The following is a 72089-nucleotide window of genomic DNA, read 5'->3' as shown; positions in this document are numbered from 1 at the left end:
TCTCCTCAAGGTGGCATCTAGAATTTATTAGATCTTCTATAGCTCACTCGTTCATGGCCACGTACTTGTCCACCATATCCTCCAGTGAATGGAACATCAATTGAGAACAACTTACCTCCTCTTCTTAAAGCTCGAATGGTTGGTCTGAAAATTCTGGGTAATGAGCATCTTGTGTGTCTTGGTGGCTCCAAATATGTGGTGTAAGATCTCAATACATGTGGTAGTCAAATTCTGCCATATCCTCTAGTATGTATATCGCACTATCATCATCTCGGAAAAATAGTGGACAACCAATTTGCAAAGCTCCATTAATTATCCATCTCCTTGTCACTGCATCCAAACCATTAAGAAAAAATTTAAGAAGAGAATAATTCGAGAAATCATGATACCGGAATGTGCTCGCCAAATTATTGTATCTCTCCCATGGTGCGTAGAATGGCTCTCCATGTTGCTGCGTAAAACTCGTGAATACTTGTCTATGTAACATCTCAAAGTATTACACCAGATGAATTCCTGCAAAAATAAAATAGAAAATGGTAGATCACGCAGGAATAAAATAGAACAAAGAAATAAAAAAAAATTAACTAAAGATAACAAGAAGTAAAAATTGTCTATTCAATCCCCGGCAACGGCGCCAAAAACTTGATCGAGCAAATACTACCACTGAAAATCAACTCAAATTTGTCTATCAATTAAGCTCGAATAAATCGCAAGTGCACGAGTCAAGTAATAATATAGTGTACATGAGTACGAGTATCGTCCCACAGAGATTGATTTATAACAAAATTACCTCAAGTATGATTCTTTAATTAATTATAACGATAGATGGAGAATAAATTAATAAACTAAAATAAAAATAAGAATTAAAAGCAAAACAATAAATTAAGCTCAGAAAATAAATAAACGATTGCTGGGGTCTCGGTTCACCTACCCCTTTCTTCTCTAATGATTTAATTTTAATTCTAAAGTCATGTTTTTGACGAAATTCCCTAATCTATCAATATACTCTCTCGAACTATATTAATCTAATTAACGAATTGTAATAACCAAGTCTCCTTGCGTTATTTAACAATTGCAATTGCATTAACAATTTATGGAATCCTCTAGCTTTCGACCTGGTGGACTATGACTATCAAAATATATCCAACCTCATATCTCTATGCAAGTTGTAGATCCATGGATTATATTACTCTTTTATGTCATAAAATCTCCTCTTGGTATCAATTATAACACATAAAATCAATAAAAAGTTGATCAAACTCCAAAATTGCAATAAACACAATAATATAATCAAGAACGCTTAAAAACCAAATTCAATCTTCAAGAATAAATCAAAACATAGTTTTGGGGGTAGGATCCCCTAAATCCCAACAAATAAAATAAAAGAAAAATAGAAAACTAGTGTTTGCGGTTCTTGAGTTCTTCAAGTTTTCTCCCTCTTTCCGGTCTTCTCCTTGATGGCCGCCTCCTCTCTTGCGTTTCTGATATTTGGAACCCTTAAAACGTCAGAATTTTTCCTATTTATAGTGCCCAAGAGTTCTTTCCATGTAAAACAACCGCAAAATATAAATTTCCAACTTCGCGAGGGCACTCGGTCTGCCATTTTTTACCGACCGAGCACCTAGAATTCTACAACTTTCTGCCCGTATTTTTTCAACAGGCGCTCGGTCCGCTCTTTTTGACCGACCGAGCGCCTCTGTTTCTTCCCAGCGCGCGATATTTTTGAAAAATTCAAATCTTAAGTTCTAACCATCAGATTGAGCTGAAATTTTGACAGAATCTTCAAGACATCTTGAACTTTAATTTGGACGGTAGAGATTTGATTTAGAGCTCACTAAAATTAAATTTGAATTTTTGACCAAGGTTAATTTGTAATTCATTCTTCAAAAACCCTTTTTTCTACAAAATTAACCCGGAGAGTGAAATGCACATGCATGAGATTAATTACAAATAAAATATATAAAAACACACATGAAACCATATGAATGCATGCCAAATAGATATACAATAAGCACACAAAATGCACTTATCAAACATTAAGCAATATAATATTGATCACTATCAGATCCCTCTTGGCTATCTTGGTATTCATCTTCCTCATCATCTTCCTCCTCTTACTTGGTCCCAGATAGACCATCTTCTTGTGCACTCTCTCCCTCTTTTTAGACAAAAATTCCGATTTGTGTTCGACAGTCAGCCAACAGTGCACCATAAAGTTCCAAGTCCTCCTAGGCTTGGACAATATTATTTTCAACATGATCCATTAGCTGAATAGTCGTGAGAGAGAAATCCAGAGTGAAGAGTTGAGGATTATTTTCCTCAGTGTTGTCACCCATGTTGGAAACATCAGGCACAACATTAGGAGCAGCAATAGATTCAGACCAGGGACAGTCAAGTTCTCTCTTCTCTTTGAGTAGTGCAGCTGCAGCCTTCTTTTCTTCAGGCAGATAAGATAGTTCTTCACTAATGTACCAAATGAACCCCTAAGCTCCAAAATCCCATAAATCAGAGGTGAGATTGGTAGCTTTGTTGAATCAATAATGCATTTGGCAATTGGAGTATTGTCCGGAATATATGCTTACCAAAATTAAACGGGCTCCCAGTTCCTATTGCAAATAGAATAAACGCTCGTGGCCTGGTTACCAAATTTATAGAAGGCGTCCAGTTCTTCATAGCTATTTTGTGAAGCACATAGAAGAAAGAGGTGAGCTATGATGCAGAGAAACGATCAAGGAATTTTTAGAGCAAACCACCAGTGAGCACATCATTTACATCATGAATGTCAGGGTGGTTACCCTCTTCAACATCTGGTGTGATGACATCAGTATGGTACCACAACAGTAACAGTGGAATACAAATTCCGAAGCTTCAGAAAATCAATAAGATTGAATCTGTCATAGGTGTCCGCATCTATATTCTTCTCATCAATCATCCCTATGTGCACATACAGGGGCCACACAACAGCACCATCTCCATAATAGAATTTGTTGGAAAAGGCAATGGCCAAATCATACTCAACATTATCTGTGTTGCCTATAATGTTGGCAACATCAACAACAACATCAGATCAAGAACCTGAATCTCTTGTTCATCTGTCGGTTCAGCATCATCATCAGTACTGTAATCTTCATCAGATTCTTCCTCAGTGAGTTTTGAACTTTCATTAGTGGAGTCCTCATCAATAAAATTGGAGGTGGAAGAGCTATCAGACGGTTGATATCTTCTTGTACCATATTCCTCCATCATTCCGAAATTAGGCTCATCATCAGAGAGATGAGCAGATGGATTTTTAGAGGCAACAAATTTTCTTTGCTTCAAACTTTCCAAGACTTGGGCCAGAGAGGCTCCATCGTCATCGGAAAAAACAAGTTCCTCGGTGACTGTTTTTTGGGTGGCAGCTAGAGGAGTACGCTCATCATCACTGGATGCACTGCTCTCACATGCAGGACCAGATGAAGAGTCTGATGCAGCAACAGAGTTGGTGGTCTTCTTACAGGCCACAAAGTCATAATTTGCATCTTCAGAGTCATCTTGAGGTGTTCTTAGGATCAGCCAACGATGAGCATTCTCCTCACCTTTATCGGTTTAATGGGGTAAAATCAGGGTTATACCCTGCTTGTCTCTTAGAGCGACGAGCCATCATTGGAGCAGGATATACTTGATTCAGGACAAAGAAATCAAGAAGATTCTCTATGTCAATCTCGTTTCCTGGCTCACCCGAAGCAACGACAAAAAGTGTAATTGGTTGCTCGGGCATTGGAATTATTGGTATAAATGGTATTGGAGATGCGACTTCCGGAGTTACAAAATTTGAGGCAATATTTGAAGCCCATTTCATTGAGGATATCATGTGGATCAAAATCAGCCATTAGAATTGATTGATAAAGTAAGAGAGGTTAGGACTTGGGCAGAAAATCGGTGCTCAAGTATTCCGAAGGATAAAAGAATGATGGATTAAAACACGGGAATAAGTAAGTTATTTATACTCAAGGTAAGTCCAACAAATGGTAAATTTCTCCTGCAACATACCCCTCATATCCTAACTGATTCACGGTACTCAATCACCAACGGTAACAATAAAAAACGGGAAATTTTTTGAAAGTTTTGGAAAATAGAATCATCCTAATTAAGACAATAATCCGAGATTAATATCATCCCAAATATTTCCAAAAATAACTCCACATCGACTCAAATCCATTAAATTATTGTCAATCACAAAAATTCAATTTTTAGTAAATAAGATATTTCATCAAATTTTGTCTATTTTGAACATCAAACCCTGAACATAAAATATTCATTCTTATAAATGCATATGCAAGTTCATATTCTATGGCCAAAATAATAATGTAACATTAAAAATAAAACATAGTCACATGCACATGATATATTCACAAGTGTAATTTTGTATCTCGTATTGACAACATCAACCGCAACACACAAGTTTTTCAAAAAATATGAAATTTTCACAATAATTTGCCTTAAACAGTTCTAAAAATTTCTAGAAGTGGTAGCCCTTACACTAAAAGAACAGTCTTCATTGGACTCAATTAGGTAGTTTTTTTCTATTTTCTTCTGGTTCTTTATCAAGTTTTTCAATTATGACATTTGTCATCAAACTTTTCAAAATAATGAACACTAAATTTGTGAAACCACTTTTCACATGGGACAATAACATGGAATACACGTACATCCCTCAACTATTAGTGGTTTAGTCAGAGTTCAAAATCAAGACCAAGTGTGTTAGAAGAATTATCTGCAGAAAACTTAGTGTCAACTGGTTGATTGCAACATAGAGTAAAACATTGCATAGAGAACAAAGAATGATTTGAATGCATGCAGTATGCCTAATGTCCTAAAAATGTACATGCAAAAGATGTGTTGTCCCTAGTGTTGTAACACCAGAGACTCAGTGAATATTCATAATGCACACATACTGCGAGACTTCCTAATATTGGAAAATCTCTTGAAATCTAAAGCTTTGGTGAAAATATCTATTAGTTGGTTATTAGTTCCAACAAACTCCATTCAAATCATACATTTTTCTACCAAATTTCGAATAAAGTGATGTCGAATGTCAATATGTTTTGTGCAAGATTGTTGAACGGGGTTCTTTGATATATTAATCGCAGTCAAATTGTCACAATAAACAATGGGGGACTCACTTTTAAATTCATAATCTTCTATCATGTGGTTCATCCAAAGAAGTTGTGGACAACAATTTTCGGCGGCCACATATTTAGATTCAGCAGTCAAAAGTGACACATCATTTTGTTTACAACTATAACATGACACCAAATTATTTCCAAGATTAAAACATCCTCTGGTAGTACATTTTCTATCAATCAATTCCACAGCCCAATCAACATCACTGAAACCAACAAGATTAGTGTTTGTTTCCCTCGTGTACCATCATCCCAAATCCAAATTTCCAGAAATGTATTTTAGAATACGTTTAACAGCTTTCAAATGTGTGAATTTTGGATCAGATTCGTACTTAGCACATAAAAACACACTAAAAATGATATCAGGACGACTTGTAATTAAGTACATAAGACTACCAATCATGTTACGGTACATGGTGTTGTCAACACCATCCACAACATCATCCTTACCCAATTTTTAACTAGATCCCATCGAAGTTTTCATGTGATTAGCATTGTCATTGCAAAAAAATTTCACTAAATTATTTACATACTTAATTTGACACAAAAAATATCACCTTGTATTTGCTTAATTTGCAGTCCAAGAAAATAACATAATTCACCTACCATGCTCATTTCAAAAGTGGAAGACATACATTCAACAAAATTATCAACATGCTTTTGATAAGAAGCACCAAAGATAATATATCATCCACATAAACTTGGCAAATAAGTATCTCACCTTTGGACTTTGAATGAAAAGAGTTTTATCAACTTCACCTCGTTTGAAGCCAAGTTCAAGAGGATATTCAGTCAACCTATCATACCATGCTCGTAGAACTTGCTTCAAACCATAAAAGTCTTTCTACAACTTATACACATGATCCAAGTGATGTGGATCTTCAAATCCATTGGGTTGCTTCATATACACTTCTTTAGTTAAAATTCCATTAAGAAATGTAATTTTCACATCCAGTTCGTAAAGGTTAAAATCCATATGACATGCTATCTAGAAAAAGTCGAACTGACTCAATACAGGAAACAAGAGCGAATGTCTCATCAAAATCAACCCCCTCAACCTGTGTGTACCCTTGAGCAATCAACCTTGCCTTATCCCTAATGGTGTTTCCTGATTCATTGATTTTGTTTTGAAAATCTATTTTGTACCAATGAAATTCTCATGATCAAGAGGTGGAACTAGATACCACACATCATTTTGGATGAATTGCTCAAGTTCATAGTGCATGGAATTTATCCAAGATTCATATTTCAATGCATAATTGATGTTCTTAGGCTCAGTATTGGAGACAAGAGTGCCTAACCCGTGAGTAAACAAAACTCATGCATACTAACCAAATCATTTTGTTGTAGTCCACTTTGTCTTTAACTCAATTTTGCCTTGTTTCGTGAGTGTCTCTAATAATCTGTGATTCTTGATGATTCTTCTGCATCTTGCTTGGAATGTCATTTTCATTGGTTATCACCTTAGCTTCCTCATCGCTTTGGTGATCACCTTTATGTTCAGTCAATGTTGGGCTTGGTGTTGTTCTAGATATGATAACATCAAGGACAACATCAGGTTCTTCAAGTGGACTGGTGATTTCCAGCAAGTCATCCACATTAACTTTAGTAGTTTTTTCTTTGAGATCTGCAAAATCATCAAATACTACATTAATAGAATCCATAATTATTCTGGTTCTCAGATTGTACATCCTATATGTACGGCTATTCGTAGCATAAGCAAGAAACAAACATTTATCACTTTTGGAATCAAATTTGGCTAGGTGATTTCTGTCATTTAAAACATAACAAATACAACCAAAAACATGGAATTTTTTAAGATTTGGCTTCTTTCCCATGAGAATTTCATAGTAGGTCATAACTGTTTCTCAAGTACACACGATTTGAGATATGATACGTTGTATTTAAGGTTTCTGCCCAAAATCTCTTTGAGATATTCTTTGAGCTCATCATCACCCTAGCCATCTCCTGAAACGTCCTATTCTTTATTTCAGCTATGACATTTTTTGAGGAGTCTATGAAGCAGAGAACTCATGTGATATATCTTTCTTATCACACAAAACTGAAAATGATGAGTTCTCAAATTCTTTACCATGTTCGGTCCTAATTCTTCCAACCTTCAGGTCATGCAGGTTAGTAATTTTTTGAAAACATAAAAAAAAATGCCAAATTTTTCTTTAATAAATCTTACCTATGTAAAATGTGAGAAGTCATCAACACATACCAAATAATACTTCATATCTCCACAATTATCCACTTCCATGGGACCCATTAAGTCCATGTGCAAAATTTCAAGACATCATGTTGTCCCACAGTGTTGTAACATGGGGTGTGACACACAGGTTTGCTTACCCTTTTGGGCATGTGCCACATACATATGGAACTCCAAAATTTAAGTTTGGCATTCCTCTCACATCTTCATACTACTCAAATTTTTCAAAGTCTTGAAATTTGCATGTCCTAGATTTTGGTGCCATAAGTCAAGATCATCTAATTTCGTGTGTCTGCAGGCTAGATCTTCTCCAAGTTGATAGCAATTATCTATTGATCTTGTACATATCATAATACACATGTTACCATTATCTAAAACTTCACATGTATTCTTATCAAACTTCACATGTAAATTATCATCACACAATTGACTAATTGATATTAAATTCACATTTAGTCCCTCTACATGTAGCACGTTGTGAAGCTTCAGGAATCCGTCTACATTCAGTGTTCATTTGCCAACAATTATTCCTTTTGCATCACCTCCATAAGTCACTTTACCACTCCTTTGTTCAATGTAGTCCATAAGATGCTCTTTCGAACCTCTCATGCGACGGAAGCTTCCACTATCGAAATAAAAATTCCATGTAGTGTTATTTTTCAATGAATTATAAACAACAAAACACTGAAAGTAATACTTTGGTACCCAAATTTTCTTTACTATGAGTCTCAGGTTAGTGGTGTTGCATCTGGTATTGTGCAACATGGGAGGCAACATCCGCTTTGAATCTCAATTCATGTAGTCTTTTCTGAGTTTGTAACAGAAATGAGAGAATAAAAAGAGAAATGACCATTTTAGCCAGGTTTTCAGCCTCAGTATTCTCTGTTCTTGGTATCTGGACAATGCTCCATTTTACTAAGTGCTCGGAAAGTTCATGTATAGCTTTGATACTCCATTAGCTTCTCATTCCTAGTTTCATAGGATCCCTTGGCTTGCTGCATGGCTAACTGGGAATTGGAGTGAATAATGACCCGAGTACCTTCCACCTCCTTGGCGCCCCTGAAACCCACCAGCAAGGCCTCATATTCTGCCTCAATATTTGAGGCTCAGAATCCAGATTGAATGCCAATTTCATTTTTCCCCCAAGGGTGAGATAAGGACCACCCCAACTTGGATCCTGTCCTTGTTGGATGTCCCATAAACATACACCTTCCACACATCCTCCGTACAGCCCGGGATCGTTTTGGCAATGAAGTCCGACAAGGCATGTGCCTTGATCGCAGTCCGGGGTTGATATTCGATATCATACTCTCTAAATTTCATTGTCCACTTCACCAGCCTTCCCGATATATCTGTTTGAGTCATAGTTCGTCCCACCGAGCTGTTAGTGAGCAAGGTTATCGGGAGGGATAGAAAGTAAGGCCTTAACATCCGTGTTATGGTTACTAGAGCTAGTGCTATCATTTCTACCTCATTATACCTGACCTTGGGACTAGCAAGGAAATGACTGAAGTAATAAATGGCTTTCGGCCAGCCCCATCTTGTCTGACCGGGACTGAGCTCACAAAAAATTGGGTGGCTGACAGATACACCCACTATTGCTCTCTAAGGATTGGTTTGACCAAGATGAGGAGATTGTCCAAGTGATATTTTATATCATCAAAAGCCTTCCCGCACTGCTCGTTCTATGTGAACTTCCTTGTATTTCTCAATACTTGGAAGATATGATAACTGCGATGAGATGAGTGGGAGATGAACCAAGATAGAGTTGTTATCCGGCTAGTCAGTTGTTGCACTTCTATCACAGATTTTGGCGATTCAATCTTCTGGATTGCTCTAAATTTCTCGAGATGGGCCTCTATCCCTCGGTCCGTGACTATGTATCCCCGGAACTTACCCACCTTCACTCCAAAGTTGCACTTAGCTAGATTCAGGTTCATTCCATATTTTCGGAGAGTGGAGAACATCTCCTTTAGGCCAGGCACAAGATAGTTTACCTTCCTACATTTCACCAGTATTTCATTCACATACACTTTTATGTTCTGGACGGCCTTCCCCTTGAATATTCCACCACACCAACGTGTCATCTATGTTCACCAGGAGGGTTTCAACGCAGAAACTTTCAACGAGCGAACAAAGGCTGCCAAGTAGAACAAGCACGACAATCTTGTTGAGGCCACTTGAAATTTGTTTATATTCAACAACAACGCGGGCTCTATGTACTCGCTCATTTATATCCTATAAAACAAGAAAAATAAAAAATATATTCAAATAGTCAAATCCCTAACCACAATATCATAAAATTACATTAAAGTCCCAACTTTTCAATAGGTGTACGATCAACATGTGGAAGAAAAATAAATAGTCAATTCAACAAGCACATTAATCATAGAGCCAAAGCTAGTTTAAAAATTCAAATAGACAATTCAACAAGCACGTTAAGTTAGGGATGAGAACTTTTCCCATGAGTTTGGGGACCCGCGAGGAAAATCCGTAACGTAGTGGTTATGGGGCAGCTTTTTCGGGTATGAGTTTGGGTTAGAAAATTTTTAAAAATTTTCGAAGCAATTTGGGACGGGTATTGAATGTTATCTCCATCTCCGAACTCGCCTATCTGAAGCAAATTGGGACGGGTATTGAATGTTATCTCCATCTCCGAACTCGCCTAGATAATAATAATAATAATAATAATAATAATAATAATAATAATAATAATAATAATAATAATAATAATAATAATAATAATAATAATAATAATAATAATAATAATAATAATAATAATAATAATAATAATAATAATAATAATAAATTATAAATATTTTTTATTTATCAAATTTTATTAAATCTTTGAATAAAATATAAATTATAGTAAATGTTAAAATAAAATAATAATAATAATGATTAGTTTTTATTATTTTTATGCATTATATATAATGCACACGTTTATGATAACATAATTTTATAATATAAAAATATTATTTGATTAAGAAAAAATATATTCTTATTAAAATTTGGATATATAATATTCTATTTTAAAAGAATAATTCACATTCACTTAAAAAATAATCTTGATTGATGAGCATATTTCTTATTCAAAATATTGTGATTATTGTAAGTTTTAATTTTTCAATCAAAATTTTTTACACCAAATTTTTTTTTATGTATTTTATTATAAAATTGACTAACAATATGTCTAAAAATAAAACTAAATATATATATATGTATATATATATATATATATTTATATATATTCGGGTATGGAGAAGGGGATGAGTATGTTGAATCCTCAATTAAAAATAACGGAGAGTGGGTTGGGGATGGGGACGTTTTATTATGTATGTGCATCAACATTTTCATAAAGGAATGTTAAAGCTCTTTAAAACTCCTTATTCTCACCTAAAGCAACGAGTGACTTCGACTCGTCTACGAGTAGGCGTAGATACCTCATGCCAGTAGTAGCGCTACTCAAACCTGTGAAACGCTCTTCCACTCCAACCAGTTGTTGGTTCTTCCTCCGTCGTCATCGCCGTTTCCGAGTGGAAATCCAAGAACAACCAAGAAGCTTGGTCGATTTGGGGCAAAATTGGAAGGTGGACACCTTCAAACATGTCCACAAAACCAAAATATTTCTCATAAGGGAAGGTTAGCTGGATCAAGAAAACAGACAGTGCCAACACAACCCTAATGTAGGTCTTATCTTTTCCTATGAAATATTTAGTGAAGTAGGCCCCTTCAACAGGTAAGAGAGTCAATGCCGATGCCCTAAGCCCCAACAAAAGTAGTTTCCCCCGACTCGTATCTGCTTGTTCACGAAGGGGTAACTCACAGCTAATTAACCACTTTGATAGGAAAATCCACACTCTCCACGTAATCGATCCAATCAAAAAACCAGAAAATACTTTCCACCAAACCAACGTGCCATCTATGCTCACCAGGAGGAATCTCAGCGCAGGAACTTTCAACGAGCGTAAAAAGGCTGCCAAGTAGCACAAGCACGATAATGTTTCTGGGGCCACTTGAAATTTGTTAATATTCAATAACAAATCGACTTAATATTCAATAACAAATCGGTCGCTATGTACTTGGCTTTTGTATCCTGTAATACAAGAAAAAGAAAAAATATATATTCAAATAGTCAAATCCCTAACCACGGTATAAAAAAATCAAATTGAAGTCCCAATTTTTCAATAGGTCTACGATCAAAATGTGAAAGAAATAAATAGTCAATTCAACAAGACATTAATCCTAGAGCCAAAGCTGGTTTAAAAATTCAAATAGAAAATTGAACAAGCATATTAAGTTAGGGATGAGAATATTTCCCATGGTTAAAAGCACCCGCGAGAAAAAGCCAAAATATAACGGGTACGAGGCAGCTTTTTTGGGTATGAGTTTGAGTTCAGAGATTTTTAAAAATCCCCGAGCATATTGAGACATGTATGGGATGCTATATTTATATCCGAACTCGCCCGATAATAATAATAATAATAATAATAATAATAATAATAATAATAATAATAATAATAATAATAATAATAATAATAATAATAATAATAATAATAATAATAATAATAATAATAATAATAATAATAATAATAAAAATTAAGTATTAATATTTTTTATTTATCAAATTTTATTAAATATTTGAATAATATATAAATTATACTAAATATTAAAATTAAAAATAATAATATTGATTAGTTTTTATTATTTTTATGAATTATATATAAGGTATACATTTATGATAACATAATTTTTATAATATTAAAATATTATTTGATTAAGGAAAAATATATTATTACTAAAATTTTGATATATAATATTCTATTTTAAAAGAACAATTTTTATTTACTTAACAAATAATCTTGATTGATAGGGATATTTCTTATTTAAGTTATTGTCATTAATGTTAAAATTTAATTTTACAATCAAAATGTTTACACCAAAAATTTTTTTTATGTATTTTACAATAAAATTGACTAAAAATACATATAAAATAAAAAATATTATATATATATATATACATATTCGGGTATGGAACATGAGATGGGGATGTAGAATCCTCGATTGAAAATAACGGAGAATGGGCGGGGATGTAGACGCTTTTATTTTTTGTATTTGCATCAACATTTTCATCAAGGAATGCTAAAGCTCTTTGAAACTCCTCATTGTCACCCACAACAATGAGTAGACGTAGATACCTCATGCAAGTAGTAACTCTAATCGACCCTGTGAAACCCTCCTACACTCCAACCAGTTGTTGGTTCTATCTCCGTCGCCATCGCTGTTGCCGAGTGAAAATCCAAGAACAATCATGAAAATTTGGTCGATTTGGGAGAAATCGGAAGGTGGACACCTTTAAACGTGTCCACATAACCGAAATCATTCTCATAAAGGAAGGTTACTGGATCAAGAAAGTATACAGTGTCAACGCAACCATAATATAGATCCCGTCTTCGCATGTGAAATATTTAAAGATGTAGTGTGACGCCCGGGGCTGAAGAGGCAGGGAGTGATCGCCGGTGCCAAGAGGTTGCACGGACAATGAGCGGCTCCTGGTAGGCTTCTAGGCGGAGGGAGACATGAATGAACCGATCCCGTGCCGAAATGAGAGGGGATTCTGAGACTGTGTAGGTATGGGACTACATAGTTGAGGAGAGCTTAAAAGATTTCATATGTACTGCTCATATCAAGAAGGTGCATCTTCTTTTCGGAAGCTCATCACATAAGAACTCCAAAGTTAAGCGTGCTTGACTTGGGGCAATTATAGGATGGGTGACCCCCTGGGAAGTTTTCAGGGTGCGTGTGAGTGAGGACATAAGCACGCTGAAAAGACTCGTCTTGATACAGTGGGGCGTTACAAATGGTATCAGAGCCGACCTCTCTTAGTACGGTATGGTTCGGGGACGAACCAAGCGGAAGCTGGTGGGCATGTGACGCCCGGGGCTGAAGAGGCAGGGAGTGATCGCCGGTGCCAAGAGGTTGCACGGACAATGAGCGGCTCCTGGTAGGCTTCTAGGCGGAGGGAGACATGAATGAACCGATCCCGTGCCGAAATGAGAGGGGATTCTGAGACTGTGTAGGTATGGGACTACATAGTTGAGGAGAGCTTAAAAGATTTCATATGTACTGCTCATATCAAGAAGGTGCATCTTCTTTTCGGAAGCTCATCACATAAGAACTCCAAAGTTAAGCGTGCTTGACTTGGGGCAATTATAGGATGGGTGACCCCCTGGGAAGTTTTCAGGGTGCGTGTGAGTGAGGACATAAGCACGCTGAAAAGACTCGTCTTGATACAGTGGGGCGTTACATGTAGACCCCTACAACAGGGAAGAGAGTCAATTTCGGCGCCTTAAGCCCCAACAAAAGAGTTTCCCCCGACCCGTATCTGCTTGTTCACGAAGAGCTAACTCGTAGCCAATTAACAACTGTGACAGGAAAATCCACACTCTCCACATCATCGATCGAATCATAAAACCAAAAAATACTTTTCACCACACCAACGTGTCATCTATGGTCACCGAGAGGGATTTCAGCCCAAGAATTTCAACGAGCGTACAAAGGCTGCCAAGTTGCACAAGAACGAAAATATTTCTGGGGCCACTTGAAATTTGTTGATGTTCAACAACGCAGACGTTACATACTCAGTCATTTTGTATCCTGTAATACAAGAAAAAGAAAAACATATATATACAAATAGTCAAATCCATAACCACGGTATCATAAAATCACATTTATGTCCCAAATTTTCAATAGGTCTACGATCAAGATGTGGCAGAAATAAATATTCAATTCAACAAGGACATTAGGCCAAGAGCCAAAGCTGGTTTAAAAATTCAAATAAGCAAATCAACAGACACGTTAAGTTAAGGATGAGAATTTTTTCCACGGGTTTGGAGACCCGCGAGGAAAAGCTGAAACGGAGCGGGTATAGGTGAGATTTTTCGGGAATGAGTTTGGGTTCGGGGATTTTTAAAAATCCCCGATGCATATTGAGACGAAAATGTGATGTTATCTCCATCTCCGAACTCGCCCCAATAATAATAGAAATATTGAAGTTTAAACATTTTTATTTATCAAATTTTATTAAATATTTCAATAATATATAAATTATACTAAATATTAAAATTTAAAAAATAATATTTATTAGTTTGTATTATATTTATGCATTATATATAATGCATACATTTATGATAAAATAAATTTTATAATATAAAAATATTATTTGATTAAGAAAAAATATAATCTTACTGAAATTTTGATATATAATATTCTATTTTAAAAGAAAATTTTAAATCACTTAACAAATAATCTTGATTGATGGGGATATTTCTTATTGAAGTTATTGTGATTAATGTTAATTTTTAATTTAAAAATAAAATTTTTTTACACCAAAATTTTTTTATATATTTTACAATAAAATTGACTCACAATATATATAAAAATAATATATATATATATATATATATATATATTCGGATATAGAGATGAGGATAAGGATCTAGAATCCTTGATTAAAAATAACAGAGAATGGGACAGGGATCATGACGTTTTTTTATGTATCTTCATCAACATTTTCATCAAGGATTGATAAATCTTTTTGAAACTCCTCATTCTCACCCACAACAACGAGTGACTTGAACTCGTCTACAAGTAGGCGTAGATACCTTATGCCAGTAGTAGCTCTAATCGACCATGTGAAACCCTCCTCCACTCCAACCAGTTGTTGGTTTTGCCTCCATCGCCATCGCCATCGCCATCGCCATCGCCATCGCCGTTGCTGAGTGAAAATCCAAACACAATAAAGAAAGGTTGGTCAACTTGGGGTAAAATAGGAAGGTGGACACCTTCAAACGTATCCACAGAACCAAAATCATTCTCATAAGGGAAGGTGAGCAAGATCAAGTAAACATACAGTGCCAACGCAACAATAATGTGGATCATTTCTTCGTCTGTGAAATATTTAGAGATGTAGGCCCCTATAACAGGGAAGAGAGTCAATTCTGGTGCCCTAAAACCCAACAAAAGTAGTTTCCCCCGACCCGCTGCTTGTTCACGAAGGGCTAACTCGCAACAAATTAACCACTTTGAGAGGCAAATCCACACTCTCCATGTCATCAATCAAACCATAAAACCAAAAAATAATTTCCACCACACCAATGTGTCATCTTTGTTCACCAAGAGGAATTTCAGCCCAAGAACTTTTAACGAGCGTACAAAGGCTGCCAAGTAGCAGCATGAAAAAATTTATGGGGCCACTTGAAATTTGTTGATGTTTAACAACAACGCAGACGTTACGTACTCGGCCATTTGTATCGTTTAATACAAGAATATATATATATATATATATATATACATATATATATATATATATACATATACAAAAATTCAAATCCCTAACCACAGTATCATAAAATCACATTTATTTCCCAACTTTTCAATAAATCAATGCTCAAGATGTGTAAGAAATAATTACTCAATTCAACAAGAACATTATGCCTAGAGCCAAAGCTTGTTTAAAAATTCAAATAATTAATTCAACAAGCACATTAAGTTAGAGATGAGAATTTTTTCCATGCGTTTAGGGACCCACGAGAAAAAGCCGAAACGGAGCGGGTATAGGTGAGCTTTTCTGGGTATGAGTTTGGGTTTGGGTTTTGGGATTTTTAAAATTCCCAATGCATATTGGGATGGAAATGAGATGCTATCTCCATCTCTGAACTCGTCTCAATAATAATAATAATAATAATAATAATAATAATAATAATAATAATAATAATAATAATAATAATAATAATAATAATAATAAATATTTTTATTTATCAAATTTTATTAAATCTTTGAATAATATATAAATTATACTAAACATTAAAATTAAAATATAATATTTATTAATTTTTATTATATTTATGCACATTATATATAATGCATACGTTTATGATAACATAATTTTTATAATATAAAAATATTATTTAATTAAGAAAAAATATATTCTTACTAAAATTTTGATATATAATATTCTATTTTAAAAGAAAAATTTTAATTTAGTTAACAAATAATATTGATTGATGGGTATATTTCTTTTTCAAGTTATTGTGATTAATGTTAAATTTTAATTTTAAAATCAAAATTTTTTATATGATTTTTTTATGTATTTTACACTAAAATTGTCTCACAATATATATAAAAATAAAAATAACGGAGAATGGGGCAGGGATGGTGACGTTTTTTTATGTATCTGCATCAACATTTTCATCAAAGATTGATAAATCTTTTTGAAACTCCTCATTCTCACCCACAATAACGAGTAACTTCGACTCGTCTACGAGCAGACGTAGATACCTTATGCCAGTAGTAGCTCTAATCGACCCTGTGAAACCCTCCTCCACTCCAACCAGTTGTTGGTTTTGCCTCCGTCACTGTCGTTTTTGATGAGTGAAAATCCAAGCACAATCAAGAAAGGTTGGTTGATTTGAGGCAAAATCGGAAGGTGGACAACTTCAAACGTGTCCATAGAACCGAAATCGTTCTTATAAGGGAAGGTTAGCTAGATCATGAAAACATACAATACCAACGTAGCCATAATGTTGGTCCCGTCTTCTCCATTGAAATATTTAGAGACGTAGGTTCCTACAACATAGAAGAGAGTCAATGTTAGTGACCTAAGCCCCAACAAAAGTAGTTTCCCCCGATCCGTATCTGCTTGTTCACGAAGGGCTAAATCACAGCCAATTAACCACGTTGACAGACAAATCCACACTTTCCACGTCATCAATCCAATCATAAAACCAGAAAATACTTTCCACCACACCAGCGTGCCATTATTGTTCACCAGGAGGGATTTCAGCGCAAGAACTGTCAACGAGCGTACAAAGGCTGTCAAGTAGCAGAAGCATGATAATATTGCTGGAGGCATTTGAAATTTGTTTATATTCAACAACAACGTGGACGCTACGTACTAGGCCATTTGTATCTTGTAATACAAGAAAAATAAAAAAATATATATTCAAATAGTCAAATCTCTAACCACGGTATCATAAAATCATATTGTAGTCCCAACTTTTCAATAGGACTAGGATCAAGATGTGAAACAAATAAATAGCAAATTCAAAAAATACATTGAGCCTAGAGCCAAAGTTTGTTTCAAAATTCAAATAGGCAATTCAACAAAACGTTGAGTTATAGATGAGAATTTTTCCCACGGGTTTGAGGACCCGCGAGGAAAAACCGAAACAGAGCGCGTATGGGGTAGCTTTTTCAGGTATGGGTTTGGGTTCGAGAATTTTAAAAATTCCCGATGCATTTTGGGACAAGAATGGGATGCTATCTCCATCTTCGAACGCTCCCCAATAATAATAATATTATTAAAGTATAAATATTTTTTATTTATCAAATTTTATTAAATCATTGATTAATATATAAATTATACTAAATATTAAAATTAAAAAATAATATTTATTAGTTTATATTATTTTTATGCATTATATATAATGAATACTTTTATGATAACATAATTTTTATAATATAAAAATTATTATTTGATTAAAAAAATATATTTTTAATAAAATTTTGATATTTAATATTCTATTTTAAAAGAACAATTTTCATTTAGTAAACCAATAATCTTGATTGATGGAGATTTTTTTTTAGGTTATTGTGATTAATGTTGAATTTTAATTTTACAATCAAAATGTTTGCACCAAAAATTTTTTTAAGTATTTTACAATAAAATTGATTAACAATATATATAAAATAAAAAATATTATATATATATATATACATATTCGGGTATGGAACCTGAGATGGGGATGTAGAATCCTCGATTGAAAATAACGGAGAATGGGCGGGGATGGAGAAGTTTTTATTTTATATATTCTCATCAACATTTTCATCAAGAAATGCTAAAGCTTTTTGAAACTCCTCATTGTCACCCACATCAACGAGTGATTTCGACTCATCTTCGAGTGGACGTAGATATCTCATGCAAGTAGTAACTCTAATCGATCATGTGAAACCCTCCTCCACTCCAACCAGTTGTTGGTTCTACCTTCGTTTCCATCGTCGTTGCCGAGTGAAAATCCAAGCACAATAATGAAAAGTTTTTCGATTTGGGAGAAATCGAAAGGTGGACACTTTCAAACGTGTTGATGCGATCATGGATAGCTTGCATGTGGATCAAGTGGCAGGAAGAGTTCGAGATCCATTGGAGTTGCCATGTGGACCAATAACGAGGAGCCGAGCTAACAAATTCAAGAAGGCACTTCAAATATTGATGTTAAATTATCAATATGAAGTTGGAGCACTTTAAGATCAAAGATTCATATCACTATGCGTTCTTGAAGTGTTGGAAGTCGAAAAGAATTAATAAAATAAGTGTGGGATAGAAGATGTCTCGCCCGAGCGCAATATATTGCCGCTCGAGCGAGCCCCTTAAAAAATTTCAGACGGAAAGTATTTCGCCTGAGCGGCAAGTTTTTATCGCTCGGGCGCAGCCTATTTATTTTGCGGGCAAACTTTTTTCCGTTCGAGCGGACATATCCTACCGCTCGAGCACAGGGTGTTTTCCGAGAAATACACACACTCGGTGTGTGAGTGGGTTTTTGATAAGTTTGGCTTATTTTAAGTATTTTAGACCTATTGGAAAACTTTCTAGATGATATGTTTGATATCTTTGGGCCATATTTTACATTATCTTTTATTTTTAATTGTAAACTATAAATACTTTGTTTATTTTCATTAATAATAATTTAGATTCAGTTTATACAAAAATTATTTAAATTTTATCTAGAATTTTATTCAAAGCTTCGCTTTGGTTTTCAAATCAAACTTTTCATAGTTTAATCACTTGGAAACGTTTGTCAATTGATTTCTCACTGAAGATTGTCAGATACAAGTTATCTGAAGGTTTTCTTTGGTTTCGATTTTCGTGATTTCTGTTGTAAATCGTCTCATCGATTAAAGGTGGGAATCCAAAATTCTATCAATTTTACTTGTTTCAAAGATTGGGCAAAACTTTGTATCTTTTGTTTATTGGTTAGAGGGTTCAATTTAATTTATAATTGTGTTTGCTAATCATACTCATCAAAGATTCATATCATTTGATATCCAAGCCAATGTTTTGAATCAAGTAAGTATCTTATCTTCATTTGTTCTTCGTGTTCTTCGTTCTTCATCTTCCGTTCTTCATCGGAGTCAAATCTTTTCCAAAATTTCAAAGTCGTTTCAGCGTCAACCTTTTCGCCCAAGTTTTCGTGTCTTGTGCTACAAGTTATAAAAAAACTCGGTCAAAAAGAAATAGTGGGATCGAAAATTTTTTAAAAAAAAGGGTGAAGCAAAGTAGCTTGTGGTCAATTCCTTTGTCTTTGTTCATCCTTGGGTGTGAGTCAGAGTCAATTTTTCCATGAAATTCCTTGTGTTTGTGCAATCTTTGTGAGTCAATTTTCATGCGTCTAAAAGTTTTTGAACTTGAAGGTTTGATCCTTTACTCTACAAAGCAAAGCCTTACCACAATTTGAGTGAAAAAAAGAGTGCTGAGTGATTCGTTTGGAGTGAAGTGTGAGAACTTGTGTGAGGAAATTTATTACTAACGATTTTCTTGTAGGTATCTTGAATCCTAATAAAGATGTTAGTGAAAGCGTGAACCAAGGAATTTCCAAGGTTCAAATGGAGGCGTTGATGGGGCAGTTGACTAGGGTGATGAGATCGGAGTTAGAGCCTCTTCATGAGCAGATGAGTAAATTGGAGGAGAGTAGTGGTAGTGAAAAAAAAAATAGGAAGGGGGTGACATGGAAGATGACGAGGAGAGTTTTGATGAGAATTGGGATGTTGAGAGAAGAGTATATGGGGTAGACATAGACAAGAAGCGGTGCGTGGAAAATATACAGAGGGCAGTAAGAAGGATGAGAATATTAGTAGCATTAAGATAAAATTCCAGCATTCCATGGAAAATTTGATTCGGAGGCATATCTGGAATGGGAGAAGCGTGTGGAGTTCGTGTTTGATTTCCATCACTATTTTGATCTTAAGAAAGTAAGGTTGGCAGTGGTTGAGTTTGTAGACTATGCATTAATCTGGTGGGATCAATTAGTGACCACTAGAAGGAGATATGGAGAACCGCCTATTGAGACGTGGGAAGAGATGAAGCGTGTCATGAGAAGTGGTTTGTTCCTAACCATTATTATTGTGATATGTACAGGCGTTTACAAACTTTGAAGCAGGGTCCAAGGAGCGTGGAGGATTAATACAAGGAGTTGGAGACCACGATGATTCGGACCAACATTGAGGAGGATAATGAAGCTACAATGACTCGATTTCTGTGTGGTTTGAATAGAGAAATCCAAGACCAAGTGGAGCTTTGTCACTATTTTGATTTGGATGAGATGGTGCAGACGGCCATGAAGGTGGAGCAGCAGCTCAAGATAAGAGGAGCTGGCCGATTTCCTTCCGGTGGAGGATCGTCAACTTCTTGGCATCCGAATGTTGCAAAACGAAAGGAAAACAAGCCGGTGTCCAAACCAAAATCTTATACCAAATTGGAGGCACCAAAACAAGTGGTTAAAGGTACATCTGAAAATTCTAATACTCGATCTAGAGATATTAAATGTTTTAGGTGTCAAGGTATTGGCCATATTTCTAGCCAATGCCCAAATAAGAAATTGATGATTATTAATGCTTGTGGTGATGTGGAGTCTGAGAGTGATGAGGAAAATTATGACGATATGCGTGCGTTGGTAGATCCTAATGATGAGGATGGGTTTGGGGCTGTAGTTGGTGAGTTATTGGTGAGTATGAGAGTATTACATGCACAACCTAGAGAAGAGGAAGAGAGTCGGAGGGAAAACCTTTTTCATACTCGTTGTTTTGTGAATGGGAAGATGTGCAGTCTTATTATTGATGGGGGTAGTTGCACCAATGTAGCAAGTTGCGAACTTGTGAAAAAATTAGGGTTGCCTCTCTTGAAGCATCATCAACCATATAGGTTGCAATGGTTTAATGACTGTGCGGAGGTGAGAGTTAATAGGCGAGTTATGGTGCCATTTTCAATTGGAAAATATGTTGATGAGGTTTTGTGTGATGTGATCCCTATGCAAGCGTGTCATATTTTATTGGGCAGACCATGCCAGTTTGATAGGAGAGTGGTTCATGATGTCTTTAAAAATAAATATTCATTTGTAATGAAAAAAAAGTCCATTGTATTGTTGCCTATGACTCCAAAGCAAGTGTTGGATGATCAAATTAAAAATAAAAAAAGAGATGAGGCCGAAAAAAAGAGTGAACAAAAAAGTGAGATGGCCTTAGAAAAAAAAAGAATGAAAAAAAAAATTGAGCGAAAAGAGGCTGAAAAAATATATAGCCCAAAAGAGTGAGTTGAGAGAAATCATGAGTTCACGTGTTCCACTTGTGTTGATATTTTATAAGGAGGTACTTCTTAACACAAGTGATATAGCCAGAGATCTTCCGAGCATTGTTGTTTCTCTATTGCAGGAGTTCGATGATTTTTTTCCGGAGGAGCTACCTCAAGGATTACCACCTTTGAGAGGGATTGAGCACCAAATCGTTTTTTCGTACCCGGGAGTGCATTGTCGAATCGTCAAGCTTATAGGAGCAATCCGGAGGAAACTAAGCAATTGCAAAGACAGGTAAGTGAGCTTCTAGATAAAGGTTTTGTGCGTGAGTCGATGTCACCATGTGTTGTACCTGTGTTGTTAGTACCTAAAAAGGATGGATCTTGGTGTATGTGTGTTGATTGTAGAGCTATAAATAACATTACCATCAAGTATGGGCATTCTATTCCTAGACTAGATGATATGTTAGATGAATTGCATGGTGCTTGTGTGTTTATCAAAATTGATATTAAAAGTGGTTATCATCAAATTAGGATGAGAGATGGAGATGAGTGGAAAATTTCATTTAAAACAAAGCATGAGTTGTATGAATGGATGGTTATATCTTTTGGTTTGGCTAATGCACCTAGTAATTTCATGCATTTAATTAATCATGTTTTGCGTGCATATATTGGAAAGTTTGTTGTTGTCTATTTTGATGATATATTGGTATATAGCAAAAACTTAGATGATCATGTGGAACATTTAAGAGTTGTTTTAATCACATTGCATGCTGAACACTTATATGCAAACCTAAAGAAATGTGTGTTTTGTACAAAAGAACTCGTGTTTCTTGGTTTTGTTGTGAGTTCACAAGGTGTGAGAGTTGATGAAGAAAAGGTAAGTGCTATTCGAGATTGGCCAACACCTACTTTTATTGGTCAAGTTCGAAGTTTCCATGGCCTTGCGAGTTTTTACAGGAGGTTCGTGAAGGATTTTAGCACATAGGCGGCTCCCGTGACTGCGGTTATCAAGAAAAACGTTACATTCCATTGGGGCGAGGAGCAAGATAAGTCTTTTAATATTATTGAGCAAAAGTTAGTTAATGCTCTTTTACTTGTTTTACCTGATTTTACTAATGCGTTTGAAATTGAATATGATGCATCAGATGTCGGAATTGGAGGCGTTTTGACGCAAGGGGGAAGGCCAGTGGCGTACTTTAGCGAAAAGTTGAGTGGAGCGTCTTTGAATTATCCTACCTACGACAAGGAGTTCTATGCGTTGGTGAGGGTACTCGAGACATGGCAGCACTACTTGAGTCCAAAAGAGTTCGTGATTCATACGGATCATGAGTCCTTGAAGCATCTCAAGGGACAGCAGAAGTTGAAAAAAAGACATGCTAAATGGGTAGCATTCGTGAAAACTTTTCCTTATGTAATCAAGTATAAACAAGGTAAGGAGAATGTAGTATCGGATGCGTTGTCACGAAGGTACGTGCTCCTAACTACTTTAGATGCTAAGTTTTTGGGATTTGGGCATGTGAACGAGTTGTATATGAGTGATGTTGATTTTGGTGAGATTTATGTGTCATGTATGCGTGGTCCAAAAGATAAGTTTTACATGCATGATGGTTATTTGTTTAAGGAAGATAAATTGTGCATTCCTAAGTCTTCAATTAGGGAGTTACTTGTTAGAGAGTCGCATAGTGGTGGTTTAATGGAGCATTTTCGTGTGGCTAAAACATATCAAATTTTTCATGAACATTTTTATTGGCCGCATATGAAGCATGAAGTTGAGAAGATGTGTGAGGGGTGTGAAACTTGTAGGAAGGAAAAGTCTAGATCACAACCACATGGGTTATATGATCCACTTTCAGTACCTAATGAACCATGGGTAGATATTTATATGGATTATGTTCTTGGATTACCGAGGTCTAAGAAGGGGAGGGATTCTATTTATATTGTGGTTGATAGGTTTTCAAAAATGACACATTTTATTGCATGTAAAATATCAGATGATGTTTTGCATGTTGCAGATTTGTTCTTTAATGAGATTGTGAGATTGCATGGCATGCCTAGAAGTATTGTTTCTGATAGGGATACTCGATTTTTAAGTTCTTTTGGAAAACATTGTGGTGTAAACTTGGAACTAAGTTGTTATTTTCTACTAGTTGTCATCCACAGAATGATGGTCAGACTGAGGTAGTTAATAGAACTTTAGGGACTTTTCGATATTCGTGCATTTTTATTTAATGAAAGATTAAAACAAACACTTTTCGCGTTGTACTTTTCTGATCGCTGTTTCATTTTAATCTTATCTCGACTGCAACGTACTCATGAACATCCGTCTTTTTAGTCACATCATTATTAATGTTCAGATATCTGATATGTGAAAAGGCGTGAATAGTAATCTTTTCTTGTACGATACTTGTATCTTGTACATAAGATTATCACACTAAGTCAGCAGATAATACGCAAAATATTTTTATATTCATACTAATTACATGAGATTTACATGAGAACTTGGTTACATAAGAGCCTCAAAGGCTCTCACTGCCTTAGCTATCTCTCTCTCCACTGCAAACTTTCATGAATGCATAAAGGTAGTAAGTTCTCTGTTGGGAGAACGAACATAGCCAATGTCCTCTTATAGAGCAATATCAGATACATGCCCTCAGAACTAAAGATCTTTGTCGGATCAGTGGACCTCGGCCTGTAGTGACCCGCACCGTGATCACCTACTAATCAGAAGTTTAATCATGATATTTAACTTAATTAAACGTAATCAGAGAAATAACATCGGAAAATCTTAAATACAATTCCAAAATAAATAAATCTTAATACAACCAAATCGAATATATACTGAATAAAATCTTAATCTAGAACCCCTCTGATGACCTTTGCTACCAAGCCCTGCTCACCTATCATCCACTGATCTCGCTCCTGGTCCACCTGCAAAACCTGCCTCGTCGAATGGGGTGTCCGAGATAAAAGCAAGTACGTGAGCGCTAACACCCAGTACGTAAAGTATTTAATATACAGGTCTATATGATTCATGCAACATGAACTATGAATGCTCTGGGTAAACTGGGGTCATACCTGGAAAAACATGCTCAGTACACAGGCACCTCTAGTATGTGCACGCTACTCCTAAGATCCAGTGGGTGCCACGCATACTGCGTAAACCGCACACGCTGCCCCGTCGGTCCAGTGGGTGTCACACCGTACCCGATCGTAATATAAAAACAAACCTAGGGATGAGCGACCCTAGAACAACTGACTATCTCAAAAAGATAACAGGTTTAACATGGTATGCAAATGCCGCATACAAATCATGAACATTAAATCATGCATATCATGACATATAATAATGCAACACATAATTATGCAGCATATAAACATTTATATTCAGCTGGTTATCTCAGTCTGTACTTACGTACTTTAGTTCTACTAGGCAAGCTATACCAGCTCTAATGTCTAAGCCTATAGTCCACACTACAATGCAAAGTATTCATGAATTATAACCTTATTCTAAAATCCTTAGCATACTCCCTATTTACTATAAGGATCCAGAGCTATACCTGCGTCCGTCGTCAGCCCGTTGATGACGACTGCCCCAGAACTTGGGCACCTCTCCGCCGCAACCCTGGAGCCCTTGGCCAACCTCCGGACCAAGCCTAGTAAGCCTTGAATCACCCCTAAACCCCTAAAACCAAGATGGAACTGAGAGAGAGAGAGAGAGAGAGAGAGAGAGAGAGAGAGAGAGAGAGAGAGAGGGTGAAATTGTGTGAGAAATGAGGCCCTCGTATGGCCTATTTATAAGCGGAGTTCGGACGGTTCGAACTGGGTTCGGATGGTCCGAACTGCCACTTTTCCGAGCCACTTCGACACCTGGTCTCTGCTGTGTTCGGACGGTCCGAACTGGGTTCGGACGGTTCGAACTAGTTCGGATGCTCCGAACTGCTTCAGGCCTTCCGAACTCGTTTGGCTGTTTTTGGGCTATCTGAGATCCTCGGTGCCTTTCCTACCATCTTAGGACGTTTCGGATCTGATTTTCCACTTATTTTCACCAAATAACGACTCTTTAAACATGTTTTGACACTTTTTAAATTATATGTCATTTTCTAACATGTTTAAAATCACTTAATCTTGTAAAATGGAACCGGGCTACTATATTCTCCCCCACTTAAGATAATTTTGTCCGCAAAATACATCTTAAGTACCGATATGGACTTGAATAATAACAACAAGTTCTTTATTCTCTCATATCATTTTACAAGACCTCACTGAATCCAAATAATCACTAGTAACATCATGGTATCCAGACTGGGGTAACTTTCCAATAACCTTTCTGAAGTATAAAAGACTTCTAGAGCAATACTGGGAACATACACAACCACTTGCAATACTGATTACAGTCCACGTCTCTCATTACCAATCAACACTGTGCCCTGATGAAAATTGTCATCACTTGACAACTCAAAACCATATCTCTAATCTCATAGGAAATACTCCCAAATAAGTCTTACAATCACTTAATAAGAAACCCAAATCTTCATGCTGATCATGTCCCCGGTCACTATCTGTAACTCTGATAAGGACAGATGATACTGATCGAATCTCCTGGTTCTCCCTCAGTACCACCTGCGAAAACGATCCATCTAGAATGTACACTTGTCAAAGAATCCTTTCCAAAACTATTATGTGAACGAAAGCTAAAATATGTATCTCTGATAAAGTCAGACGATAACGTTAAAATCTCTTGGCACTAATCCAGTACCAATATAAAACTCATAAGAACATTCATTTTGTTAATTAAACCCCTTGCTATAACTGGAAAAATATCAAGACTCAGGTAGCCTCCCCCAATAGCCTATCTGGAATAAACCTCCTAGAAAACACTGGCATAGGTCGCGCTTCCTATCCTGTCTTGAATAGCCCAGCACAGTCCTCAGCACTTGGTATAATCTATCACTGAATCTATGGTGAAAATCCATTATCAATAACCAATGACTCTAACACTGAGTCATCTCAGACACTATGTCAAACCACTGACTTTCTGACTCATTTCATGAGAAAGCCTAGAACTGATCATCTGGAAACCAGCACAACTCTAACCCCTGGTTATGAAAATATCTATCAATTCATCACCGCTTAATATTAATCATAAAATACTTGGAATTAACTCCAGAAAATCCCAAATCCTAATTCCACATAATTTTCAAAATACAACTTATTACCATTCTGTTATCACAAAACAGAACTATCAACAGAAAACTTAAATACTTCATCTGTCAAAATCATTATGAGTGTCATCATTCTTCTCTGACTACGTCTGATCTCCCTGCAAGGCATAAATATAACCCTGCATCTGAGACTACTGATCATCTCCATGATGCCTACTCTGGGTCCTCTGTTGTACTGATGCCTCAGACTGTCTACTCACCTGAGATCCCATCCTAGATGCTTGCCCACTCTGTCCACCACGCTTGGGAAAATCTCTCTTAAAGTGATCAACACTTCCACAGATGAAACAAGCTCCAGCAGCGGCTCTACAATTCTCGGTGGGTTGATCTCTTCCACAGTAATCACACTGTAACTTCTTCTTTCCCGACTGACAGTCTCACCAGATCTCGTAGATGAAGAAGATCCGGACTTCTTAAATGACTGAGTACGGGGACCCAAAGAACTCGTGGGTCTAGATGAGAGAAATGACATGTTGCGTCGAATGTTGTCCTCTGCCTAATGAAATCGACTAACTAGTCCCTCGTAAGTCATGTCATTACTCACAGCTACTTGGTCATGGATTTCTGGATTAAGGCCATGAAGAAATAGACTGTACTTGGCCTCGGTGTTGTTGGAAATCTGGGGGCAATAGGGCAACAACTCAAAGAATTTTTTCTGGTACTAGTCAATAGACATTGAGCCCTGCCTCAAACTCAAAAGCTCACTAGCCTTCGCCTGTCGGAGTGCGGGAGGAAAATACAGCTTTTGAAAAGCTATGCAAAAATCCGCCCAGGTAACCACTCCTTGCGCTGTGATGATAGGTGCGGACGCAGAACTCCACCACCTCTGTGCTCGTCCCTCTACGAGGAAATCGAGAGTTTCCATCTTCTGCTCCTCAATGCATCGGAACTCCCGAAAACAAACTTCCATACGCCGCAGCAGCCAATTATCCGCATCCTCCGGCGACTCTCCTCCGACCAAAGGTTTCGGACCCATCTGCATAAATCTATGCATACTGAAATGCCTATGATCATCATGACGATGGTAATGACGGCCTTGACGATGCTCCCGACCGTCCTGATTGCCCCAGCGTCCACCCACGCTACTATGGCTACTTTCGTCACCTTGTCCCGCCATCTATACGATGATCAAAAGGTTAAACCCAATTTCAAAAATCTAGATTCCAAGATTACTATGCATGCTCTGATACCATAAATGTAGTGACCCGCACCGTGATCACCTACTAATCAGAAGCTTAAACATGAATTTAAATTAATTAAATGTAATTAGAGAAATAAGAGCGGAAAATCTTAAAGTTATACAATTCCAAAATAAATAAATCTTAATACAACCAAATCGAATATATACCGAATAAAATCTTAATCTAGAACCCCTCTGATGACCTTTGCTACCAAGCCCTGGTCACCTATCAGCCATTGATCTCGCTCCTGGTCCACCTGCAAAACCTGCCCCGTCAAATGGGGTGTCCGAGATAAAAGCAGGGACATGAGCGCTAACGCCCAGTACGTAAAGTATTGAATATACAGGTCTATATGATGCATGCAACATGAATTATGAATGCTCTGGGTAAACTGGGATCATATCTGGAAAAACATGCTCAGTACACAGGCGCCTCCAGTATACGCACGCTGCTCCTAAGATCCAGTGGGTGCCACACATACTGAACCCGATGTTGGACTATAACTGTCCTGGGTAAACCGCACACGCTGCCCCGTCGGTCCAGTGGGTGTCACACGGTACCCGATTGTAATATAACAACAAACCTAGGGATGAGCGACCCTAGAACAACTGGCTATCTCAAAAGGATAATAGGTTCAATGACATGGTATGCAAATGCCGCATACAAATCATGAACAGTAAATCATGCATATCATGACATATAATAATGCAACACATAATTATGCAACATATAAACATGTATATTCAGCTGGCTATCTCAGTCTGTACTTACGTACCTTAGTTCTACTAGGCAAGCTATATCAGCTCTAATGTCCAAGCCTATAGTCCACACTACAATGCAAAGTATTCATGCATTATAACCTTATTCTAAAAGTCTTAACTACTCTATTTCGTACTCCCTATTTACTATAAGGATCCAGAGATAAACCTGCATCCGTCGTCAGCCCGCTGATGACAACTGCCCCAGAACTTGGGCACCTCTTTGCCGCAACCCTGGAGCACCTGGCCAACCTCTGGACCAAGCCTAGGAAGGCTAGAATCACCCCTAAACCCCTAAAACCAAGCTGGAATCGAGAGAGAGAGAAAGAGGGTGAAATTGTGTGAGAAATGAGGCCCTCGGATGGCCTATTTATAGGTGGAGTTCGGACGGTCCGAACTACCACTTGTTCGAGCCACTTTGACATCTATGCTCTGCTGAGTTCGGACTGTCCAAACTGGGTTCGGATGCTCCAAACTGCTTTAGGTCTTCCGAACTCGTTTGGCTGTTTTTGGACTGTCTGAGACCCCCGGGACCCTTCCTACCATTTTCGGACATTCCGGATCTAATGTTTTATTATTTTCACCAAATAATGACTCATTAAACATGTTTTGACACTTTAAAAATTATATGTCTTTTTCTAACATGTTTAAAATCACTTAATCTTGTAAAATGGAATCGGGCTACTACACAACCTCTTTTCATATCGCCGCATCTGGTTGTCATAGTCACCTACAGAGTCCATCAAACTCTATGGATCAACAACAGAAAGATAAAGACACAGCTCTTCCACTGCCTCCCATTCCTCTATGACTCTCCCGAACACAGTATCTTCATACTCGCGGGACCTAACCCTAGTCTATTCAACGTTGAACTCTGTGGCCAAATCTTCTCCAGGACCTGGCATCTTATTGTCTCTATTTATGCGTGTGTATTTTGATGCACTACTGATTTCTTGATCTCATATTTATAAGAGCAAAAGGAAGGTGAAGGGTCGGCAGATATCAATCTCAACCTGTTTTTTATCCACTGATATGCTCAAACGTCACAAAGCATAATTACCGGGCCTGACGGCATATCTGAAATGCCAAACACTGATAAGTCTTCAAGATGTCTATCCAGAAAAATTGCTTGGGAATCAACTTTGACGAAGTGCACTCCATTAAAAACTCTAAAATCTCTGCAGAGTTTCATATGATTGAAGCCTCTGGACTTCGTAAATTTCTCAGTTCCGGCTCTACGATTGACTATGATCTAGTAAAGGAATTCTTCGCCTCTGCAAAACTAAATCATGGCAGCATTACTTGTGTCCTTCGACATAATTTTCATTTGCTTCCACCTCTGCAGAACCGACGGCATCATGTACTGCTACTGCTTCAGAACCTCCACTGATCCAACCACTTACATCAGTTGCTGATGATTCTCTTCCTGAGATCCCACTTAATTCAGTATCAGACGTTTTGAAGTCATTATCTGAATTGGATGAAGTTCAGCCTACATCTCCTCTTCATGAGATTCACTCTGTTGACTCTTCTCCTCACCCGACTACTGAAGAATCTCAGCCTACCAGTCCAGATAGTCCACTTGATCAGACGATAAGGGTCGATGCACCCTCCTCATTGGTTCACACAACCGTAATGCCACCACTTGCTGAACACAATATCTCCTCTCCTGTTACGACTACTGCCAATGCTCAAGCAATCACTATCAATGCTTTAGGCGATGACATTGACAAGATAAATTCAGATTCGTTTGTTCAACCAAATTCTCGACTTATGATCTGGAACGCATCATCGACGAACTTTTCTCTACAACGTAGAGCCTCAGCAATCGCATCCAAGGTTAAGATGCTGGCATTGAAAGCTCTCGATCCACGATTATGTCCTGTCTCAACAGTCTATCTTTTGAGATCGGAAGATGCGTTACTGAATTGAAAAACTACAAGGAACGCAATCTTCGGGCCATGGATACTGTTGCTGAACAGGTGTCACAAATTGTTCGTTGCACAAATGAGCATACCTCAGCACAAATATCAGTTCTTAAAGATGACTTGACTGCTCATATTGACTCCCGCATTGACTCCTTCCAAGCCACCGTCGGTGCCCAACTTGGAGAGATTATCTCTCATCTTAACCGTGGTGATGTCAAAAAGGGTGAAAGTATCCAGAAAATCAGTTGACAGCAAACGACAAAAGCAAGATGCTCCACAGAAAAAAAAAATGCAACAGCAAAGGAAATAGTGATATATCAGGTATATTTATCTTATTTCAGCAACGTAGGTGTAATAGGATTTTATTGCGCTTTATCAATTATTGCTTGTAACATGCTATGTATCAATGCAATTCATTTTTGCAATGAATTCATCTCGTAAACTTTCTTCATAATGATTTTTTGGGGCCTAGCTTTTGTCATCACCAAAAAGGGGGAAATTGTTGAATCCTAACTTTTGGTGATAACAAAACAATACTTTGTTGTTTTAGTTCGGCCTCCATTTACATGTAAAACAGGTGTTCAAGAAAATTCTACCGACTGCAATATATCAGCTGACCAAGAAATATCGACTGGAATAAACAGTATCAGCTGATTTAAGCACGTCAATCGTTATCTGTCAACCGAGCTAAGAACATCAACCGACGTATGCTCAACTGATCTGGATTATCAAAGCAAGAATATCTACTGAACTCATTAGTTGACAAGATATCTATTGTATTCAAGAAGTCACGAATTCCCAGTTTTCAGAAAGTTGACAAGACAACTTAAATGCAAATGAAGAAGCATTTAAGGAGTCATCTGATAAAGTAAGAAAAGCAATAAATAGCATTTAATGTGACGACACATTGAATAGACAATTTAAGGCGCTCCTAGTACATATATTCAGAAGATATTATCACATTTCTTAAATCATGTAATGATATCTGACACTCAAGACGTTTTCTACCGTTGACAAGAGAATAAAAACGTTGGACAAGCTGATATAAATATCAGAGCTTATTCAGACAAAAATCAAGAAAGTTACGTTCAAAAAGATTTGCATACTTGAGCACTTGACACCACTCTTGAATACTCGACTGCTGATTCAACCCTTCGCTAAAAAACATATCCGATCTACAAGAGATCTTTTCCAGGGTTACTCAAATCCAGCTGTTGTTTGAAAAACACCATCTGCTACAAGGATTTGAGATTCTAAGCCTTCAAGCAGCTTAGAGATCCTACATCATCAACTGAAGAAAAGTTTGATAAGAACTTAAAATATTATCAGTGTGAATCTAGGAGTTCCATCTTGGGCATTTGATAAGTCCTAACTTGGATCGGGTGTATTACAATACGTTGTAATAACCAAAGTCTTCTAGTGTATCCTTCCCGTGAGAAAGAAGGGGTGACGTAGAAGATTGAGTTTCGAATATCCATAAGCATATCTGTACTTATTTACGCTACTGCATTACACTATTTTATCATTATCATCTAGTTTAGTGAGAGTTGTTTTTGCACTACTCTAAGTAGCTCTTATATATCTAGAAAGTTAAAAGAAAATCGGTTGAGTGAACTAACATCTGCTCAATCATATTGCATTAGAGTTAAAGGTTTTTATTTGTGTGTATTCACCTCCCCCCCCCCCCCCCCCTCCCCCCTACACACACATTCAATCCCCAACAACCTTGCATGAGGAAAAAAATCGATAAAGAGAAGACATAATTTATTTTATTTTTTAAAAGAATAATTTGTTTGCATAATAAGATTGATCGTATGGTTAAATTCAGAAGAGAAAATTTATTTTTGAGAAACAAACACTAACTGATGACTTGATGCACAATTAATGTTGTTTGTTGATGATGAAATTGACTTATTAGGTAGTAGAAGAGTAATTTCTTCCTCAGTCAAGAAGTTGTAAAACTTCTCAGATTTTTGTACAGAAGAAACCCAAAAAAACAAAAAGATGAGGATGAAAGGGTGCATAATACTCAGCAAAGAAAAATGCAATCCCTTACAGCACACCAATTCTGGGCATCTATGCATGTCAGATATGACGTTAAATGAATAAACAACGAAATAAGCAACCAAAAAATTGATGCTGGTTGTATTATATAGGGAAAATAAGTTTTTTGGTCTATTAACTTGTCCATATTTTGGTTTTGGTCCATTAACTTTTTTGACGTTTGTTTTGGTACACTAACTTTGCATTTTCAGTGTTTTTTTGTTCAACTGCATGCATGTCAACTTCTGATTGGTCCAAAATGATGACATGGACCAATCAAAAGCTGACACATATCCAGTTGGACCAAAAACACTGAAAATGCAAAGTTAATGTACCAAAACCCACATCGAAAAAGTTAATGGACCAAAACCCAAAAGGGATAAAGTTACTGAACTAAAAAATTTATTTTCTCTATTATATATGTAGATAACCGAAATAGGAAGAAACTGTTGCCAATATAAAACAACCAAAATCAAAAACAATCGCCAACATATAACATACTTGTCATGGTTTTTCTCAGTTTGCCTCTTTCCATGTTTGTTTCCATATTCCTGCAATATAACTTATCATCAATCAAAGGAGGAGAACAAAAAAATAAAACTAGAAGTTTATATTCTACAGAGATACAAAAGTTAGTTTGACAAAAGAAATCAAAATGAAATTTTTTTTTATGATATTGAGGTTTTAAAATTATGGAAGTTACATTATTACAAAATTTAAAAATGTTGTTTTGTTTTGCTTTGTATAAATTTACATTTTTTTCATATTAGATTAGATAAAAATTTAAAAATGTTGTTTTGTTTTGCTTTGTATAAATTTACATTTTTTCATATTAGATTAGATAAAAATGTGAAAAGCAGTTTCTTTTAAACAATTATCAAAAACTCATCTTGATCTCAACCTCGCCAACCTCATCCATGTCCATGTTTTTTTTAATGAAGAGATTTTGAATTTTGATGGGATCAATTTTCAGTTGATCGAAAGTGGGTCTAATAATGGTGAGAAAATTTGAAACATGGAGGTTACAGGTATCAGATTCAGATGAACCGAAGGGTGATGGTTTTTTGCACTTTTTCTACTTTTTCCACCTCTTTCAAGGGTAATTTAGGTATTTTCCTTTTTATTTCATCAAATTAATTTTAAAAAATGAGGGTATATTTGGAAACATATTAAAAGTACCAAAATTGGTTATTCTATGGGGTTTATCTATTATTACTAGCAACGTTGGCACGCCCAATGCGTGTACAAAATATAAAAGATGAATGATTTTTTTTAATAAAAAAATATGATGATATAATTATTTATAATTGTGACGGAACAAATTCAAGCATCCTTTCACTAAAGAAAAATAAAATAAAGTTTAAATAAATTAATTAAAAAGGTAAATCAAATTTGAATTAAAAAACAAAAGCCACAACAAATTAAGGGTATATTTGAAAACTCATTAAATTAACAAAATTGGTTATTGAATGGGGTTTATCTATTATTATATATTAAATGTTATAAATCATAATAGAAATAGAGAGATGGGTAGAGAGAATTCATGAGAGAAGAAAGAATTCATATGAGTCAATACTCAGGTGCAATTTTCATTGAACTCAATCATCCCTATTTATAGGAAAAGATTATAAGATACAAATCTTCATAAATATTATCTTGACATATTTATCTTGATCACATATCTTTAATATATAATCATCTATAATAATAATATATTTATAACACTCCCCCTTAGATGATTATTTACACAAGAAACCAATTCTTCAAAATCTCCATTTGGCAAGATTTATGTCTGAGAAATTCATCGGGACTCAAGTGTTGCCTCGTTAAAACCTTGACAGTAAAACCCCGTGGAAAAAATCTGAACAAAGAAAAAAGAGTACAACAACATATATTTTCTTTGGATATCTTCCCGACGATGGATGCGCCTCGTTAAAACCTTATCAGGAAAAACCCAGCGGTACAAAATTTTAATGAAGCAAAAAGAGTACGACATATCTTGATACTTGTTAATTGCCTCATTAAAAACCTTGTTATGAAAAACCATGTGGGAAAAATCATAGACAAGAAAAAAAAGTACAACTTTAATTGTTCCCCCTCTTGCAAGTATCACTTTCAATTATTAGCTCTTAATATTTCAATCTTATGCATTGATTTGCCAAAAATTGATTCAGATGCTGATTTTGCCATATGTATGGTACTTCAAGACCAAATATTTTTTCTTCTTCTTCAAGTTGGCAAAAACAATATTATGAGCATCGAATCCTTCGAGGATGTTTCTATATGTATCATCATCAAATCAGTGCATCCACGATAAGTGCAAATATTTTCTCATAATCCGCTTGAAATACTTTGAGAAACTTTGCTAATATTTGCTCATATTGTCACATATCATTGTTATTGAAAGTTCAACAAGTTGTAGTTCAAAATAATCATCATTTTGCGTAATAGCAAAACACACGAATGATTATATCATTTCGATCCCAAATAATTTGTGAAATCTCATATTTTGATATACTTGTTATTTTTCATGAATAACATAATCCAAATTGGATTCATTGAAATAATTGGTCGTTCACGCTTCTAGCGTCCTTTTTCATTTACTTGCAAGTAATATAAAATATGGTCCTGCAGAACGTTGATTTATTTCATAACGACCAGCCTCCATTGTTCTTTTCACATTGAGATATTCACTCATTTTCTTTAAAGGAGTTTTGTCCCTAAAGACGATTTATATATATTGTTCAGCTTGAACATAAATGAAGCTAAACGATCTCATACACAAGATCAAATAATGTATTTGAGATTTAAAATTTGAAAATCATGTCCACTTTATATTTGATTGGGATCGATCTCAAATATTATTGTAGCTTCCATTTCCTCCCCCTCAATGTTGGAAACATTGTTTCACAAGAATAATGAATTCGAATTTCGCGTCATAAAATCTCATTGTTCAAAATAATTGATCATAAGATCTAATTTATTTCCAACATTTTTATAATCTCTTCGAGAGATTTATGTAGTGCATTTACCGCACAAACATTAACTTTCAGTACATAATCATTTGGCATAATATTTACAACATATATTTCAGATATCTCCAAATATGACGCATTTATTCTCATGGTTTAATAGTTGATTGGAGGCAAAATAAATCAACTAAACCAACATATTTATAATCAATAAAATTGATATGCATATCCTCTTTTGATCAAGCTTGTCTTGATTACATATTCTGGAAATTTTCTCAATACGTATTTTTGCAAACATCATGTTGCGCTTTGTGGGCCCACGTTATTCATTCATTTCAGATAATATGGGGATTCTCTACCAATTTGAGCTAATGATAGTGATATCAAATTTGATAAGCCAATAAGAATTCATAAAATCTTCTGGATCTTTGATTCAAAAACATTCATATTTATCGATCCAGGAACTTTTGGCTTATTCGTTAACAACTTTGTGCACTATCAATAGTTTTTCAACTATTTATATAATTTGAATGCTCGATTCAATCCATTATGCCAAACTCTGAAAGTATTTGCATCAATGATACTTTTGGAGCTCTTTAGCTCTTCTAGAAATATTGATTTGTAATATACTATTTAAACCAAATCAATATTCACTAGATTCAAAATTTCATATACGTCAATATTGTGTATCACTATTCTATAATATCAAGCACATCATTTTTTTCATCGTCAATCAAACGATCTTCAAGATCTTTCATACATTCATATCAACATACGATGAAACAAATAATTTGGGTAGACATCAACGGTCTTCACAAACTTTTATATCTTAATTGATAGATATCAATAAAATCTCTTTACGTACTTCAGGTACGATAGTGATACGATATACCGATGTACATTTAGTACAATACTTGATTATGACGTATATCTCAATATTTTGTATCGAATACATAATTCATATCTCGCTTCATACGATATGACATATTCTTCCTTGAAGAATTAAACTACAGTGTATCAACTGTGTTAATTGGCACTGTCACATTCACTTAAAAGAATGGACCACATTAATCAGACAACTTTCATAATTGTCTTTTCTTGAACAAATTACTATAAATAAGATATTATAATAAAAGAATTTAAATTGAAAAATCGGACGTACCTTTTCAAATTCATGTATGCATCAAGTAGACCTTTCACCTTTAATAATAACATTCAATCTATCACGAATGTCATTTTACATTAATTTCATGTTCTTACATGTAAGATAATAACATGTGATAAAAATACTCTATCATTCATTTAAAAAGTGATAGCTTAATCAAATGATTTTGAAAAAATTCAAAATTTATATCCACAATCAAAATTGAGGAATTTAAAATCCATAATCAAATTTTATTAAATAAAAATTTAACAACCCAATATATCCTTAAAATATAAAAATTCTCAAATCAGAAAATTTATCACCAAATTGCATAATCAATATCTCATGCAATATATTGACTAATAGAATAGATTCACAATATTTGTAGTTCTTATTTTATATCATCAAAATAATTTATGTGAATCAAAACACAACACATGCTAGAGTTTTCCACAATTTAGTTTAAACAAATACAAAATTAATTTACCAAAAATAAATTAGTTCAATAAATAAATAAAATGACTTGAAGTTAGTCATAAATCAACTCATTGACATCATCATGCATAGGCTACCATCAATCTATCATCATCATTGCCCAATATATATGATGGTCCAATTCAGTAGGTTTAACATTTATTTTTCTTTTTCGATTGATAATGTTGCGATTTTACTATCGCACATTCATAATTGTCAATCCATAGCCTAAGCAGATCATCATTGAACATCAAGTCGCTATTTATAAAAATAGTGACAAATAATATATCATGTTTCTTCTAGAGCATTAATAATAAATATATGATTTGAATCGATATCAAGTCAATATCTTTTGATATATATCTCACATATATGTTTAATTATGGATATTGACAATTTTAGATCATATATCGATATTCTTTGAGAAATTATACTAAATTTCTCAATTCATAAAATTCTCAACAACCAAAAGAGCATTACATTATATTCTTCGAGAATATTTCCAAATCTTGGATCTTATATTAATATTCTTCATGAATATTATCAAATCTTGCATCTTTTTATCAATATTTCAATATTGCAACCTTGCATCCTTTTATCAATATGTCAATTGACACGAGATCAATTTTTTCAATGATATTTATAGATATTTGATATCATATCAGATATCAATCATGATTTCTTCACTTTCTCAATATACGAAATCATATATCACATCTTTATCATGAATCTATTCAGATTCTCAATATATTATATTATAACTATGAATCTCTTTAGATTCTCAATATAAAATCATGTTGTGCTACGTTATAGCCATCAACATATTCATGATATTTCATGGGCACTAATATATCAAAATTTTCATTGTTCTACTTCTAGAGCACCAATGAACATCTCTCATAAAATCGAGTATTGACAACACGTTGTGCTATTCCAATAGCATCAATAAAATGAGAATTATTTTCATTCTCAGTTGGTTACAGCATCGTGCTGATAACGTGTTATAAATCATAATAGAAATAGAGAGATGAGTAGAGAGAATTCATGAGAGAAGAAAGAATTCATATGAGTCAATACTCAGGTGCAATTTTCATTGAACTCAATCACCCCTATTTATAGGGAAAGATTACAAGATACAAACAAATCTTCATAAATATTATCTTGACATATTTATCTTGATCACATATCTTTAATATATAATCATCTATAATAATAATATATTTATAACAGTAAAGATTAATTTTAAAAAATGAGGGTATATTTGGGAACTCATTAAAAGTGTCAAAATTGGTTATTCTATGGAGTTTATTTATTATTATATTGCAAAGATTCACATGTATGCGTTGCGTGTTCATGCAATTCAATTTTTTAAAAAAAACAAAAAATAAAAGTAAAGAATAATTTTAAATTGTTTTTTTATTAAAAATGTGTTTTTTATATAAATTAATTTTATAAAAGTGGTATTTTCGTAAATTAGTAGTTATTATTGGACAAAAATAAAATGGTATTTTGGTAATTAAATATACATTAAAAAATAAAAGGGTCCCTCAACTTGAATAAAATAAATAAGAAGATTTTTTTTATAAAATAAAGAAGATAATGAATATATATATATTTTTAACTAAATATACTCTTAAACCGTTGAAACATATTTTATTTAAATATGGTCTCGTTTGGTATCAAAAGCCAGATAAAAAAAAAATTTAAAAAAATATATTTTTTTAGTTTATAAGATGTTTGGAAGGTCATTTAGAGTGTGTTTGGATTTATAAAAAATGGGATTTGGATTTGGAATTCGTGGAATTGAAATTTCGTTTTGGTGTTTGATAAGAATTTAAAATATAGGAGTGTGAATTGATAATATAATTTCTTAGATTAATGATAATTTATAAAATTTACAAAAAAAATTGAAATCTACGATTAAGTTATATAAATATAATTTTTAAAAATTTTATTATAATTTTTAAAACTCAAATCCGATGAAATACCACGAAATCCGACCAATTTCATAAAAATTTCATTTAATTAAATGAAATTCCGTCAAATACGAATCTCATTTCAAAATCCTATTTTACCAAACACAAAAATGATATTTACAATTTCAAATCCCATTAAAATCCTACATTCCTAACACACGGTTAAAAAAACACTTTTTTTAATTCAAATTCAAAGATAGAAAAATTAAAACTTACAAAAACATTTTTTTAAAAAAAAAAACCTATCAAATCCAAATTATATGTCAATGGTTCGGGCCTTCGGCTTTTCATTTCTCAATTTGCCTTAGGCGCCGGCTCCTACCCTCGTCGCCGGACGCCGCTCCTTCTCCTCCTGTGTCGTAGCCATCTCCTCCCACTGCTTGGTGCATAGATTGAAGCCTGAATGTAACAATATAAGTGTAAGCTTGATTTTTCTTCTGATTGAAAATGAAATTTTAGATTTTTTTTAAAGAACACTCCTCTTATTGGAATGACGTGATTTCGTTGCTGATTTTGATTAGTTTTAGGGAATTTAGTTTTTTTTCATGGCTTTTCTTCTTTTTTGCTGAAATCTGATTTCAACTCTGGTTTTTATTTTCTCTTTTACCCTTCAATTTTAGGTGAACAGTTCCGCAAACTTGAATCAGTGTAAGCTTGATGCTTGTCGAGACAATGGCTTTATAATTCTCAAGGTTTGTGAAAAGCTAAAAAAAGCTCGAACTTGAACCCTCAATCGAACTCGAGATGAAAACAATAGAAGTTAGAGCTTCAATTTGAACTCGAACACTACATTTGTTTAAAATTTCGGCTCTATTCGGTCGGCCCTAGTTCATTTACACGCCATTGATTATATTTTTCATAACTACTTTCATGACAACCTCCACCTAACCTACTCAATTACGCCCTATTATAGAGAATGAGAGGAATGTGAAAATACTTTTACAAGGTAGGGGGAATGTGGATTTTCCACATTCAGCCTATTTGTTTGAACAAGTGTTCGGTGGGAACCTCTATTTACGTCATTCGGTTTGAGTTTCAATCGATTTGTATATGTGGCGGCACATATCGAAGGCGTCACAGGTGTTTCCAGAAGCATGTGGGGCTCAAAAATTGTGTTATATTCAAAATCATTGTTTCTTCCATAGTTTTTAATCCTCTTGACGTTAAATTTTCATTTATCTAAGAAGTATTTAACATAGATGAACATTTGTTTTGCATTCGATGAATTGGTTTTCGGGAAAATTGTTTTGAGCTTTTTTTTCCGGAGTTTTCTTTGGGATTTTATTTGCATTTCGTGGATGAACCTTTGATAATATGTGGTGTTATATGTGGTTTGAACATGTTAATGATAATTCTTATGCATATGTACTTCTTCTTTCTTGCATATACTTAATTTTATCGGTTTTTTGTTGTATTATTGAATTTGAATAACGGACAAGTGTACAACTTGTTATGTAAAATAGGTTTGTTTGTTTGTGTATAAATTAAGTATATATGCGGCTGTTCATCCTTGTTTCCTAAAATTTTGCCTATGACTCGTTAATTACTATTATTTTAAAACTCAGTGCTGTTAAAAATTTCATCTTTATTTGTTTGTCTCAAATCTTCTTAGGACCTCCCATCATCTGATCAGAGTTTTATCTTCATATAAAATTATGTACCCCATGATATCTTCTTTCAATTTAATTAAAGAGAAACATGGTTGGGCTCATCTGCGCTATTAGGTTAAGTCATACTCGGTTAGGATATTGCTAAACCTTGTATTTTGCCCTAATCTTCTGTAGAATTGTTGAAGGAAGAGAGAGTAGAAAGTAGAGAGGAAGGCATATTATCCTGAATTTCAATTTAAAGGTAAGGTTTTTGTTTCAGATATTGCTTGTTGTTGAGAACTCAGATCCCAATTATACCTTTTCCACGATCTAGGGTTTTTAATTTCTTTGTTTTTTTTTTGTATGGTTTCTTTATCTTATTTGAAATTGGGAAAAAACAAATTATTTATTTTGGGAAATTCATGCTGAATGAACGTCAGGTATTTTTTGCTCGATTTCTAAACTCAGTAATTTTTGTATGCATCTCATTCACAACAAATTTTTATTGTTCTTTATTTCAGGACGGTTCAAAATAGATGGCACTTCCATACACCAACTGTTTTCAACTTCCTAGAATTTCTACGAAATGCCATCTCTCTGTTTCTGCTATGGGAACACAAAGCCCGGCTTCCCGGGTATATGCTTGCCTTAAAACTTTGGATCCAGGCTTTCCTGGAGAAGCAAAGGTGACGTGAAAATGACATTTGGTTTAGCTTGTTATCTGTGAATGTGCATTGAGCTTATGCTTGTGATTTGTTGGCTTGATCTTGACTTGAGGTAGTTTTTGTGCTTGAATTTAGCTTGAGAAAGATGGAAGATAGAGAATGTCTTCAGAACTTGCTTACTTTGGCTTTAAATAGATCATCATTTTGCAAACATTATATGTGGTTTGGACACGAATCAGATGTAATAGAAATTATCTTAAAGCCGGTGATCACTTGACTTTTTCCGGGTTTTAACAGTTCACAATTTCACATGATCATCATTTTCTGGTTAATAATCTTGCCATCATTTCCGTCACCAGTAAGAGGATCTAATATGGCAGTGGGATAGGTATCGTGCAATTGTTCCAGGATGGTATTTTGCTATGTCTTGTAAAGAATAATAGTATAATGCAATATTTAAGGCTTATATATTGTTGATTGTTTCATTTTGTTCTAATTAGTTCTGTATAGGTTAGTCCGTTGCTGGATAAAGTCAAATGGGATGACAAAGGTTTGGTGGTGGCAATAGCTCAAAATGTTGATACCGGAGCTGTATTAATGCAAGGGTTTGCCAACAGGGAGGCACTTTTAGCGACCATTTCCTCCAGAAAGGCTACCTTTTATAGCAGGTCAAGATCAACTTTGTGGATAAAGGGAGAAACCTCAATGAATTTCATCAACGTTTGTGATATCTTTCTTGACTGTGATCGTGATTCTGTAAGTTCCCACTGTTTTCCAGGTGATTGAATCTTCGTATAAGATTAGGAGTTGTGCCTGTTACTGTTTGAATGAGAGTTTGATCATTTACCAGATAATTTATCTTGGAAAACCTGATGGGCCAACATGCCACACTGGATCTGAGACTTGCTATTATACGTCCGTTGATGAGGTCTTAAATGATCCACAGGTAACAGTAAAACTTCATGATGAATTTGTTATTTATTCAAACTAGAATTAGATTAGAGTTGTTTCTTGTTGGATCACTGTGCGAATGTTGATAGGACATTATCATATATTTCTCATTTGGCAGGTTGATTGTAACAAACTCGCATTAACGACTCTGTACTCTCTAGAATCAACTATATGGAAACGAAAAGAAGAAATATCTTCAAGTGTTGACAGCAAACCATCCTGGACTAAGCGCTTACTCCTTGATGACAATTTACTGTGCTCAAAAATCAGGTGGGATTTTATTTGTTTTGCAGATGTTTATTATTAACAAATAAATTAGGATTCTAATCACAGCTGTATTGTCTACTCGTACTTGGTGCATTTACAAGACAGTGGTATACAAGTTTCTTGAATGAAATGAGCAGTCTGTAAGCTGGTTAAAAAATTTCGTTAAAGGTTGGTTCAATGTTTTTGTGACAGAGAGGAGATGGATGAGTTTTGTCGGACACTGGAGGAAAACGAGGATCCATCAAGGACAGCTTCTGAGATGGCAGACGTTCTGTATCATTCCATGGTTTTGCTGGCTCAGAAAGGAGTAAAATTTGAAGACGTTCTTCAAGTACTCAGGCTCCGATTTGCACAATCAGGCATTGAAGAGAAAAACAGTCGCAACTCATAGAGTCATGGTGCGGAATGATTGTTGAGATTTTGCGACTTCTGATAAACTCAAGATGCTGAACATCAAACGAAGAGATACATTGCTATTGTTTCGTGGTTGAAGATTGTTGAGTTGAAGTAAAGGTAATTTGACGGTGGCATGTTGATTCTGTGAATTTTGTGCCTTGTGTAACTTCGTTAGTTGTCCTTAAGTAATGAATTTATCACTTGGAGCAAGCATGTGAGCTTTTGGGATATTAGTAGTAATTGTCCTTGTTTGACAGCGAAACTTGTTATTTTGCAGTTATTGTGACAACCCAAATTTATCCAGATACTTTTATGTTGTCATTGAAATGTTTTTCATCGACAAAATAAAGTCAAAATCACCACTCTTTTAGAGTTTTTTTTTTTCAATTTTTTTGTACATATTTATGAATAGTTACATTCTTCGGTTCTGTAATTTGCAAAATGTACATTTTAATCTTGTAATCTGCATTTTGTTCTTTTTTTTTTCTGATTACATACTGTATATACTTTAACTGAAATTGGACACTGACCTTAGGGTAGTAAGACCATATTCAATCCGTTTTTCTGGTTTTAAATGTCATTTCACTATGTGTGGTTCTATCTTAACATTTCAATATAACAACCTGTAATGGAAATAATTCTACTTTTCGGAATCAAAACTTGATAAGACTCACTCGGGTCATCTTGTTTTTGGGAAGTGTTAATGGGATCATCGTGGGCATCTGTTATATATTGTACACATATAAAAGAGGCAAGATATCGATGTACTGCTGGAGGTGTGGACAAGTTCAAATTGTAGCATTTCTGCAAACTAAGTGTCTTTAGCCAGCTCTCGTCGAAGCAATGCCGATGGATCGCTAATGTTTTCCACGGTCCCTGCGGGATCTATTCGTCCACTGCCTCCCAGAGCCTGCCCTCACATTTGCGGGTGGCGGGCGGTCAAAGCGCTCGGTTTATTTGGTTTCTGTTTCAGGCAGCTATGTTGAGAAAATCAGGCGAGTTTCCTCAAAAGTAACAATTTTTTTCTATTTTGTGAATAATAACCATGGCACAGGAAACACCAGACAAAGATAAGTTAACAAAATATGATGACGATGTTATTACAAGAGAAATAATGATCATCGGACACACGAAGCACTCCAATAATCGAATGAGAGAAGAAATACAAAGTTTAGGTATCAAAAACCCACAATTTTGGGAATCATTCAAAACTGTAAAACTAGGACGTTGGTTACATTACACATTGGAAAAATCCCATTATCAGTGCATATGCCAGACACCAAAGTACATTCGGCAGAACAAGGACTAAGAAAAGAATCAGCACAATATAGCCTGTAGTAAAAAAATTCACCAAATTTTGAGTATATGCCCAGAAATTATAACTTGGCACATCAACAATCAAGAAAGCGATGCACGTATAATTAAAAGATCGATTGAATATACCTGCCCCGTGACGTTTTTTCTTGACACAAGCGTCGCAGGTCTTTACGTCCCAAGTCAACATAAGATCACTGTCGAACCCATCGAATTCATATTGAAGGGGCGACAAAACCGGGATAGGCACGGTTGCAATCACCCTGCATCCTAAAGAATGAATTTCTCCTGCACGTGTTATCGACGAACTTGTCAATACAGAGAACGTGGAGTTGCTCAAGCAGCCGACGGCGGTGAAATTGATCGAGCTCAAGTTGCCCGTAGGACAACCGAAGAACGTGTAGTTCTGATAGCTCACAGGGAGGAGAGGAGAATACGAGACTCCTGAGTTCAAGAACCGGCTGGCTAGGCAATTAGTAGTATTTGCCTCGTAGAGTTGTATTATTTTAGCCGAATAGTTGATGTTCCTTACGTATACATCTCCGAAATAAGGAAGATTGAGAAGGGGAACGCCTTGCGAATCGCTGCATGTTAGATTCAAGGCGAGATAGTCGCAACTGTTTTGGTTTTGGCCTTGTAACTGGAAAGGATACTGTATAGGGACGCTTTCGTTTCTGCAAAACGAAGCCGCGCAACCTTTCTTGGAACGAACGATGGGGGCGATCATGAGGAAAATTAGAAAAGGGATTGCTAAAATCTGATGTGTTTTTGGCATTGAAATTAAGATGTAAGTTAGCTAGTAGCTAGGAAGACTCGAAACTATAGAGGGGGCTTATTTTTGGTAAAGTCAACGTTTATGAGGCATAGCTGTCGTTGACTATTTCATTTGTTGGTACATATGTATGTATGATCCTAGAGGATTTGTTCAAATGATGTCCCATACCATATGCCAAAAGCTGGAAATATGATATCGTTTTAGTGCAAATATGGTACGAATATTTAAAGTAAATAATTATATATACGAGATGATTATATATGTGGGTGCATAAGATTTTAACTTATTTGATTTTTAATTTGTTCCATCTTCACGTGTTTCCTCCTTCTAAATGACTTTGGTTATTGGTTACGTGTTGATTATATTCAAAGTTATGATATTGTCAAATGTCACAATTAAGAAGTCAGTTATAAATGGTTTATAACATATTCACATTTCGAGTAAATCCAAAATTGTAGTTAATAATGATTAATAATTAATAATTAATTAATTACCTGATTGGTAGAGGTGCATGTATAACATGTCGTCGAAAGGGATGCTTAATGTATATTTGCATTAATAGACAGCAGTAATTTTAATTATTTTGTCACTTAATTATAAATATCATTAATTAAAATAAGTTATTGATTTTTTCACTTAAATTAAAGTAAAAATAAATCAAGTTAACATTACACACAAATCCATAAACTCTGCTACTAATTCAAAAGGACTAGTCCCACCATCCAAAAATGAAATATATACTAAGCATGAACCCATGAAAAATACCCACTACAGTCCAACATTTTGGCCTTGTTTTTGTTTCATTTTCTTATTCAGTTTGAGAATTTATACTGAATTTCAAGAAAGCAAATATAATTTCTGCAACTGCAAATAAAATCCTTGTTTAGTCATCTACAGCAAAAACTGGGATGCTCTGTTCATTTCTGAAGAAGTTTTTTGGATCAATTTTGCCTTTTATCTTCGCCAATCTTTTGAAGTTTCCTTTGAAATACTTCTCCCCCCACACTTTCCCCTGATCGTAGCTGTAATCCTCGTCGTTCTTCCCCAAGTCGAGATCTTTGTAATTGATGTACGCACTTCTTGGCGACTTAGCCACATATGGGGCCATTTTCTTGCGAAGAGATCTCATCCAAGCTATGTGCTTGTCAGCAACTTGGGCACGATTGTCATCGAACCAGTTTATCATGTACTGAATGTTGAACAGATTCCCTTTTCTATGCGGAAACGCGGTTCCGTTTTCTGCAATCGTGTCCATTTTTCCTCCAAGAGGGTCGATGATCATGATAGGACGCTCTTCGGACAAGAACATGTTGTGTATCATCTTCCATCCCTTGTCGGGTATGGGAACCTTCAAGAAATCGGACGTCGCCTTGTTGAAGACACGCTTGTTTTTGACTTTGCTAAGCAATGTCTCGGCTGGCTGGCCGGGTTTTCTCCCGCTGAAAAAGACTGCGGATTGGATCCAGGACACCTGGTGGCATTCTTTCTTCATGCATGGCTTATCAGTGCAAACACCGTCTTTCAGCGCTTCCTGGAAGCAATCTCCGGTCTGGAGGTCGAATTCGGGGAAGTGTTTTCTCAACAGTTTGACTAGTTGAGCCGCGGTCCCGAGAAACATGCCATTGTACGTGACTTGGACGAATTTCTCGTCCCCTGGAACATTGTTTCCAAAGTTTTGGATGAGGATTCGGATGAAGAGATCTCGCGGGAGGAAATGCGCGGTGTTTTGCCACTTGTGGAGGAGGTTTAGATCATTAGGATCCAGTTTCCGACGAAAGGCGAAAACTGTGACCTGTTCGGGGACTCGAACCAGCCGGAGTTTCCAGGCGAGTATCACTCCGAAACTTGCTCCCCCACCACCCCTGAGAGCCCAAAACAGATCTTCTCCCATACTTCCCCTGTCCAGGATTCTACCATTCACATCCATGAATCGAGCATCGAGCACGTTGTCTGCCGCAAGCCCGTATTTCCTCAGCAATGTCCCCAATCCCCCTCCGCTGATGTGCCCCCCCGAGCCGACGCTGGAGCCTAATCCTCCGGGGAATGCATGAGTCCTGCTCTTATTGCCTATATGATAGTAAAGCTGTCCCAAAGTCGCCCCTGCCTGAATCCAGGCCGTGTGCTGTTTCAGATTGATGCTTATGGAGTTGAGATTGGAGAGATCGATCATGACGAAAGGCGACTTGGAGCGGGCGGACAGGCCTTCGTAATCATGGCCACCACTCTTGACCCTGATCTGGAGCTTGAGCCTTTTGCTGCAGCGGATGGCGGTCCAAACATCGGTTTCTTTGAGGGGTGCCACGATTGCAAATGGCCTTTCACTGGTTTCATTGAACCATCTCGGATTCTGCGACGCAAATTCCAGGAGCGACGTGTATTCGGATGATTTCGGGGTGTAGATGTTTCGCAGAATCTTGGCTCGACGAGATGAATGGCATGACATGCATTTGAGAAAGGCTTTGTGATGGACATGGGATGTAGCTGCCCAGGGAACCGAAAGGAAAAGCATAAAGAATATTGCAATGCTTCCCATGTTTTTGGAGATTTTGGCTAAAAATTTGAACACGTTAAAGAATTTGGAAGATTTAAGTTATCTTGGATGGAATGGAATAAGCAAGGGACTAAAAATTTCTTGAAACGTTGATGGAAAGAGCATTAATAAGCAGTAACGGCAATTTTGAAACAAGTAACAGAACATATCCATCCTAAGTTCCTATTGGCTACTTTTTACACAAGAAATTTTAGTGGATGATGGATCAATATTTCGTAAGACAAATCATTCATATTCGGCTCAGTCCAAAAATATTATTATTTTTTATGTAGAAGTATTAGTTATGAGTCATATTTCATAGATATAAATCCGTTAATTTATATATATTATAAGATCTTTCTAAAAGATATTTGAGAAATTTAGTAAATGTGATATGAAATTTCAGATGTTGTCTGGGTTAGTTATACGTGTTAGTTTTGATTATTAACGTAAAAAAAAAGAAAAAAATTAGTGTTCACAAATTGGAGAGACATAATTCACGATGAGAATGCACCTTTAATTTGTTCTATTAGTTTAGGTGTATTCACGAAGACATAATTTTTTGTTAAATCTTTTTAATATCATATCTAGGTGCGTGAATTAGGTAGCATTTGTGCGTAGCGATATCGCAGGATTTCGGCCACATATAATATAATAAAATTCACATATAATAATTTATTTTATTTTATGACATTAAAGTTTCGAATATTAAATGAAGTTCTCTCTCTCGTAGCTTTTATTGCACGAAATTAATATGAGAGAGAATTCTCAATTTTCAGCATTAATGATAATAATATTTTTTTATGTTAATGTTTATGGAGTCGATGTTTGGCTGATCTTGAAGAACGTCTAATTTGGTAAATTTACCCATATATTTTTTTTAATAAAAAAATACTTATTTGTAGATCTCTTATAAAAAAATATGAATATGATTCGAAAAATGTATATCGTATATAAAATATTTTTAAATTATATTTTCTTCAAATAATACAAAATATATTGACTACAAATAAATATAAATCATATTATTTTTTGTTTTATTTTTAATCAAGTTATGGTATTTAATTTTATTTCTTTTATCGTTTCATAATATAAAGTTGTAAAAAATATATATTACATTTAGATGTAAAAATATTTTTTTGTATGATTGTAATGACAATTTTCATCATTCAAATTCACATAATAAATTATATGTTGACGAAATTAAAAACGAGTGTATCTAATATTTTGATTGAAGTTAAGAATATTTCAACTTCTTGTTAAAAAAATGCACAGAGTAATTTTTTTATTTTTTTAAATTAAATTATGAGCTATTTTGATATTTGAATGCACAAAGTAAATTTTTATTTTTTTACATTAAATTATGAGCTATTTTGATATTTGGCGTTTTTTATATTATATTATATATATATATATATATATATATATATATATATATTTATAGTGTTATAGCTCAGAATAATTTGAAGGATTGACGTGTTGATTTAGCATTGAAAGCTACTTTGGTTTTTACAAAATGTTCCCTTTAGTGCCATTAATTTATTGGCTTGCCCTTTTTCCCTTTCATAGATATATTAGAGGTAAATTAGAGGTAAATAAAATACTACAAATGAGGCACGTGGCTGAAGTTCAACTAAGGAGGCAAACGAATCGAATCGAATTGAGCTGAATAATGATAGAAGGCTCGAATTCGACTCGTTATAAGTATATTCAAGTTCGAGCTCGATTCGAAGTTCGATAATTTTAAATTTTTTGGTTCGAGCTCGGCTCGAAATAAAGTTCGAGTTCGACTCGTAATATTCGAACCTATTCGTGAACTATTACTTGGATATTATGGTTCAAAAAACTCGAAAAGTTCGAAAAAGTTCGAAATGTATATTTATTTATTATATAATTATATTATATTAATTAAATATTAAGGCTCGCAAACTATTCGCGAACTATCGAACAAAATAATTTCGACTCGAAAAAAAGTTCGAACATGTTCGAATTCAGCTCGAGTTCGTTAAATTCAAATACGAATCAAATATTTATCGAGTAGGCTCGAAAAACTCGTAAACCTGTTCAATTCGATTGTATCCCTAAACTCAACGTTGCAAATCATTTTTAAGTCTAGTGTGTTCTGTATGCATCCCTATTTATTTTCAATATATTTTTATTGTTTTGAGTAATCAAATTTGGGACCATAATTTCTAACATAACCATGCGCATAAAGATAACCATTGCCGTGTTCATTTAGCGTTGAAATTTAAGTTTTAATTTGTTATCTTTGTTTTTTTCTACAGTTTTGGTTTTATGTCCGATTATATCGATGTGACATCGATACAAAACTGACGTAAAACTCACACATATACAATGTTACGTCAATATTTTGAGAAAAAAAAAACTAAAATTATTTTAAAAAATGATATCATGCAATGCTAAAAAATTAAAACTCGAAAGAAAAAATAAATAAATGATGGAATAAGACAAAATTACAAGACGTAAACTGTTGTTTCCTGTATGAAACGTGACACTGATATAAGAGGAAAAGAAACTACAAAGGTGGCAATGAATTAGATGAGATATGTGTGAGAGGATCCAATACAGATAAACCTTTAACTCACAAACTGCCGCGTATCATTCTGGAAGAACTTTCGGGAGCCAGCCACGTGTTGATTCTCCAAAGGTTATACATTGCTACGTGCCCATTTCTCATCTTCCCCAAGATTATATACATCTGCAACTGCCTCTCCCCAATTCAGAATTTCGCGGATCAGTTTTTTTTTATTTCTTTTTTCCCAGAAAAACAAGCAACAGTGTAAGAGAATGATGAATGTTTTCGCTTTGGGTCTTTTGTTCACTTCTCTGGTGACTGCGGGGTTCTTTTCTCCGACCCCGGAGAAGCAGAATTCGAAAGATAATATCGTGTTAAAGGATGGGCACAAGGTTGTGGTTGAGTTTGAGAAGGATAATGGGAATACCAAGGTTTCGATTTCACCCCAAGATTACAAGGGGTTCGTGGAAAACATGGAGGACAAGGTTTCTGAGACGTTGGAGGGTGTGAAGGGTGGATTGAGAGAAGAAGAAGAAGAAGAAATCCATCATGGGTTTAGTGCCAGAGAGCTTGTGTGCGATGCGTATGGCAAGTGTAAGCATAAAATTACGGCCGCCATCGGGAAGACTAAGGACTCGGTGACGGAGAAGGCCCGTGAGGTGGAGGAAGAGGCGAGCGAGGCCATGGGGAAAGTTAAAGACAAAGCCCGGGAATCAACGGAGAATGTGAAGGAGTCTGCGAGAGAAGCGAAAGATAAGGTTTCGGACAAGGCCAGCGACGTGAAAGAAGGTGCTTCTGTTCAAGCGGAGAAGGCGAAGAGCCTTGTGTCGGAGAAGGCGAAGGAAGCAGGAGAAATGGTGGGAGATGCTTCGGAAAGAGTGAAACAGGGCGCTCAAAGGGCGAAAGAAGAAGGGAAGAAAGAGATAAGGGGAGCGTTCCAGCGGGCTCGGGCTGTTGGGGCCCGTGTTCTGGCATTCTTCGTCCCGCCCGTGAGCTTGAACTCGGTGTCCGGCGTGCTTCATTTGCTGGGATTTGCGGCGGCGTATGGGATGTGCGTTTGGGTTACTTTTGCTTCGAGTTATGTACTCGCTGCGGCGTTGCCTAGACACCAGTTTGGTATGGTGCAGAGCAAGATTTATCCTGTGTACTTCAAGGCCATGGCTTATTGTGTGGGGATGGCTTTGTTCGGACACTTGCTAAACCAGAGGAAAAGGTTGTCTACAGTTAGTGTTGGCATGTTTCAATCTTACAATCTTGTGTTATCACTTGTCTTGGTCTTGGTGAATTTGCTCTACTTGGAGCCTCGCGCAACAAAGGTTCGTACTTTAACTTCTTGTTATATCAAATTGATCACTTTTTAAATGCTAGATAACTTTGAAGTTTATTCATTGCTGTTTATGCTTAGAATGGAGTTCAGTTGTTGTATTTGTAGATAGTTTCTTGGGGTGAACAAGGATTTGTAGGATTAGGAAAATTCAAGTGTGTGGGTAAATCATTTAGAAACAGCTATGTTATTGCAAATTTGTAGGCTTAATGTATTAGGGGTGCAAATGCCAGTGGTTGTGTCCCTGATTAGTCCTAGAATCCTAGTGTAATAGTGTATGCACCATTTTAAGTTGAAGTCATGGATCATCAGTTGGCACCTTCTTCAGCATGTCCGAAACTTAAATCAAAGACAGGACCATGAATTTTAATGATGGGAAGACGTAAGAGACTCATTTTTTTTCAAGAATTTTGAAATTTCTTAGTTTTGATCTTTAATAATGTCTTTGGTAGAGCTGCGAGGTTTGTCCTAATATGTACTGATAGTTGAGGTGTATAGATAGAGTTGTCCTAGAGATGGACAAAATAATTTGACGATTGCCTTGTTGTTTACTTGCAGGTGATGTTTGAAAGAATGAAGATGGAAAAGGAAGAAGGGAGAGGAAAAGAGAGCGAGGTGGACAAGGATCCGAGTGTCAGAAACATCGAACCGGCGACCGAAACACTGGCAAGAGGCGCGGTGGGGAGTCGGGGATCGGTGGAAGAGAAACAAACGGATACAGCAGCAGCAACAGCGGCCGCAGCCAAGGCTGAAATGGTGAGAATGAGTGAGATGCTGAGGAGGCTGAATTCATACTCTTCATTCCTCAATGTTGTGACTCTCATGTCTCTCACATGTCACCTAGTCTACTTAGGACAGCGCCTGCATATGGAATGTTGATTGTCTGTATTGTGTTTGTGTAGAGGATATTAACTTGTAGAATGTGTGTGTATGATGTCTGTGTCTGTGTCTGATTTCGATGTGTAGGTAAGTTGTTGGTAGTTTTGACAATTGAACACAAATCTCAGTAGTGCAGAATGTTCCATCTTTGTTGCAGTTTGTGGTATTTGGTAGCTATGAATGTGAGTGTTGGATATTTGACTTCGAAAAGAGTTGTAATTACCAAGTAGTTGAAAATCAAATACTTTTATTCATCCTAACATAGTCCCTATTGTTTAAAGGTTTTCATTCTCCACTTTCTAAGTGAACACTTCTTTCTGTGAGGATTGCAAGAATTGTTTGTTGAGTGATGCAATGAAGTGCTTTTGGCCAACAATGAAGGTGGCATATATCTATACTCCTATATAATATAAGAGAAATCCAGAGAAATTCAGAGTAACTTAATTTACTGTCGTATGGAATAAATTTGTTATAAAGCAAAAATATTTTTATATAATGAGAACACTTTATCATAATTTAATAAAAAAATATAATAAAACATGTTTTAATTAATATTTATTTATAATTGTCATGTCTGATAAGATAAGATAATCATTCATCTTTATATATTTTTTAATTTTTAATGATTATATCTTATATAAGATAAAAATATTAAGCATCTTCAATATTTAATGATTAATCTTTAATATTAAACATCATTTATACGAAAGTATTTGAAAAAAAAAATAAATAAATGTTATATATAATATCTATATAATATGTTACGAAAAACACATCTGTTGGGGTCTAACCAAAGTTTATCACTTATTTCACAACTCAACCCGCAACCTCAAGAACACACCCAAGAATTCCAAAAACTTATCACACTCAAATCAAGAATTGAATCAGCCCAAGATAACCACAATATTACCAGATCACACAAAACATTCATATGAGCAGTAACACATTTAATCACACGACTCAAGAATTACGTGGTTCGGCAGATGTACCGAGCCTACTCCACGGGGAGAAATGAATAACCGTACCCCTGCTTTCTTCTTGTATCTTTTAAAGGGAGACGGAGGCCTCTTTTCTTTCTGCTTGTACACACTACTGTGCCTTTAAAGGGAGACGGAGGCCTCTTTTCTTTCTGCTGCAACAGATAGTCCAACCTCAGCCTTGCCTTCATTGGCCCAATCTCGACTTCATAGGCCCAATCACTGTCCAGCCATACTTCTTGTGTACTGGGTCGATGTTAGAAAACTTTGGCCCAATCTGTTAGGAACACTTATAACAACATTTCAATTAACTATCCTCTTTCTTGTTTCTATGTTTCATCTGTCTACAATTTAATTTTATAAATAAATAATAAGTTAATCGGTAATTTATAACATTATTATATACACTAATTAAATGTAATACATACAAAAGTTACAGAGCTTGTTGGTTTATCACAAGGAACTATCATGAGAAGCCCAGATTAGTAATTTTGACCCGAGATTAATATAACGACGAACGATTTTAGAGTAAGTTTAACATAACATCGTCAACCGTGTTGTATTGTGACAAATAACAGCAATACATATATAGGTTCGAATCTAATGTATCATGAAAGAATGAAACACATTGATATCGATGGTCACAAAATAAGAGAGAAAATCTAGAAGAAAATTATAATCAGAACTACATGTATCCCAACAAGTCAACATCAAGAAGATATATTTACAAAGGCAAAGTCGAAACACGGCTATTTTTGGTATAATAATAATAATAACAATGAATTAATAGCAATTATTATATTAATATAAAATTTTCATTTATATTATTTTTGTGTTCGAGAATGAATCAAAGAAAGTATTAGGTAGGGACTTTGACAGGTAAGGAATCCTCTTTTTTTCCAGAAAACAATAATAATGGGCAGCAGCTAGCTTAGGTTTGGAGATGGATCAAACGTGCTTTCCTCTCCAAATACATAGTGATAGTAGTGTCATAAATTAAAGAATTATTTTTATATTTCAAAAACAATATATTATTTCTTGTATTTCAAGTATCTAAAATTAAAATATGATTCATCATATATATCATATTATCTAAATTTGTATGTACCAAATCTCTTTTTGTTCAAATGCTTGAGGATAAAGCAAGCTCATGATCTTACAATTTTTTCTCAAATGAACAAATATGCGCTATCGCAATTTTGGCATTTTGCAGTACTGATTTTATTATTCTATTTGGTGTTGAAATCAGATGTTAATGTTGATATTAACCATAAGTATTTCTTTCATCTCAAATATTAAGATTTATTTGTTTTTTTTACCATCATTAAAAAAATCAACTATCAGTGTTTAATTCATGAAAAAATGGTCATACGTTTTACAAACTTAATTAATATGAGTATATTATAGTTAGGAGGGGAATAATTGTTTTGAAGTTTGAAAATACTTTGTTTACTACTGATACCAAAAACAAAAATAAACAAGGTGATATGTATGGTATTTAATATTTTGAGAGGACTAAAATATTTGAAACGGTATATTATTAAAGTGGAAAAGACAAGGATTTGGAAAGAAAAGAGAAAATAATGAGAAAACAAGAAAAGCCGGTTGTTGTTGAACTTGATGACAACTGGAATTCACATTACTCGAAAGCCACTCCTTAATTGTCGCCATTTTTTGCATATAATTCTACAACCAATTACAACAATTTATGACTTGTTCTCAATCATTATTTTTCTAAATAAAAATATTGATGGGAATTAAATAGGTCTGCTCACAAATGATTGAATGCATGTGGTTGAGGCATCTACCATTTAAAAAGTTTGTAATGTTGAGGAAAAATTTTAGAACACGATTTTTGTTTTTGTTTTTGTTTTTTTTCTATTTTTTAAGGCTAAATTAATTATATTTATGACAGCAGTCTTGCGACAAGGTTTAAAACTGAAACTCACTTCATGTTTGAGCTTAGTTATAGTCGAGTTTTGATCGATATGATCGTTACTTTCGAATGACTTATCGAGTACAATCCAGATTGAGCTTAATTGGGATTCAAGAGAATAAGATTTGTCGAAGTTGAGGTCCAATTATTCGAAATTTAAGTTTGATAAATTTTAATTCATGTTGTGTGTATATAATGACAATGGAACAAGTAATCGCTTAAAGCTAATGTAATAATATTAAACCATGTTAATCAGGTAAATTATACTGAAAAAATTCTGTACGATATTCTGTTATGAAAAAATATTGACAGAGAGAATCGAATTTCTGACTATTAACCATCAAATGTTTTACCTATTTCACCAATTCGATTGTAATAAATGACTGAGCTCTTGGTTGGTTTGGTTGTAAATATAGAGGACCATATGTTGTCATTAATGTGAGCCGATTTTTCAATAATTTAATAAAATTTGCTCTCTCTTTTTTTCCATGATGAAAGGGTGGAGCACGAAATCAATTATGTGTCTTCTCAACGGATTCAGACAAAGTTGGCCCCTTAACGTTAGCTATTGTTGTACAATTCCTCGATTTCAGAATATATTCAAATCGGGAATCTATTTTTTAAATTCTTAATATAATAATATAATACTATGAGACATAAAATAGCTTAAAAAGTTCAAAATTTTCAGAAAGAAAAATGAGCTTGAAAGACGGAAGCTGATTGGACCCACCGAAACCATTTGCCTAATGAAAACAACCAATACCCCATCACCATGCATAGGCCAATGTATCGGGTCTATATATAAAGTAGGTTTCGTATGAAAACGATCTTACGTATGTATGTTCGTAGATTATTGATTTGAGTTATATTTATTATTAAAAAAATAATGCTTTTAACATAAAAGTATTATTTTTTAGAAAATTTCTTATTAGATTAGATAATACAACGCCGGACGAGAGATTTTAATATTTCAATTTAAGTTGTACACAGAGGCATTTAACGTTTTCTAGGTTATAAATAAACACTCAAGATTACATGGTTAACATATATATGACGATATCATATTTTAAGAATATATAATATAAAAAAACTATAGTATTTCGATTATGATTGTGTTGCAATTAGGTTGTGTTGGAATAAATCATATCCTAAATTGGTGTTTTCGTCTTCTTTTGTCTATGTACATGTTCAGAGAACCTTATATGATTATTTTTTTGAAAAAAAAAAATTAATTCTAGTATTAAAACGAAAATGGATTATATAAAGATACTGGCATCGAATTATTAAGTAATTTCGATGATGACGAAGAAACATAGAAGGAATATTTCACTAAGCAAAGATCATTTGAACAACCTGTCACAAGTTGGTAATTAGTAATTAACAATTAATTTTTTTAACATTTATTTATTTTATTTTTCTTTGGTGATATCATGTCACTTTGAATATATATGTATATATATATATATATGGATTAATAAAACTTGCACAAAAAGTCTTATCAACATATGTCATTGATCAATTTTGTAAGACGAATATTTGACCTGAACATACACACATAAAATAATAATTTTATGTCAAAACTATTATTTTTCATTAGAAATATGAAACGATATCTCATAAAAGAGTTACTCTAAAAATTTTTTGTCACTTTGTCTTACAAGATAAAGATTATGAATATGACAAACTTTTACACGTTCAAACTTCAATGTCTCATTAAATAAAATTGAAAATGTTATCCATGTGTGGGCTTTTATAGTTAAATAAATAAAGGTTTCGTGTAACAAAATAGCTCTTGCAACTTGATGGGGTGTAATTTATCTATTTATGAAAGAGATTACTTGGCAATTGTGGAACTAAGGATAAAGTTGGGGATTGTGATAAAAGAAGGTGCCGCATTCCATGGGTCCTATTATATTACTATTATTATTTTGAATGGCGAAAAGTGAGTTTTTATAATCAGTGTTCTAAAAAATGAGATTAAATGAGGATTAAACGTGAAACGTGATGAAAATGCTAAGATTCGGATAAAAATAAAAAAATGGTCAATTTTAAGTTGATCATAGTAAACGTGATTAAACGTGTTTAATCGAGATTAAACGTAATTTTTTTAAAAAAATTATTTATTTATTTTAAAAAATTATATCACTATTTTTTTTAAAAATATATATCACTTAAAAAATCTCAAAATAAAATCATTTTTTCGAAATCAAAGAAATACATCCGCTCATATATTTCTCAAAATCTTTTTCTTCAAAATTCTTGTGTTCTAAGCAATATTTAAAATTTTGATGTGGTCTAGTTATAGACACTCCAAAAAATTATAATTTTGATATTTTGTACTTTTAAAAATTTGAGAAATTGTGTGTTACTATTAAATTTATGATATATATATATGTTATTTAACCTATATATTGGTAAGAAATAAATAAAAATTTAATAAAAACTTAAAACGTTTTTTCACGTTTTAACTTGTACTAAACACATTTAAACTTGTGAAACTTGAAACTTGATCTCGACGTTTCGTCACGTTTTGCGTTTTTTAGAATCTTGGTTATAATTGACCTTTTAATTCGATAATTTATCTTAAATTTAAAATTTTAATGTCAGATCGATGAGCTATGTAGCATTTGTCATTTGTGTAATACGATGTCATAGGTCATGTATATATTTACACGATAATTTGTCAGAATAAAAAAAAATATTTAATTTATACACACACCTTATAATTATTATCTACAAAATATATGTGTTGGTAGGTCCGTTTTTTGAAATTTGGGGCCCGACCAAATAATTCCCATTGCACATGTATTGAGCATGCCGAAACGCTAGGTAAAATTCATTTCATCCCTCACTTTCGAACACAACTTCGATTTCTTGGAATAAATCAAATTTCAATCTTTTTAAAAGTACTTTTCCATATGATCAACTCAATCCAAATAAAGGGGAATATAGAATGAATACTACTAATAATAATAAAAATATGACGATATAAAACCGGACTATAAAGTCAAGAACTAAGTTATAAATATAATATTTACGATATAAGATAAAGATAAGATACATATTCGGACGGTACTATATTTTTTTGTCTGCAAAAAGATTTCGATATTATCATCTTGTAGGAAAAATATTCTCCATTTTAGGAATGTTTATTTATTAATGGCACATGTTTCATTAATTGCACAAAAATCCGAAATGTTCACATTAATTGCACATGTACGTGAGATATTGTCAAAAATCAATAACTTCAAATAAAATGATGTAAGAACATAAAAATAAATTTTGTAAAAAAGGTACTCCTAATATTCTTTCCCTCGTATAAAAAAATTCGTATAAACTTATTTTATAAAACAAATTTATAATTCAAAATTGATTATTATTTTTATTATAAATATAATCCTAAACAACTTATCTAACACTTCTCATTCTCCATATTTTATTTATATTACTTTGAAATCATTACCCAGTACCTAGACTGCGTTTACTTATGTTGATAGGATTGTGAAGATATAATTTATTAGGTGATTATTAAACTAATTAGATATGATATAAAGTGTTATAGATAAATAATAATTTGTTTACTGTGATTGATTACGATTGTGATTAAAATTGTGATTAAACAAAAATTCACAATTTTGCTCTTTAAATATAATAGAAATGATTAGAAATAAGGGTATATTAGGAGTTTTTTAATTTTTTTTTCATTTATACAAGCCATATATTATTCATCTTTAATGAAATTGAGGATTACAAATCATGCTCAAATCTAATTATTAACGGACCCTTGAGTTTAGGAATTTTTGTAAATTTTTAAGTAAACATGGGATGAATTAGTATTAATAGTCTTATTACATGATAATCACCCCAAATAAATTGGAGCGAAGTTTTTTGTTTGTGGCGGGTTTTCTCACATATTCTTGTTTCTAAACATAAATAGCTATCGAAACCGAAAATATTCATTAAAATTTTATTTTTGTTCTTGCAACTTATATTTTTTTGTTTTTTTAATCATATTGTCAGTCAAATTTACGTCTTAATCCACTAATTTTAATTATTTTTTAAAATGTTGACACGACACTAAAAAATAATACAGAGCGACAAACATCACGAACATATTTGATACGACGTTATCATTTTTTATTGTCATGAAAAATAATTGAAATTGAAAAAAAAAATGAATTAGTGATACTAGCTAACATAATAGAAACGATAAAATTATTACAATTTTATTTGGATTATACAATGTATATAGTATATCTTACTATTTAATTAAAAATGTGCTCTTTACTAGCCAATTTTCAATCAATTTGATGAAATCTTATTAAAAATAACCTGAAATCCTCACTCTTCTCTCCTCAAACTTATCTCCAATAATATTTATATCACTCATAAAATAATATATTTTATGTAAATTAAAATTTTTAAATATTTAATTGACTATGTAGCTCATAAAATAATATATGTATGGTATGATGATTGCATTGCATTGCATCGATGGCATAAAGATTCCAACGTTGTTTTATCCGCCGCAAAAAGCAAAGCAGGCAACGGCTCGCAAAGACAAAAATACCGCCGCAACAGTCAACAAATTCATGGTAAAATCTGATGGGTCCCACTGCACAGAAAGAATTACAGCCAAAAAAATGATTGAATAAGGAAAGGGAGAAGATGGACCCCACCGGCGAGCTGGCGCATTCATGCTCCCTTTGACAGACTGTTTCTTCTTCACACTCCCTATATTAATCGCCTCCTTCCCCTCCGATTCTCTTTCTATCTTTCTTTGGTTTGATCTCTTTTGCCGATTCATTTTCTGGGCTGGGTTTCGATTCTACGGCAAAAGATTGAATTTTTCTGTTTGATTGATATCCATGGCTGAGGAAACCAAGAAGTCGTCGGCTCCTGAAGCACCGAGTGCTGCTGAAGAAGTGGTGTTGTGCGATGTTCCGGTGGCGGAGAAGCCCACAACAACCGTGGTGGAGGAGGCGCCTCCGAAGCCGGAACCTGAAAAAGTTGAAGATCCGCCCAAGGAGGAGGCCGCGGTAGAAGGAGACACGAAGGAGAAAGACGAGGGTGTTGGGGAGAGCAAGATGACTGAATCTGCTTCTTTCAAGGAGGAGAGCAACAAAGTTGACGATCTTATCGATCCAGAGAAAAAAGCTTTGGATGAATTCAAGCTTTTGATTCGCGAGGCACTCGAAAAGCATGAATTCACCAAGCCGCCTCCTGCCAAGGAGGAGGAGAAGAAAGAGGAAGAGCCGAAAACAGAAGAGGAAGAATCAAAGCCTGAGGAGAAGATAGAAGAACCCACGAAGATCGAAGAAAAAACGGAATCTTGCGAGGTACCCGCTGAAGTTCCGCCGCCGGCACCATCGGCGGATCCGGAGCCCGTGAAGCAAGAGCCTGAGCTGCCGGTGGAGAAAAAGGCCGAAGAGAAAGCAACCCCACCACCACCTGTTGAAGAGACCAAGGCTGAACCATCGGCAACGGTGGTTGCCAAGGTAGAAGAAAAGGTGGAATCCGTAGTCGAAGAAATCAAAGAAACCATAATTCATGAAGTCACCGCCCCTACCCCGCCACCATGTGAAGAACCCGCCATCGCCCCTGTGAAGGAGGAGAAGCCCGAGGAAGAAGAACCAGCTGCGGCGGCGGAATCTTCAACACCACTTCCACCGGAGGAGGTCTCCATCTGGGGTATTCCTCTTCTAGCTGATGAAAAGAGCGACGTGATTCTGCTCAAGTTCTTGAGGGCCAGAGACTTCAAGGTGAAAGAAGCCTTCTCCATGCTGAAAAACGTGGTGGGGTGGAGAAAAGAGTTCAAAATCGACGAGTTACTGGAGGAGGAAGGGATCGTGGAGGGGCTCGAAAAGGTCGTCTATGTCCATGGAGTGGACAAAGAAGGGCACCCCGTCTGCTACAATGCTCTCGGGGAGTTCCAGGACAAGGAATTGTACAGCAAAACCTTCGCTGACTCTGAAAAAAGAGCCAAGTTCTTGAAATGGTACATTCAGTTCTTGGAAAAGAACATCAGGAAACTTGATTTCGCCCCGGATGGTACCTCCACCATTGTTCAAATCATCGATCTTGATAACTCTCCTGGACTCACTTTGTTCAAGAAAGAGTTTCGCCAATCCACAAACCAAGCCCTCTATTTGCTCCAGGATAATTATCCTGAATTTGTGGCCAAACAGGTACTGCACAAATCATTGATGTGTCTTTATACAATCCCTTCAAATTATGTTCACTTTGACTTATTATACTGCTGGTTATTGGTGATGTGAAGGTGTTTATCAATGTTCCATGGTGGTATGTGGCTTACAATAGGATGATCAGTCCATTCTTCACCCAGAGGACCAAGAGCAAGTTTGTGTTTGCTGGACCCACCAAGACTGCAGAGACCCTATTCAAGTCTGTACTTTTGAGTGGATTTGCACATGCTATATTTATGGTGGTTTTGTGACATTGATTGAATCTGTGATGTATCAGATACTTGGCACCTGAGCAAGTACCAGTTCAATATGGTGGCCTTAGCAAGGATGGTGAGCAAGAATTCACCACCGCCGATGCCGCAACAGAGGAAACTGTTAAGCCATCTTGCAAACATACCATTGAGCTGCCTATCACTGAGGTGGGCTAGTTTTTATAAATGGTAGATTGTTCTTGAAATCTTTAAAACGGTTTTTATTCTAATGCTGGTGTGCTTGTTTTTTGGATTCTACAGGCTTCCACATTGGTTTGGGAGGTGAGAGTGGGGGGCTGGGATGTCTCCTATGGAGCCGAATTCGTGCCTAGTGCCGAAGGCGGATACACTTGGATCGTGCAAAAGTCGAGGAAGATTGGACCAGCCGACGAACAAGTGATCGGATGCAGTTTCAAGATCGGGGAACCGGGCAAGCTCGTTCTCACCTTCGACAACCAAACTTCGAAGAAGAAGAAGCTGATCTACAGGTCCAAGATCAAGCCTTCTGATTGAAATCTATGAATATTGCTGCAGATTGAAGGGAAAAAAGGGATCCTTTTGTATATTCACATTCTTTTCTGATTGTTGTTAAAACATAGTTTTGAGTTGGATGTCTGGGGGAGTCATTGTTTCATAATTGTTTGGTTTTTTCTCTTCTTGTTGAACCTTTTTTTTTTTTTGGAATATATGAATGTGTGGTGGAACAATTTGGAGTGGCAAAAGGAAATGTGGACAGGAATTTGTGTAAATTGTATAAATCTGGTTTTTTGTCATTTGCTTTGTCTCTTTTCCATGGATTTTTTTTTTAATGTTAAAAGTAATTCTTCTCTTGCATGCCATATTGTCATGGTTAAATATTTAGGACATTGTTATTTTTTTGTTAACCTTAATTTGATCATTCCAAATTCCAAGTCTGTAACATGTGAAATATGTCAGAAAGGCCATCTGTTCCACCAATATTTTTTCTTCTGCAAATGGTTACTTCATATTCTTGGCGTTTCCATAAAAAGTTAACAATAATAATTTCTTGGTAGCAAATATCCATGTAGAAGTAACAAAATGTCACTTTTCTTTTTAGTATAAATAAATGGTCCCTCGACCCTCATGGAGTCTTAATTACTGGTTTCTAATTATTCTCTACTACCAATATAACAAAATAAAGGCCAAATTTCCCTAATGAGTGTCCAATGATCACGAGTTCAATTATCTCTATCAATATTTTCTTGGATAAGTCTATTGCACAATATTTATTTGGTGCAGTTTATCTGAATAATTTAATTTGCAGACGATTGAATTAGTATGAGATTTACAATTAACACCAAAAGATAGCGTTGCAGATTTCATTGTCATTAAACAAGTAAAGGCTAAGAGGACAAAAAGAAGACCACAAGCTGGATTTAATCATTTTTGGCGTGAATCATACTTTACCTTTCAACAACTTATCTTGTTTATCGTCACAATATTTTGCTTCTCCACAAGCAATACACGGAAAATATTATGAATGTTTACTTTAATTTGTATTTTAATAAAATATTTAGTCTTTCTAATTTCAGATAGTTTGTAGAATATATTAAATTAAGAACTAGACGATGCTACGATAAATAATGTATTCGAAAAATATAATATAAGAATTTAACTAAAGGGAGACCAAATTTAATTCAGATGAGAATTTTATTATAGTTAGATGTGGAACTTGAGATTTTATTATAAATTTGAAATCTTAATCTCCAATAAATTATAAGTCATGATACGACAAGGAATGTTGAGAAAAATAATCTCCTATAGTTCTCACGTCATAAATAATATAATAAGTTTTTTTTTGAAACGATCTCACATATCTTTATCCGTATAAAAAATAATATTTTTTGATGGATCATCCAAATAAAAGATCCGTCTGACGAAATTGACCCGTGAGACCGTATCAGATGAGTTTTTGTGATAATAATAATAATAAGAGGTATTGGGACAGTTTGCATGTGCGTGTGGGTTTTACTTCATGTCGTCTTCCTCCCCTACATTTTGTCTTTGGATCCCTCAATAAATGTTCACGTTACGGCTGTGGAACTACCAACTTAACAAGCCCCTCTCTTTATTAATAGATTTCAAATTTCTCAAAAATCGAATAAATATTTACGCATTTAACATTTTGTGAACAAAAAAAAACACCTAATGCAACCCCTTGTATGGGCCGGTCTTAAGATTCTACAATAGAATCCTCCCCCATCATCTAATCTAATATAATAAATAAGTCATGCGAGAGACGAGATGCTACCCTACCTACATTGTCCTAAAAATGAATTATCAATATCAATACATGTGAGATCTACGTTATTTCAATAGACCGTACAATGAGATGGAGCTATTACCGTAAGAGTAGCATGAAATTTGCCCAAGTCTTGCATATATGTACTCAATAAATAAACTCAGCTACCCAACCTCAAGAGTTACATAATGCAACAATGAAAGTCCATAAATGCAGCACAAAACTTACATGGTATAAGGATTTATTACACAACTACTTGACGAGTTTCGACGACGCCCCATTGATTCAAATAAAAAATTTCTAACACCAGGACATGACATGACACAAGATAAAATGTTCATGTGAAACTCTTCTTTTACCTACCAAACAAACTCAGTGCTAACACACAAGTTTAGGTTAATGCATGCAAGGCACCACCTTGAAACGGTACAGTAGCTTCTTCTTCTTCGTGGTGGGGTTATCGACCGTGAGTAGTATCTTGCCAAGCTCGCTGATGTTGAAGCTATTCGACACTACTGGTGCATCTGTTGGAGCCATTCTTCTACTCTTTTGTATTATTACCGTGTAACCGTGTTCATCCTTGGGCACGTATTCTGCACTGTAGCTCACTTCCCAGCCCACAACGCGAAGCTCCCAAACAAGGATGCATTTCTGCAGATTCAGTAGACATGTTCAACAGCTATTAGCCACATTCCATTGGCTTAAGAGTTTTTTTTTTTTATGGGATTGGCTTGAGATTTTGAAAGCGATTCCCAACAATATTGTTTAAAGCCAAAAGTCATAATAAGTTCAAAACCTATGATGAGAAAAACCCCATCTAAATATGAGATATTAACCTGAACTTGAATCAATTTTGTCATCAACCACCAAAAAATTATGTACAGTGACTATATCAAATAGTTGCTAATGTATATTCTCCGGTCTCCAATATACAAACGCAAAGAGAAGTGTCCAAAAAATGAAAACCAAAATGGTAATAATCATTTAAATTGAATGATATGATGCAGATTAGATATCTATGATAAACGTAAGTAATTCATAAACAAACCTCATTGACAATAATTTCTACAGTTTTCTTGGTAGCAGGTTTGACAATTATCTCTGCCGCTGGATCATCCACAGTGAACTCTGGGTTGCATTCACAGATATCTACACTAAGGCCACCGTACTGAATGGGGACTTGCTCCGGAGAGATATACCTGTCATGCAAAACCAGTTTATTGCAACCGTAAGCAGACATAAATCTCTAAGAAAAGCCAAGTTAGTATTCGTCACAAGATAAGAAAAAAAGACAACCCAAAAACTTTTTTTACACTAACTTGAAAAGCATTTCTGCTGTTCTTGCTGGACCAGAAAATATAAATTTGCTCTTCGTGCGCGGAGTCAAGAAAGGACTTATCATCATGTAGAAAGCCAAATGCCACCATGGAACGTTGATGAACACCTTTTATAGGAGGAAAAGAAAACGGGAAACGAGGCTCGTTAATATCATTTCACACCAAATCAAACTTAATTAACATATGCAGCCATGCACACCATAAAAAAGAATAAATTTGCTAATTAATAGGTCAATCTACAACCGGTAATGGCGAAGGATTGAAAGTTTTAACGTGGTGCCCTGAATTATAACCGACGGTAAAGGTGTAACCCAGACTTTTTGTGGTTACTTTACAGTCCAGGGACAATGTTTAGATTCTTATAAAACAGGGGATAGTAGGAGCAATTGTTGGTGCCAACTTGTAGCTCAATGAAATCACCCATGTTATCTACACTCTTATATCAATAGTAGAACCAAGATTAAACCGATTATAGAACTGATCTTCCGCGGTTGTAACCAAAACCTCATGGTAATAGTACGATTTAATGTAAAAAGCCGATTCGTGATGTTTCGAGTGAGGTGAGGCATAGCCAACCACATGGAAGTCTACCGAATATCCAAAAAGACAGTATCACATTTCTCCTCTAACCAACAAGTGAATACAAGAAGAAATAAAACACTTTTGATGAAGGACATATAAGATGACCAATGATGGACTTTCACTGCTTATCAAATGTAGCAAAGCATCTGGCTAACTTCAGCATCAGCTATTCATAAACCACAACCGATCATTCGTTAATGTTTTCATGTTCTTAATAGACAAAAAAGCAGCATAAAAGCAACAAAAATGTGGGCACAATTGCACCTGTTTGGCCACAAATTCAGGATAATTATCCTGAAGGATCTGCAGCGCCTGTTTGGTAGCAATGCGAAGCTCTCTCTTCCCTGGTCCAGGGGAGTTCCTGAGATCACTGACTTGAAATATAGTGTTGATTCCACCAGGGCTAAAATCCAATTTCCGAATACTTCTCTCAAGAAACTGGATCCTCCACCGCAGAAATTTCGTTCTTTTCTCCTCATCTGAAAATGTCTTTGCGTACAAGTTCTTGTCCTGAAACTCCCCATACACATTGTAACACACGGGGTGTCCCTCCTTGTCGTGACCGTGCATAAACACCACCTTTTCAAGATCGTCCCCCAAATCTTCCTTCACCAGCTCGTCTACATTGAAATCTTTCCTCCATTGTATGGTGTTCTTCAGCATGGTGAAGGAATCCTTCACTTTGAAATCGCGGGCTCGCAGAAACTTGAGTAAAATCACGTCGCTTCTTTCATCTTCCATCAATGGCACGCCCCAGATGAATACTTCTTCGGGTGAGCCAGCGGTCTCCGAGGGCGAAGCTGACCCGAAGAGGTGATTGTTGAGAGCTTCTTGAACGGAGGCTTTGAGTTCTTCTAGCGCCTTTCTCTCGAAATCTTTGAGATCCGAAACCCGGTTGCTTTCTTCTTTGAAAGAAGGTGTGGACTCCGGGGCCTTCTTCTTTTCGGATACTTGTCTTTTCCCCACTACCGGAGATTCGGACTCCTGCGGCACCTTCAAAGCAGCGGCTAGAGGACGAGATAGGGAAGACGGTCGAACGGCCCCTTGTTCTGTGACATGCTCCACCGCCAGCGGCGGTTCGGGCGGCGACGGCTCCAAAGGCGTGTCTTTTTCCACCACCGTGACTGGAATATCAGCTGCAGGTTGGGGTTGTGGGTCGCTCTGCAGCTCGAGTCCTACCGACGCAAGCGGCGGCGGAGGAAGAAGGGCTGCCTCTTCTGGCATAGCAACTGGAGGGGTCATGACCTCTGCCATTGTTCAGTGGTGGTAATAGAGGAAAGTTGGAGAAAAATATACGAGATCGATAGATGGATAAAGATGCAGCAATAAGTTGCAGTGTGTTTTTTTGTTTTGACAGGCGATTCTTGATGATTATCTCCAAATATATGTCAAATTTAGGATGATAAATAATTATAGCATGTTATGTATATATGTCAAGAGTTTAATTTGTTTGTCAATAATTTTTGGGACGAACACGTTAGTGCAGTTTATTTGACTAATATGCCTCAGATTTATCCATACCAAAGACAGGGGATGCCAGTTTCGAGAAAAATTTAGGGCAATAATGAGATGTTTATCTTAGGAAAACATGAAGAAGAAGTAGGGGCCCTGTACAAATCTATCGGATTCCTATGTTTTTTGGTCGTATTGGCATAAAAGAGTGAAATGGGTCAACACACACAAACACAGAGATTCAATTGTCATACGGACAAGATCACACATACACATGACCATGCATGTCTGTTTGGATACTCAGGGAATCCTATGTCGATTCTATTTTCTCGCTTCGGCCCATTAACTTTATTTGGGAAAGACCCACTTTAGAACTTGGAAATGTTTGGTTCACGTGGATGTTTCAATTTGCGGAGTTGATTGAAGCACTGATCATATACAACCAAACCAACCATACAATTTTTATCCAACTACGAAATTTGTTTATTGATTAAAAAAAAATAGAAAGAAAAGAAAGAAATATATACGAGCTTTCATGTTCTAAGTCGAGCTCAACTTTAATTTGAACGAAAACTTTTTTAAAAAAAATATTTGAGTTTCAAATCAACCTCGAGCTCAAATATTTGACCTAAATTCAAGTTTTAAAATTTCCTATGTTTGACATTTAAGGATGTAAATGAACAAAAGTAGCTCTTGAGTTATTTGAAGTTCGATTCGATCAAAGTATTTTTTAACGAGACTTGTTTAAATAAACGAAATAAACTCAAACTTTACAATAGTTTAATCATTAGTTCGTGAATATGTTTGTTACTAGACTCGTGAGTTATATTTTAATTTTATATTAAAAAATGATAATTTTGCTATTTGATTATAGAGTTTACACTTTTATTCATGACAAATATATAAAAATCTATTAAATTTATTTATTATAAGAGCATTATAAATTTGAAATAAACTCAAACTTTACAATAGTCTAATCATTAGTTCGTGAATATGTTTGTTACTAGACTCGTGAGTTATATTTTAATTTTATATTAAAAAATGATAATTTTGCTATTTGATTATAGAGTTTACACTTTTATTCATGACAAATATATAAAAATCTATTAAATTTATTTATTATAAGAGCATTATAAATTTGAATAAGAATATTGTATTTTAATAAATTAATAAATATTTAAATTTATAATTTATAATCTATAGCTACTATCGAATAAGTTCGTGGACTATAAATATATTTGTTACATAAAATTCAAACTCAGCTCAATTATAAATCATTCAAACGTAAAAGTATTCACGAGACTCAACTCATGAATTAGATCCTAATCTATGCTCCGTGAAATATACAAACTTGAGACGGCCACAAAATATTTACCGTGATCTATATAAATTTCATTTTGTTTTTTTTATTTATAAGCAAGACGGCGTAGCCAGAAATTTTTTTCACATTGGACTGACTCATCCGATAAAACAAAAACATAATGTGTTGAAAATTGTTCCTCACTATTCGATGTACTAGTAGCTTTTGGTTTAAAAAATGAAAACAAGTTAATTTTCTTCTTGCCTCCTTGAACTTCCATTGAAACAATCAACATATTAATGCATATGAAGAGTTACATTAACTCCAATCTCAAGTCTTGAAATATATATAAGTGTGGAGTTAACATAAACTAATGAATATAAATTTTTTTTTTTCATTTCTAGTGCTTTAAAAATATTGATCGAACTCCAAGCATTCACATAAATTATACACAAATGAAAACAATAATTTATTTATGATCAACTCATTTCAACCTCATTATTTTATTTTGATGTCTGATGGTATCTCTGTTCTCCTATTTCTTTATCGTTTATATATATATATATATATATATATATATATATATATATATATATATATATATATATATATCTTCACAAATCTCTTTTCTAATGCATTTTTAGTTTTAATTATTTTTCTAATGCACGTTTAATCACTTTTTAATGAATACACTATATGCATTTTAAATTGTAATCGTGGGTTGTGACGTAAATTGGGTTTATAAATATAAAAAAAAACAACACAAATTGCTAAAAAAAAGGCTCAATAACCTTCAAAGTTCAACAAACAAATTTCAAACGCAAATCACAAATCATAAATTGCTAAAAAGAGGCTCAATAACGATATCACATTTACCAACTAATTAAGATTTCCGATTCTCGGCGGCAGTAGTCGAATTCACCACTTCGAAAATGATTTTCAGAATTTCAGTGAGAAATAGCTGTGAAAAAAAAGATGAATATGATTTTGTATTTTGATTTTTGAATCGATGTGAAAGAATGGAAGAAAAAATTAGCACTAGATTTATAAAATTAATGGGCTGAAATAAAAAAATTGATAATAAGCTAGCTAAATTTTAAAATAAATTAAATCCATATATACTACTAATTCTTTTTTAATATAGGGCTGGAGTCCACCTAACCTTTGGCATGGCTCCGCCCTTGTTTATAAATTTTTTTGTTTATTTAAGTTAATCAATATTTTTTTATAAATATAAATAATCATAAACAAATTTATTTTATAAAAAAACCGTTGAATTTTTAATTTTGTCTCTTTCCTAATTTTATAGCTGAACGTCAAAGTCGAAAATTAAAATAAAAAAATTGATTTTTTAGGGAAAAAATCACTATATTATAACAAATAAATAACGATTTTACAAAAATATTTACTAATTATATAATTAATAAAAAAAATTGGCCAGATGGGTTTGTGCAAAATTGCTGGCAGCGATAAAAAAAAAAAAATATATATATATATATATATATATTTATTTATTTATTTATTTATTTATTTTGTAGTTCCCCATCAGTGGTGTAGGATTGCAGTATTTTCGCAATCCTCCACTATTTATTAAATTTTCAAAAATTTTATTTTTAAAATTTAAATTAATAATTAAAAAAATCCATTATCTAACTCATAAGAGTTCTTCAGATGTTAATGGCGATTAATTATTTTGAAATTGGTATTCTTGAAGTGCTAATTATCAAGGAAGCAAGATTGTAGTGAATCACTTGAAAATTCGATTAATTCTCAAATGCTCATATTGCTTGTAAAATTTTATTGACTATCTTCATTTATAATAAGAAGTGAAGAATGAATTTCTCAAAGTTAAAGTTCATCAAAATTTATTTGATCAACTCACAAGAAAATTTGAATTGAATTACTGTGTTAATTTTTCTAAAAGTTAAAGCTTGTTAAAAATTTTATCCGATCAACATAAGAAATATTGAATTGAGTGATTATATTATCAATTGTGGAAAAAAATACTGAATAATTTGATTATACAAACTATATTAGTAATTTATAGCTCTAAAACTGTAAAACGATTTATTTTTTTGGTGATCGTTTTAGACATGTTTGATCTGATTATTAAGTTATAATATAAATATTTTTTACTATTGTGAATTGTTTGTTTGTTTTATATAATCTTTAATGTATTAATTTAATTCAAAACTTTTTTTTACGAAATTGAAAGAATATGAACAACATTATGATTTAAGGATATATATATATATATATATATTTTATATATATATATATATATATATATATATATATATATATATTTTACATTGGACTCATGGGAAAAAAAATAAAAATGGATCGAACCTGCACCTACCAGTATTTTCTTATGTTATTATTATTATTATTATTATTATTATTATTATTATTATTATTATTATTATTATCATCGAACCTGCACCTACCAGTATTTTCTTATGTGATTATTATTATTATTATTATTATTATTATTATTATTATCATCATCGAACCTGCACCTACCAGTATTTTCTTATGTGATTATTATTATTATTATTATTATTATTATTATTATTATTATTATTATTATTATTATTATGTTCAAGATATGTCTTACATATTAAATACTATCATATTTGTACACACACGATGTGTGTGGCGAAAAATTATTATTATTTTTAATTATACTTAATTTCAATAAAAAATTAACAAATTTATAGTAGAAAAAATAATTTTTTTTGGGTTAAGAATGGTAACCATAAAAAAATAGTTAAAATATCATTGCTTTTATTAGCTATTTCTCGCTATATTAATTTTTTTTAAATAATTTGGAATTTGAAAATAGATAAATAAAGAGAAATTATTATTAATTTTGTGTGGTCATACCAAAAGACCAAAAAGTTTCTATAAGGTCTTCTTGCTTAATATATAAACTAGCGACCGACGCACACGCGTTGCGTGTGCAACGCGTGTGCCATAAAATTTTAAATATCATGATTTATATGCGTGTAATAAATAATTTATGAAATATTTGATTTAATTATGTTAATTTACAGAACCAATAAAATATGATAAAAAAAATATTACAAATAAATGATGTCTATGGGTGAAATAAAATTTTAAGAATTGAAATGTTTGTACGA

At 34.5% G+C, this 72089-nt stretch overlaps 7 protein-coding genes across 11 annotated transcripts; 4 read left to right on the top strand and 3 right to left on the bottom strand.

The window, feature by feature from the left end:
- The first annotated feature begins 20765 nt into the window (after positions 1-20765).
- Positions 20766-23883, top strand: LOC140878809 (uncharacterized). Its single transcript, XM_073282435.1, has 5 exons — positions 20766-21434; positions 21856-22010; positions 22124-22344; positions 22864-23750; positions 23866-23883. Exons 1-5 carry the CDS (start codon positions 20766-20768, stop codon positions 23881-23883), a joined length of 1950 nt encoding a protein of 649 aa, XP_073138536.1.
- Positions 23884-39684: 15801 nt separating this feature from the next.
- On the top strand, positions 39685-43535 carry LOC140881445 (histidine biosynthesis bifunctional protein hisIE, chloroplastic). 5 transcript variants are annotated; one of them, XM_073286768.1, is made up of 8 exons: positions 39685-39835; positions 40037-40108; positions 41201-41267; positions 41527-41691; positions 42181-42426; positions 42521-42616; positions 42740-42891; positions 43081-43535. In XM_073286768.1, exons 4-8 carry the CDS (start codon positions 41542-41544, stop codon positions 43277-43279), a joined length of 843 nt encoding a protein of 280 aa, XP_073142869.1. In that variant the 5' UTR covers positions 39685-39835; positions 40037-40108; positions 41201-41267; positions 41527-41541; the 3' UTR covers positions 43280-43535. The 5 variants fall into 5 exon arrangements, with proteins under 5 accessions (XP_073142869.1, XP_073142870.1, XP_073142871.1 ...); XM_073286769.1 differs by lacking the exon at positions 40037-40108; XM_073286770.1 differs by lacking the exon at positions 41201-41267.
- An 883-nt stretch (positions 43536-44418) lies between these two features.
- On the bottom strand, positions 44419-45363 carry LOC140885486 (putative RING-H2 finger protein ATL21A). The gene is made up of 2 exons (XM_073292473.1): positions 44728-45363; positions 44419-44616 (listed from the first exon to the last, which is right to left on the bottom strand). The coding sequence occupies exons 1-2, from the start codon at positions 45323-45325 to the stop codon at positions 44516-44518; spliced, it is 699 nt and encodes a 232-aa protein (XP_073148574.1). The 5' UTR covers positions 45326-45363; the 3' UTR covers positions 44419-44515.
- Positions 45364-46256: 893 nt separating this feature from the next.
- Positions 46257-47906, bottom strand: LOC140878808 (berberine bridge enzyme-like 22). Its single transcript, XM_073282433.1, has one exon. The coding sequence runs from the start codon at positions 47904-47906 to the stop codon at positions 46257-46259; it is 1650 nt and encodes a 549-aa protein (XP_073138534.1).
- A 2725-nt stretch (positions 47907-50631) lies between these two features.
- Positions 50632-52856, top strand: LOC140884201 (uncharacterized). Its single transcript, XM_073290881.1, has 2 exons — positions 50632-51755; positions 52322-52856. Exons 1-2 carry the CDS (start codon positions 50712-50714, stop codon positions 52640-52642), a joined length of 1365 nt encoding a protein of 454 aa, XP_073146982.1. The 5' UTR covers positions 50632-50711; the 3' UTR covers positions 52643-52856.
- A 7432-nt stretch (positions 52857-60288) lies between these two features.
- Positions 60289-62796, top strand: LOC140883510 (patellin-3-like). Its single transcript, XM_073290008.1, has 4 exons — positions 60289-61743; positions 61836-61960; positions 62039-62180; positions 62274-62796. The coding sequence occupies exons 1-4, from the start codon at positions 60424-60426 to the stop codon at positions 62523-62525; spliced, it is 1839 nt and encodes a 612-aa protein (XP_073146109.1). The 5' UTR covers positions 60289-60423; the 3' UTR covers positions 62526-62796.
- Positions 62797-64464: 1668 nt separating this feature from the next.
- LOC140883511 (patellin-3-like) lies at positions 64465-67751 on the bottom strand. Its single transcript, XM_073290009.1, has 4 exons — positions 66459-67751; positions 65595-65719; positions 65324-65474; positions 64465-64926 (listed from the first exon to the last, which is right to left on the bottom strand). The coding sequence occupies exons 1-4, from the start codon at positions 67446-67448 to the stop codon at positions 64672-64674; spliced, it is 1521 nt and encodes a 506-aa protein (XP_073146110.1). The 5' UTR covers positions 67449-67751; the 3' UTR covers positions 64465-64671.
- Positions 67752-72089: the final 4338 nt, after the last annotated feature.

This window comes from Henckelia pumila, chromosome 2 (genome assembly GCF_033568475.1).
Source record: "Henckelia pumila isolate YLH828 chromosome 2, ASM3356847v2, whole genome shotgun sequence".
Taxonomy (NCBI): domain Eukaryota; kingdom Viridiplantae; phylum Streptophyta; class Magnoliopsida; order Lamiales; family Gesneriaceae; genus Henckelia; species Henckelia pumila.
This window is presented reverse-complemented; position numbering and strand designations above follow the sequence as displayed.

What these genes read in the sequence shown, in the direction of transcription:
- LOC140883511 (XM_073290009.1), bottom strand. Translation starts at nt 67,448, where the DNA reads ATGGCAGAGGTCATGACCCCTCCAGTTGCTATGCCAGAAGAGGCAGCC. An exon ending in CTGAATTTGTGGCCAAACAG is followed by an intron (nt 65,720 to 66,458) that starts GTGCAATTGTGC and finishes CTCCTATAAAAG; the next exon opens with GTGTTCATCAACGTTCCATG. An exon ending in TAGAAATTATTGTCAATGAG is followed by an intron (nt 64,927 to 65,323) that starts GTTTGTTTATGA and finishes CTGAATCTGCAG; the next exon opens with AAATGCATCCTTGTTTGGGA.
- LOC140881445 (XM_073286771.1), top strand. Translation starts at nt 41,542, where the DNA reads ATGGCACTTCCATACACCAACTGTTTTCAACTTCCTAGAATTTCTACG. An exon ending in GCTTTCCTGGAGAAGCAAAG is followed by an intron (nt 41,692 to 42,180) that starts GTGACGTGAAAA and finishes AGTTCTGTATAG; the next exon opens with GTTAGTCCGTTGCTGGATAA. An exon ending in TTACTGTGCTCAAAAATCAG is followed by an intron (nt 42,892 to 43,080) that starts GTGGGATTTTAT and finishes TTTTTGTGACAG; the next exon opens with AGAGGAGATGGATGAGTTTT.
- LOC140878808 (XM_073282433.1), bottom strand. Translation starts at nt 47,906, where the DNA reads ATGGGAAGCATTGCAATATTCTTTATGCTTTTCCTTTCGGTTCCCTGG.
- LOC140885486 (XM_073292473.1), bottom strand. Translation starts at nt 45,325, where the DNA reads ATGATCGCCCCCATCGTTCGTTCCAAGAAAGGTTGCGCGGCTTCGTTT. An exon ending in GAAAAAACGTCACGGGGCAG is followed by an intron (nt 44,617 to 44,727) that starts GTATATTCAATC and finishes TTTTTACTACAG; the next exon opens with GCTATATTGTGCTGATTCTT.
- LOC140883510 (XM_073290008.1), top strand. Translation starts at nt 60,424, where the DNA reads ATGGCTGAGGAAACCAAGAAGTCGTCGGCTCCTGAAGCACCGAGTGCT. An exon ending in ACTGCAGAGACCCTATTCAA is followed by an intron (nt 61,961 to 62,038) that starts GTCTGTACTTTT and finishes GTGATGTATCAG; the next exon opens with ATACTTGGCACCTGAGCAAG. An exon ending in TTGAGCTGCCTATCACTGAG is followed by an intron (nt 62,181 to 62,273) that starts GTGGGCTAGTTT and finishes TGGATTCTACAG; the next exon opens with GCTTCCACATTGGTTTGGGA.
- LOC140878809 (XM_073282435.1), top strand. Translation starts at nt 20,766, where the DNA reads ATGAAGGTGGAGCAGCAGCTCAAGATAAGAGGAGCTGGCCGATTTCCT. An exon ending in TTGGAAAATATGTTGATGAG is followed by an intron (nt 21,435 to 21,855) that starts GTTTTGTGTGAT and finishes TCTCTATTGCAG; the next exon opens with GAGTTCGATGATTTTTTTCC. An exon ending in CTAAGCAATTGCAAAGACAG is followed by an intron (nt 22,011 to 22,123) that starts GTAAGTGAGCTT and finishes TGTTGATTGTAG; the next exon opens with AGCTATAAATAACATTACCA.
- LOC140884201 (XM_073290881.1), top strand. Translation starts at nt 50,712, where the DNA reads ATGATGAATGTTTTCGCTTTGGGTCTTTTGTTCACTTCTCTGGTGACT. An exon ending in TGGAGCCTCGCGCAACAAAG is followed by an intron (nt 51,756 to 52,321) that starts GTTCGTACTTTA and finishes GTTTACTTGCAG; the next exon opens with GTGATGTTTGAAAGAATGAA.